Genomic DNA, 72,089 nt, shown 5'->3' with positions numbered 1-72,089 from the left:
TTGAAGATTTCGTATTTTTGATATATAAAAATTTGTCTCATATAAAGAATAGATAATTTTTTCTTATTATTTTATCTTTTATCTTTCTCTCCCCCTTTGTCAACATCAAAAACAAATCATGAATAGAGAGGAGAAAAATGTTACCACTTGTTGTAATGTAAGAGAATCAAGTGATACCAAAAGGCATTAAACCAATCATTCAATATTGATCAAGCAAAAACAAGTATAGTAACACATCAATCAAAAACACAATCAATCAAATATACAATCAAAAGCAATCAACAAAACACAATAAAAAACAATTATCAAAGACAATCAAAAACAATCAACAACCACAATTAATCAATTATAAAATATCAATCAATCAAACTAACAAACATTGAATATCAAACAAGCAAAAACAAACACATTAATAAAAAAAACACAATCAATCAATCATCAAACACAACCAATCAAATTCAATCACAATCATCAAGGACAATCTAAACTCAAGTAGCAAACAAGCATCAAAAGTAATTAATCAAAGACAAGTGACCTGTTGGTATCATTTGATATCACTTGTTGGGCTTGTTGATAAAGTGGCCTTTGTTCATTGTCTCCATAGATCACATATTTACTTTTCTTGAGATTCACTTTTCTTGGGGAGAAATGTGACCTTCGTTTGTTGTCTTCATAATCACATATCCACTTTATTTTGGGGAAAATATGAATAAACTTTGATGCATGCCATGTGTTTGGAGAAATTGCTATCAATATATCGAATTTTCCCTTCTCCGTTTTCATAGTCTTTCATCATGATACCCAGACTTATGATTTTCTACTCTGAATCACTTGAATAATTTATGACATCATCTTCCAAAGTCATGTATCCTTTCTTTTCTTTCTTCTCTTTGAAATTCTTCTTGTCGGATTTTTCCATTCTTCTTTTAAACACAGGGCAATTGAATCTCATGTGCCCGAGTTGATCGCACTTAGCATTTTGGGGCTAAAGAGGAATCTTCTTCTTTCTTCTTTCATCATCATCTTCTTTCTTCTCTAGTTTTTTTTTTATATAGTTGTATTTCTCTCTACCATTGTAGGAATAAAGGAATCAAATTCAATGGCTTTCCATATCTTTAGATCTATGGCTTCTATAAAGATCTGCATTCGGGTTTTCCAATAATGATAACCCTCACCATTGAACATAAGAGCCTATTGATAGAATTTCCCTCAGGAAATGGAAATTTGGATGAGGCCATATCTATTCTTGAAGTTTTTAAACTTTATACAAGAATCCTGCTCTGATACCACTTGTTGGACCTTGTGGCCTCAATAATATTAAGAGGGATAGGCTTAGAATGCAGAAGAAGCAACAACAATCAATTTAACAATGTTCTTTAAACATGCAAGACACAATTGATTGCAACAAAATAAATAAGATAAGGGAAGAGAGAATGCAAACGTGATTTTATACTGGTTCGGCAAATTCCGTGCCTACGTCCAGTACTCAAGCAACCCACTTGAGATTTCCACTATCTTTGTAAAATCCTTTACAAAGTCTGAACCACACAGGGACAACCCATCCCTTGTGTTCAGATGCTTTACAACAAGAGACTCACAGTCTCTTAGCCAATCTCATTGAATAAGAAGGATGGAAGAAGAATTCTCTCTTCAAGAGAAGAATATTACAATGAAGATCATGTAAAAATCCTTATAGATTTTGCAAGTGTTTGGCCAAGGATTTCTTTTGAGATAGCATTTGACAATGAAGATCTTTTGGAATCTCTCTCATTGTATTTTGAAAGGATAAAACATTTTTGCCAAGCAAAAGTCTCTGTTAAAATTCGTGCCCAAATCACCTATTTATAGGCCTTTGATGGTCATTCATAAATCCAATGAAAAGATGTGACTGTTGGCAGATTTTCTGAAAATTCTCCACTGGTAATCGATTACAATGTTTGTGTAATCGATTACAAAATTATAATTTGAAGGGTTATGACTTTTGAATTTGAATTTCCAAAGTTTCGTTGCTAGTAATCGATTACAGACATATGGTAATCGATTACATGTTGAAAATTCAAATTCAAAACATTTTTCAATAGCTATTTCTCAACCCTGTCTTCTGGTAATCGATTACACTTCCTGGTAATCGATTACCAGAGCCTTGCATGTCTTGAAAGCACTTTGTTTTAAGGCAAGTCTTGGTCTTTAGTGAATCTTGAAACAAGGCTTTGTTTGTTGAAGCAATCTTGAATTATTCTTGAAGCAAATGCTTATCATTTGAAGCAGCCTTGTTAGATTCTTCTTTGACATCATCAAAATCATGTATACGTACATTCACATAGACTAGCTGGGGCAGACAGACCAATGGTCCACGTCAATCCTACGATCGGGAAGGCCGACAGTCCCCCACAAGAAGAAATTAAGAACATATTTGGGGATTGTCACTCGTGATAAGGTCGACGTGACGTACGAGAATTGGAAGCAAGTCCCTGCTGCTCAGAAGGATTTGAAATGGGAGGATATTTAGGTATTTTAGTTTTCATCTTGCATTTTGTTTATTACCCAAAATTTTTAATTTACTAACAATAAAACCTAATTTGTTGTTTGTCAAGCTAAATTTGATATCCCTGAAGCATCTGACGTTAGGACAAAGAAGAAAATACTTCAAACTGTGGGGGAGCGATGGAGACAGTTTAAGTCTGATTTAACATCAAAATGGGCACTTGCAGCCGACAAGGAAAGTGTCGATGACACTGTATGCAAAAAATAAGGCATTAGCAAGGAGAAATGGGCCCAATTTTGTCAGAACCGCAGAAACCCCTCATGGGAGGTATGTACTTTGTCATATTCATTGTTTTCAAGTTTAAATTCACTTATTATAATACATTGTAATCATAAGTTTCATTAATGTTCAATTTTTGCAGGATGTGCGAAAAAAGGCATAGGCCATCCAGAAGCAAAACACTGTCCCCCACATGTTGTCTCGTGGGGGTTATGAATGTTTAGAAAAGAAGCTGATGGTTGAGAAGACAAAGAAAAAACTGGAGCAAGCTGCTCAATCCGGAAGCACTGAGGTCGTGATTGATCCTCCATCTCCCATCAGACGACACATGAAGTGGAAGATGGCCCGCACCAAGAAAACTGGCCAGATGACATCTGAGGCAGCAAAAGAAATTGCTGAGAAGATTGTAACTCACTTTCAATTAATAATTGTAATTATTTATATTTATTGTGTGATTGACTAAACAAATAAATGTGTTCTATATAGGATTCATTGGAGGAGTAGGTGTCACAGGGTTCCTTTGTCCCCCATGGACGTCAAGATGTTGTGACTACTGCCATTGGGCGACCAGAATACCCTGGTCATGTGCGTGATGCTGAAGCCGGTGTGACGATCAAGCAATACTATGGACCGACTCCACGGACCTCCCGCACTTCTTCCTCTATGGCTCCCGAAGAACTAGAGCAGTTGACTCAACAGATTAGGGACCAGTTGGAGGAGTCGATCACAAAAAAAAATGACTCGACAGCTGATGTTATCCTTCAGCCAGATGCAATCACAGGAACTTGCACTGCCTCCGAAGCCTGAGGTTGGTCCTTCAACTGCTCGTGTTAGCACAAAGAAGAGTTGTGTTGATCCCTCAAGGAACGATCCAGACACGGGTGACTCAGACAAATACGGGTTGTACATCGAAGAAAATCCTCCCCGCCTGGTTGCCCTAGGAAAAGTTTATGAGGAATCGACAACCGTTCACAACATCCCTTTATTGCATGATCAAGTGAAGGTCGGTGTTGAGGAGGTTAGAGATGTAGATGCTCCCATTCCTGTACCCACTGAAGAGGTTAAGTTAGTAAGGCAGACACTTAACACCTTCTTTGCTTGGCTGACACATCTCGTCAAGCATTTATCAGAACAGGTATTTTAGTGTCATTAAATGATTATTTTTTCAATTGAATTGTTCACTGTAATTAAATTATGTTAATTAAATATGTTTGATAAATAGGGAGTTGTGGGACCAGGAAAACCTACAGATAGGCCGAATCATGAGGTCGATGATCCCCTATATCTGATGACATTGACCATCCCACGACTTTTTTTGAAGCCATTGTAGGTTATGTAGGATGCTACCATATTTGGGTACTTAATGAAGACTTCCCCTTGTACATAAAGCATGAAGATCTGTCTGAAATAGCATACGATGGTCAATGTCTCAGCATCTCTGTTATACAGTTATGGATTCTATAAGTCAATTTAGATTATTGTTAATTACCTAAGTTATTATTTTAAATTCATACATAATTTACTTTGTGTTAACAACAATAGGCATCTGACTGAGACAAGTATGTGAGCAGGGAATTCGGATGTGTATGGATTCCTCGAGCCATAGTCCATCCAGAGATTTGACCAATCGCAATTTGAATCAGAAAGTTACATGAAGAACTGGATGCAGAATTCAAAACGGGATGTCTACCTAGGAGCCTACCTGAATAGGTAAGTTAAACTGAACAAATGAATTTAAATAATGTATAATACTATAATAACCGATATTGGTCTCCACTGCAGCGCATACTGGCAAATGGTCGTCATTTTGCCTAAGGAAAATCTTGTTGTCTAGTTTTGTTCCTTGCATAATAGGGCAGACAACTACGTAAAAGGAATAATTTACAGGTCAGTGTTTTTTTTCAATACATTTGCATTAGCATTAGTCAGCAACATCAATATTTTAATTTTCCTTGTATTCAATAGTGCTTTGAAAGGACTTGACGATACTCCACAACCTAAATCCAAGGCTGCTGCTAGGTTGATTGTTGTTAAAGTAAGTGATTTAAACAATGCTTCTACTTATATATATTTTATGTCTGTGTACACTAATTTGTAGTTAACGTTGAATATCTAAATTTCATTATGTATTTAGTGTAATAGACAAAAAGGAAGCACTGAGTGTGGCTATTACGTGATGCACTGGATGTCAACCACAACCTTAGGAAGTTTTAAGAATAATTGGGAAACGGTAATTGTTTATTTCAAACAAATTTGATTTTGTTATGATTGATATTATATTATTAACTTATGTTTTATTTTATCATGCGGTATTTTAATGATGTTAGACCATTGGAAGCAGAGAGATTGAAGGCGTTTCACATCCAGTGGGCAAAGTATTATCTCAAAGTTAGAAATCAAACTTAGGATGTTAGGGAACTTTGTAATTTTAGTTTACTTAATTAGTTTACTAGCTTGCTTTACATTTTTTACAATTGGTGTTTCCTTTTAACGTTGAATATTCTTTATTGATAGTTATTAATAAATTCTTTATTGATAGTTATCAATTGATTTTTTACAATTGATAGTTTACTAGCTAGTTTTCTGCTAAAAACTGTTTCAAAACAGAATGCAAATGATATATCCTGTGTTGTGTGGTCTGATTTCGAATTTACAGGTTAATTTTTGGGTTTATTGAAAAAACAGTCAGTGTATTAAAAAAATTCCTAATAACAACATCGGTTTTTTAAAAAAAACGATGTTAATTTACACAAACAACATCAATTTTTCCAAAAACCGATATTAACTGACAACATTAACATCGATTTTTGTAGAAAATCGACGTTAACTTCCAAAACGTTACCATCGGTTTTACTCAAAAACCGATGTTAACGTTTGGAAGTTAACATTGGTTTTCAACAAAAACTGATGTTAACGTACCAGTTAATATCGGTTTTACTAACGTTGGCACTTAACATCGGTTTTTGTATAAAACTTATGTTAACTGTTAACGCTATTATGAACATTGATACCTTTTTTTGTGTAATTCTTATTATATAACATCGGCTATTTAAATAAACGATGTTTTCATTTTTACATTAACATCGGCTATTTAAAAAACCGATGTTAATGATAATACTTTTAACATCAGTACTTTCAACATCGGTTAATAACCGATGTTGAAAGTCATAAATAACCGATGTAAAAAGCATATTTTCTAGTAGTGGTAAAACCCGTAGTAATTTTCATTCCACATAATTATAGGATTGTCACCAAAACACATTCTAAGATGGTTTTTAATAATCATCTTCGAATGTGTGTCGTAAAAAGCATTTTTCATTCCCCTAATTACAAAATTGTCACCGCATCATTTTCTAAGATGGTTCCACAGAGAACCGTCTTAGAATCAATGTCGTAAAAAAACATATTTCTAGTAGTGGTACACTAATTTTTGGTTAACTTTGAATGTCTAAATATCCTATTCAATTTAGTGTGATAAGAAAAAAGGAAGCACTGAGTGCAGGTACTACGTAATGCATTGGATGTCAACGATAGTCCTAGGAGGTTTGACGGATAATTGAGAAATGGTAATTGTTTACATCAAAACTAACTCAATTTGTTATAATTGTTATTATTGATACTTATTAACTTATGTTTTATTATATCATGCAGTATTTTACTGATCCAAGACCATTGGAACTAGAGAGAATGAAGACAATTCGCATTCAATGGGCAAAATATTATCTAAAAGATAAAAATGAAACACTAGGTGTTTAAGTAATTTTACAATTGCAGAGTTATGTTAATTTAGATTAGGTTACAAATGATTTTATGCATTGACATTATTTTTTTCATTACTTTAAATATTTCTTTTAATTGATAGTAATTATTCAATTATTATGGACAAAATTTGAACTGCCTGAAAACTGTCTGGACTAGTTTTGTTTTTCAATTTGCAGGTTTGGGGCCGTTAAAAAAACTAATATATTAAAAAATTGCAAAAAACAAGATCAGCTTTTCATAAAACCGATGTTGTTAAGTAGAAATCAACATCGATTTTTCGTAAAATCGATGTTGTCAGTGAACCACAACATCGGTTTTTTCTTAAAATCAATGTTGCTTTTTACATATTTTACATTTTTTGTTCATTTCTAATTATACGATATCAATTTTTTAGGAAAATCAATATTGTGTAGTTTAGTTTAACATTGGTTTTCATAGCTAGTGTTAATGTTGATACTTTTAACGTCGGTAGTTTCAACATCGGTTCATAACTGATGTTGAAAGTCCTTAATAACCAATGTTATATCTCTATTTTCTAGTAGTCTATACATAATTTTTCTTGAAGGAAAAAAATATATCCACCACTTGATAGGTTCAAAATTCTAATATTATCTTTACCTATGTGTGTTTCAATTTATCTTGGAGAGTGAAACAAGATGCTCAAGTACTTTCTGATGACTTCAAAAGGGGAAGTGTTATAATTAATTCTACTCTGATAACTAGACCTGTATTTTTTTAATGGAAACATTTTCAATAAAGTGCAAGTTCATGAAAAAAAGTTTATATATCCCCACTAATCTATGTAAACATTTTGTTTATGGTGAAAAAAATGTAATTTTGTTGTATCATTAGCATCCAATTGTAATAAAAGATTTTTATTGCTATATGATATAGATGATGCTGGAAAATATTTTCCCTTTATCAATTTGGCCATTATGAATATATATCATTGGTGCTTCAGCTAATAAATAATTTTACCAGGTAAAATTAATGAGGTAAATGCAGCTAGAGCTCATGACTTGGTGGCTCTTAAAATTTGGTGATCTAGTGCAAAAATAAAATTTTCAGTATGATACGCTATTGATAGATTTACATCTCATATTTGATGAAGTTATCACTTCTTGTGTTTGGCAACATGCAATGCTAAAAAATGACTTGTGTGGTTTGGTCAACCATTAAGCTTTTTCATTTGTTGTTTACAAGACTACTTTCTCTATTGTTGTTTTTTTCTTCGGACATTGTAATATTTTCATGTTTGACTACCTTTATTGATGTTTATGGTTGGTTTTGCAGACTAAGACACTCCTTGGATATTTGAGAGAATCAAGACATGAAGTGTCTTCTTCAAGTTACTTTTATCAGCCAAAAAAATATTATTAAAATAGGTACCGGCAGTACCATAGAGACAACAAAGCAGTGTCACATAGTTACAGAAAGAGAAAACCCCAAAAGTAGAAGATATCTCTTGCGTAACTAAGAACAACGGAAAAAAGAACACCAAATAAACCCTCATTTCTAAAGATGTAAAGAATTGATCTCCTCCTAATAACTTCCCCACACCTCAACATGCACCTTTCAAACACAATAAAGGAGATGTAATGCAATCATACCATGAGTAGGTGAACCTCGAAATATTAGCTGATAACCACAACCATGATCTTGTCTTTATAAGTTTTCATACCTTCTCTAAGTCAATTTCCTCATTGTTGTAAGAATTATTTATTGTTGTGTGTTATCATCTCAAATGACACAAAATACTCTTATTTGTAATGAATGAGGTTTACAAAATAAGGAAACAAGATAATGAGTAATAAGGGCAATAATCTCATACTAAATTGCTATAATTAAAGCATATCAAATCATATATTTCACACTGCCCCTTAAGTTGGAGTATATGTCATATGAACCAAGCTTGTTACAAACGTGGTAAATCCAACAGAAATGAAAATAAAGACGGTTCTAATTGTGTGGTTGCCGAAAAACCTCTGTGACAACCAACAAGGCTCGTAGTTGCAACGGGTGCTCACTTATGAATAAAGCACGCCTTGAGGCGAAAGGAGATGGTTCCAGTGTGACGTTCACTGAAGATGTGTCATGCATAGTGTGCATGAACTTCTCCCGCCCAAAAAGGGCCCTAGGTGGAATCATTGTGGTGGTGTGTTGAGTTAGCTACGCATGTGAACAATGTGGCATTCTTGAAATGTCACTGATGCAAACCGACAAGAGGGTGGTGCATTGGCATCCTAACAGGCCCACAGTGGGCATAGGTACTGTTCACCCATGAAGAAAGCTTCTCACAGATGTGTCTATACAAGGTATGTTGTTGAACGTCGTTGCGAAAGTGGATTTTGAAGAAGGGTTGGTAGAGTCCATGAAGCACAACAAAACAAGGCCAAATAGAACCAAGCGTGCCAAACAAAAAACCAAATGAGCCAAACGATATGAAAATCAAAGGGTTGGTGAGGTCTGCCTGACACAAAGAAGGTTCAGGGAAAGGTCGTTGGTGAATGGGCAGGTTGAAAATGGCTTCACATGTGGATCTAACGTAGGCGCATAAGTTCACATGCACAGAGTGTGACGAAGTATGGAGGGGGGATTTGGACAAAACAAGTCGTCAAAGGGTGGCGATGCCAAATGTAGACTCACACTGGGAAACAAAGGTGCAATGGAAAGGAAAAATGGGGTTATAGATGTCACATTACTGTTCACACAAGGCCAATGTTACACAAGCAACCAAAATGGTTTGGCGCATGACGATAGGGGCGGAAATCACTAGAAAAGTCATGGGAAAAGGAGAAAAGGTGGTCAAAAGAAGGGCAGCGAGCAGAAAGGTCCACCAGAATGTTGAAATAGGTCACAAGAAATAGGACGACAAGCAAAGAGAAGTCTATTGGGGACCTACAGTTTCCAGAGGAGCACGATTTTGTTATTCTCTCAACCTTGCTCTGATATCATGTAAGAATTATTTACTATTTTGTGCTGTCATCTTAGACCACAAAAAATACTCTTATTTATAATGAATTTAATTTACAAAATAAGAAAACAAGATAATGAGTAATAAGGAAAATAATCTCATACTAAATTGTTATAATTTAAACATATCAAATCATATATTTCATAATTGTATTCCAGTGTAGCTAGAATCCTCGATAGAGTAATTTATATATAGGAAGGTAATAGTAAAATGAAATTGTTTGTTGTACGTATAGTGTTTTTGTTATTTGTAACTTTGTATAGCACAAATCTTTAAATTAGAATCTAGTCAGCTCAGCAGTAGTCAGACCTTAGATGATTTAAGCTAGGTTTAATCATTTTGTTTTCCCTTGTTCAATTTGTTATGTTTCCAGGAGTTGTGTTGTTGTCTTAGTTTCTGTTGATTAATTTTTCCCTTAAATCTATTTCTTCTGTTTGAAAAATTCTAGTTTTTGTAGAAAATGCTAGCTAACATTTTGTGTTTTTACCTCTCTTGTAGTGGAAGTAAAGGTTGTATTGCACTAACACTTGGAATATGTTAGTTCATAATTTTTCCTTTGGTGAACTTGGAATTTTAATTTGGTTAGTTAAACGTATTGCATTGGCCATAGGCCATTAAATCACCGTCATTTGTTTTCACTGAGTCCTATACATACACATTTGTTAAATAGTCAGAAATAAAAAAAGAGGAACTTCAAACACAGCTTCATTCCAAAATTCCAACAACATTTGGCAATTAATATCACCATCTGGTGATTCGAAACCTGGCCCACTAAGCGTAGCGTTTCTGGTACCATATGGCCCGATAATGCGTGGAAGCTGATTTAGGCTTGTGGGTGCTCAATAATTTTCGATGAATCTTGTGGCCTGTCCATCGAACCAAAACTCCCTTGGGAAGCATCGTCCTCATTTGTGATCAACAGGAAGAACTTGGAGGAGCATTTATGGCCCCTGCTGAATTTCTCCTCACAGCTAAAGAGAGCTCTTTTTCGCAATGTTCCACCATCTCTTCCAGCGACAAACATTTGAAGGGTACTGGCGAATGTTTGGGTGGAGTGGGTAAGAGAGAAAGGGACACTGAAGTGAGACCCACCACAGAACATTCGACGGGAGTCAAATACCTCTCGTTAAACCAATATATATATATATATATATATATATATAGGGATTTTCTAACATACATACTTCTATTTTTTTTAGTATGAGTGCATTAGCAAACTACATCATTGATGCATTTTAAAACAATCACTAGTGGGTCAATAACGGCAGCTGGTTTGGTCGCCGATAAGAAATAGCAACAAAGAGCACAGTAGGAGTCCTCGCGAAACAGAAGAAGAAGGAACGAGAAGCACTAATAGGCAATCAAAAGAAGTCATGCGATGGGTTTTGATGAATTAATCTAAGTCGTTGATTTAAAATAAAAAGAAGGGTTCAGATTGGGAGTAACGTTAACTTATTAAAGTTACTCTAGGAGTAAATGGATAAGGGTGTATGAGCCAAATTCAGGATCCAACCCAATCAAATTTGATCATTTGGTACAGTTCGGTTTTCACAATTTGTTTTTGAAACCCAACCCAACACATACATCAATTGTTTGGTTTGGTTTGGGCCAATGGGTAACCCATTTAAATTTAATCTTTATTTTCCTTAGAACTACTATTTTATATCATGATTCATCCACATATCCAATACAATTAACACAATATTATCAAATGTTTGAAAGTAATAAAATTGATTTATTTAATACCATCATCATAATATTATAAAACAAACTAATATAAATTAAAACAAAAAATTCTTCTACGAGATTTACTATAATAGTCTGAATAACAACTAATTTCTTACAATAAGCTTTGTTGCAACCAGATTTGCTACAAACAAATTTGTTGCAACCAGATTTGCTGAAACAAATGAACAAAATATAATCCATTAATATTATAAATAAGATAGAAAAAATAAATATGAAAAAAAAAGGTGAAACAAATAACAATGTACTTGAAAGTAATATCTTAAGAAGTTCCAACACTAGTAGTCCCAACTATAACACCCCATTTTTTTGTAAAATAAATTAAAAAGGGTTTTATTTAAAAATAAATAGAGTTTTAGAAAAATAATGAGGTTTCTGTAATTAAATAAATATGGAGAAATAGTTTTATCAACTAAAACAGTGGTTTTAAGGTAAATAAAATAAATGTGTTTTCAGAAAATAAAAAGGATGTTTATTTATTTATTTAATAGGGAGTAAAATATAGCTTTTTTTATGAAATAATAAAATAAAGACAAAAATAATAAATAGTAGAATCGAAAATTTAGCTATAAATAGAGACATATTAGGTCTTTTTTAAATTACGATACATTTTTATATTCTTTCTTCCTCCAAAATTCATTCTCTCTTCTTCCTCTTTCAAAACTCTCTCTTTTTCTTGAATACACCCAAACTTTTCCCAATAAAACTACAATCTCAATCTTGTTAACTATTGGATCATCCTGAAATTTTGACAATACCTTTGGAACTCAGTTTCGCACATTTCCACCATTGGGATTTATAAGATAATGTTTGTAGAGAGAGAAATGTCTCTCGTACGAAAACAATGAAATTGAAGCTCAAATCCCTTCTTTTTCTCTCTAACACTTGGAAACCCTAGCAAAACAACCAGAAGAAAAGCTTGATGAATCTTATTGAACCGCTAGAGACGTTGTTATCATTGTCAGACTACACATTGATTCCGCTTAGAGGTAAGGGATGAGTTTATCGCAATTAAGGTCAGAATAACATGTGCAGGGATCCTTAGAGGAACAAATTGGAGTTTATTTTGGGATGTTTATTGTATTGTAATTCTATCTTTATGATTATAATCACGAGATTGTTATGTTTGACAGACCAATTGATGTCCTAATGCGAATTGGTTGACAAAATGGATTTCTCTTGGTATTTTTATGTTTTTGAACCTATGATTTTGATATCATTATGTGAAATTGTTTAAGGGGTTTTACTCCCCATGTTGTTAGAAGCATTTATGAGAAATTTGTTTGTGTTTTGGACAAGATTTACTAGATTAGCGTGAGAATTAGATTGTTGGAAACGTTCTTTGTCATGTTTTGGTTTCATAAGCTTATTACGCGTTGGTGATTATAACACATGTATATTTATATGAATTGTTAAAATAAATTAGGAATTAATAGTTCAAATAATAAAATTAAATTGGAGGAAATTAATATACTAAAATTCAACGATACATACTTTCAATGCATTCTTAGTTTAATTATTTATTAACTCTTTTTAATTGAAAATAATATAGTTCGATTTAATATATACATGTTTTGTGTCATGTAAATATTAACACTCTGTGATCTTTATATGATTCATGAGGTGTGATAACATGTTACGCTGGGATTATAACATTGTGATTAAGATTGGGTGTATGTGATAAATTGAGTATGTGTTGAATTCTAAGATACATGTGTATTGAGATTTTGTTTGCATTGAGTTATGAGCTATGAATTGTACAATTACACAACTGTAAGACCCTTGAAGGGCGACAAGTTAATGCGGGACGATTATTGTCATGGGATCCATTATGGGAACCCGGCAAGTTGAATCACTTTGAGGCACGACGAGTTAAAATGATTTTGAAAACAATTGAGTAGTTGTGTGCATTGCATAGTTCAAACTCCAATGGCACATATATGATTTTAAATGTTAGTTTTAATGAGATGATTAATCATATGAACATAACATATTAATATTATTAATGTGTGATATGTATATGATGCATGAGGCATGGTAACATGATGTCTTGGGATTATGAAACTGTGATGAACTGTGTGTAAGTGACAAGTTGAGTATGTGTTAAATTATGAGATCACACGTGTATTGAGATGATGTGTGTATTAAGTTGTGAGTTATGAACCGTACAATCACACAATTGTAAGATCCTTTAAAGGCGACGTGTTAATGCGTGATGAGTATTGTGATGGGATCCATTGTGGGAACCTGACGAGTTGAATCACTTTCAGGCACGACGAGTTAAAATTATTTTGAGAACAATTGAGGAGTCGTTTGTTTTGCATAGTTCATAGATAGAGTATGCGTGTTAAGATGTTTTATGGGTTGGACTTGAATCAGGAGGGAGAGACTTTATCAAACTCTTTGAAGTCAAGGTCTTAGGGGTAAATACACCTAATTTGAGTGCTCCTTTAAGTCCATTTCAATCTCACATGGTTGGAGCATCCTCGCAAAATAGTGTGACCCTTATTAGTCTTGTCATGTACTCCTAGGCACGCAATGAGGTTTTTCATTGATATGGTATCACATTGCATATAGGATTGAGTCTTAGTGTATCTGTTACATAACGCATGTGTAATGATCATTGTGACTTGTTACGTGATGGTGGATAATAAATTGTGTGAGTGAGATGTTGTGTTGTACTTAGGATGTGTTGTTCTGAACACGTGATTAATGTGAAGATGTGAAATGTGATTTTGTGATTAAATCCTTGGAACAAGTGATGTTACGCAATAAGTGGTAAAATGATGTTAATTGTGTTAGGTTAAGCTTGTTATACTTATATTATATACAGGTGCTTTCGTTTATCCTTACTTGTTTAGAAATATGATAACTCACTCCCTGTGTGATGTTTTTATTTGGATCCTGTGATAATCTCGAACCTTATGTGCGTGGGAGCAAATGGTTAGGTGGATGGCTATGAAGAACTGTTCGACCAGAATACTTGTTTACTCCCTCTTCCAAATTGGTATTACTTGTTTTTATATGGAAGTGGTCTTACCGGCAAGCGCACCGGGTCGCCAAGTAAAATAATTAAAACGGAATGAACCGAGTATCGAACACAAGGAACTTGTTCATTTAGCAAAGTTTTGTTAAGTAAGCAGGCATTTGCAAGCAGAAATTAATGATTGTGTGAATTAAAGCAAAAGTATGTTCTATCCTACGTAAAAGCAATAAACGAGAACAAGTAAGTGTGAAAGTAGATATCTAAAGGCGTTGGATCCTCCTACTGAGTAAGTTGATGCAATTAAAGATGTTTTTCTAATTAAAGATGTTCTCTTGGCTCCCCTTTCAATTTTGTGCAAATCAGGCTTTAAAAGGGCTTCCTGATCTCGACATCACGCTTAGCACCACTCTCGCGCTTAATGCGAGTAAGTGAATTTGAGCTTTGCGCCAATCTCGCGCTAAGCCTGGAAAGTGACAAACGACTCACTTAGGGAGCTTATAACGCGCTAAGTGCGTGCTTGCATAGCAGATGTCTTTCCAGATTCCCCTTTACTCGATAAGCATGCTAGTGTTGGGCTTAGCCATTGATACGCGCTGAGCGCATTGAGCTCGCTTAGCACGATCACTCCTTTGGCACTTCTTCAAAATAGCTCCTTTTTGCCTGAAATTAAAGATAATTTAACATTAATTCCATGTAAAAAGGCTTCCACTAAGTAGAGATCAAAACAAAGCAATTTTATTTACAATCCTACCAAAAAGAACCATAAATTAGGAGATTTATATACATTTTGGAAAACTTTTCTATACAAAAGTTAGTCGTAAACGACGACTAACAAACTCCCCCAAATTTGTAGTTTTGCTTGTCCTCAAGCAAAAAAAGAACAGTTCACTTGTCCTCAAGTGACAAAAATTCACAGTGGTTCTTCACAAATGTGTTTATTCCAAAGAATTCAATCACATGACATGAATGGCATTCAATGTTTCCATCAACAACTTCTCACAAGACATGCACTTTTTCAAAGACATGAACATGATTATTAAGAAACACAACTGAGATAAGTTAGTAGGAATGACGGATATCAAGGAAGGATCATCAACCAAAGCCTCACGGTCACTGTTTCACTCAAGCACAAGTGTTTAGGCTATCCATCAGTCAAAAACCAACATAAGTCTCAATCTTTGCACTTCATTTCATACCATATAGTCAAGAACACACAAACTTGAATCCGAAGGACTTTTACTAGGCTTGTAATGAGGCTGGGCTGCAAACAAATCATGTTTTTTCTAGGATGCAAAATTTAAGTTCTAGGAGAGCATTCATCCATAGATTAACCTCTTTCTTTTTATTCCAGCTCTATTACTTGCCTTTCCGCACTTAGCTTTTCTTTTTCTTGAATAACTGCATATATTTTTATTTTTATTTACTACTTACAGTTTTTTTTTTTTTGAACACATTGTTGTGCTTATTAACTTTTGTTTGTGCTATTATTTCTTATCGTTGGAAGCTTTCACCCAATAAACTCCCCCAAATTTGGGGCAAATTGCTTTGAACCAAATTTTTCCTTTCATAAATGATGCTCTCTTACAACCTAAGACAAGGTAGAAGGAGATAAATTGTACAGGCTCAAGGTTCAATCAAACAATCATACTTTCAGCTCAAACTGGGTGCAAGGGATAAATCATTCATATACAAGGTAAGCTTTTTGGCTAAATGGCTACTTTCAATTAAAACATGGCTTTCATCATCTTCAAACTCATGCATTCATTCCATATTCAGAGATTCATGCAAAAACCATTACTTACTGCTAGTCGTTCTCTCACAATTAAAGATCACACTCTCACTGGGTTGTGGTTAATGTGTTCCTTCACAATCAACCTAACAAACCAACTAACATTTTCAGTCATGATCCTAATTCCATGTTCTTTCTCTTCTAATGACTGCAAGCTCATTCAAAGCATATGATTTACGTATTTCAGTTCACTCACATCATACAATTGATCACTGAATTTCAAAACAAAGCATCAAACCACTGGATAATATCAATGCACTGTTCAATCATATGCTTATACAAGCTACCAAACAACCAAAAACCATAAACTGAAATTTAAAACTGAACTAAAATTTAAAAGCTGAAACATAAATCTAAATTATAAAATGTACTAAAGACAAGATAATAATAAAACTATTCAAAAAGCAAGGAAATAAAAATCTTGATCCTGTCAATGATCTTGATCCATGGCATGCTCATTCAGGTCCAGTGCTGGTGCAGATGATGAATCCTGATGAAAGGGCAGATCCAACACTAGTGCAGATGGCTCAGGCTAAGGAGATATAGCTGGATCAGCCTAAAAAATAAAGGGCTCTGATGTTGTAACATCCTCCTAAACCTGTACAACAACTGGATCAGACTTTAAAGTGAATGGCTCAGGAGGTGTAGGCTCTACAGCCTCTGGAATGTCCTCCTGCTGATCCTGCTGAGGCTCCTAGGCTACGGAGGCCTCACCCCCTCCCAAAGGAGAAGGCTGGACTCTTGGCCAGGGCACCTGCTGAAGAAATTCTTCAACGCTCATAACCGGCCATTGGTGGACCACATCCTGCAAACTCTGCATGATCAGGAGCTGGCCCTGATGCAGGCTCTGCAGCATAGACAAGGAAGGCTCGGAGCTCTGAGAAGAAGGATCCGAAAGAACTGGAGCTGCTGGTGCTGGAGGGAGAGGAGAGGTAGAAAGAGTTGATGTAGAAGGAGCTGAGGTAGGGGGAGTTGAAGTAGATGGTGCCACAAATCCTCTGGCCTTAGATTTGCGGGTTCCCCAAAAAGTGACGAAGGGTCATCTAGGTTCTTGCAATTCTTTTTAACATAAGCCAAATTAATGGTTGGGCTCAGGGATTCAAAAGTCAGAGAATCAGATGTGACTCCTCAGGCCTTGCACAAGGTAGTAATCAAGGCTGGAAAACCTAGCCTCGAGGAGTCGTGTTGTGCTATAAGAGAGATCTGACCTGAGAAGAGGGACCCCAAGTTCATATCCATCTTCATGACGAGCTCGTATATCAACTTAGCCCTATCCAAAATAATTTCAGAAGTGTGGGATGTCGGGGCTAAGTTTGAAATGGATAGAACACTCCAGGTCTGGGCTAAAGTAATCAGATTCTTCCTCAAGATCTTTAGAGGCAGGCCGTCTGCATTCAACTCAAATCCTCTCCCAGGGAGACATAGACGGGCTGCAAGCTCTTGAGGAACAGGCCTCAGATTAGCAAACCCGGAGTAGGAAGGCAAGCTCTCCCCTTCCTCTATGACCACTGGTGTCTTCAAGAAGGTGTTGAGGGCGTCAGCATCAAATTTAATTAGGTGCCCTCGCACCCTCACCTGCTTAAGCAATTTGTCTTCAGGGTCATAGAGGTTAGCATAAAATTCTTTAACAATAGCAACATCAATGCTTCCCTCTAAGAAGTTAGTGAGCTCCTTATGCCAATTCCTCCTCTCAACTTCCTTCTAAATTCATCAAATTCGGCATAGAACAACTTCATATTCTTTTCCAAAAGGATTTTCCTGCCAGAAATATTGTCTGCATATCTGTCCCAAGCATCTTGTGATGTGAATTTTCTCTGCATATCCTTTTACACTGAAGAAGAGGAATCATGAGAAATTTCTTGCTTACAAAGGAGTGGGGATGTCTCCTCCACCTCTTGGAATCTCACAATCACTCAAAAACTCACTAATCTCCCTAAAAGATGAAAACTTAGCCCCTTGCTCTGCTCTACGCTCTCTGAAATTCACACTTTTCAGGCCTCTAAGTAGTGAACAGTTCTCTTGGCTCCCCTTTCAATTCTGTGCAAATCAAGCTTAAAAAGGGCTTCCTGATCTTGATGTCGTGCTTAGCGCCACTCTCGCGCTTAGCCCAAGTGAATTTGAGCTTGGCGCCAATCTCACGCTAAGCCTGGAAAGCGACAGACGACTCACGTAGCGAGCTGATAACGCACTAAGCGCGTGCTTGCGTAGTAGATGTCTTTCCAAATTCCCCTTTACTCGCTAAGCGCGCTGGCGCTGGGCTTAGCCGTTGATGCACGCTAAGCGCATTGAGCTCGCTTAGCGTGACCACTCCTTTGGCACTTCTTCAAAATAGCTAATTCCATGTAAAGAGGCTTTTACTGAGCAGAGATCAAAACAAAGCAATTTTATTTACAATGCTACCAAAAAGAACCATAAATTAAGAGATTTATATACATTTTGGAAAAATTTTCTATACAAAAGTTATTCGTAAACAACAACTAACAAGAACCTTATGCTAGAGGATGTTGGGATACTGTGCTTGGATAGGATGTGACATTGGGGATTAGGGTTTTATGTTGTTTTTATCATATGCTATTTTGAGATATGTAGTTGAACATGATTTACTTCTATGTTTCTCATTGGAATTTCAGTTGTAATACCGGTAAGCTCTTTGTTTGGAGCTGAAACTCGTTTTTATATTCTTACTAATAAGTTTTAACTTGGTTAAATTATGAATGTGAACATTTTACTCTGTTGAGAAGTTTTATTTTAAGTTGCGAAATAAATCTTTTTAAATTATTCCCACTATTCTATGTTTCCTTTCACTATATGTATGTCGGGTAGAGGGTGTCACACCAACACTTGCAGTTCCAACACTTTGAGTCCAAATATTAGCAGTATTTAAAGCCAAACCAAAAAACTCTAAGAATTTAAACACAACCCTGTTAGCACAAAAATTAATTGATATTTTATACAAATATAAAGAATGAAATAAGAGATTACATACATGATTCAATCTTCCGCTTCATTTATTTTAACTTGCAAGTCATTAACATTTTGGTTAGCATATCTAAGTCAATTTTGGCCACAAATAAGAGCTTCAACAATAGTGAGACTCAAGGAACTACAAAATGAATCTAGAATTTTACTCCCCCCCCCCCCCCTTTATTAAATATAGACTCAGATAATACAGTAAATACAGGAACGACCAATATATCTCTAGCCATACAGGAAAGAATATAATATTTGGATGCTTTCAATTTCCACCAATTCAAAATTTCAAACTCAGGGTGGTCATCTTCAACATCATCCTTCAAATACCTATCTAACTCATTTTTTTGCACCTCACCCTATTTTTTCTTCATTTTCATTCTAAATTCATCATCCCTATATATATATATATATATATATAATAAAATTTATATTTTAATTATGGGTTCACTGGTAGAATCGAGTCAACGGACCTATAAATCTAAACTCGTGACTCAACCCGTACAAAAACGATTTTGATCGGTTCAGTTCAATTTTGACCCAAATACATAAATGACCCAACCCAAACTATTTAGATCGGTTTGGATCAATTCGGGTTCGTGGGTGATCCGTACCCGTGAACATCCCTATGAATGGATCCCCTCCCATGTATATATAATTCCCAAGAGACACGCAAAACACAAACCTTCAACATTTATACCATTGAGTAACTGTTAAAAGTTTTTATTTCATTTAACGTTATTTTCTTAATTCAAGTTTGCAACCAAAATGTTCAAATCAAGTGTTGTAATATGCTTTTAGTCAAATGGTAGTTGTTTCTTCCTGTGGTGGTGTGATCCGCAATACCAAAGATGATTTTATCCAAGCTTAATCTAGAAGGTTAGGTAACTGTCATGTCTTGGAATCTGAATTATGGACTATTTGATATGGTATGGCTTTGGATAATGGGATTCAGCACCTGAGAGCGGAATGAGATTCTGTTGATGTAGTAAATGCTACAAATGAATCTTTGTCTCATCATGGCCAATTTCACAAGTTTTGCCAAGAGATTTGCAAATTCAGAGATGAGTTTTAGCACTGTTGTTTTATGCTATTTATTGTCCTACGTCAAATAGGCTTTCTAGCTTGATCAGTGTGTATTAAAGTGCTAAAGTACTAATTACCTGAACTTCTGTGACAAATTTAATCAAGTGGATGAAGCAAGACACGTGATTTCTATGGGAACAAAGAATTCATTTGTTGGGGATGGACCTGTTCTTCAAATACCATCCGAGGAAGGATCAGATGAACCTATTAATTGCAGATGCAATGAAGTCTATAACTTCAATCAATAGTAGTTTGCTTGCAACCTCAAATATAGATGTTGATTGTTGAGGATGAAATTAATTTATTCGATCCCAATTCTTTCACAAACAGAAGAAAGGGCGGACATTCCACCACTTGATGTTGCCCTTGATCAATTTGATGTAAATAATGCAAATAAAGAAGACACAATAAATGAAAAACATAAGAGGCATGAAAAGAAGAAAGCAAGGGAAGGAAGTCAATATAATGCCTATAGTTACTTGCCATTTGTTTTTTTATAAAATGTTACATCTATCTTCTTTTTTTCCCTCTTTTACTTTTTAATTTCTAATATGTGGCAAGTATACTGTACAAGGAGAAGCAAATAAGGGCTTCTGAGGAAAGATTACTAGAGGAGGATATACCTAGAACTACTAATGAGTTTGAAAAGTTTATTAGAAGTTCTCCTAATAGTAGTTTCATCTGGATAAAATGCACGTATTTCAAGATTTCTATGACTGATGTTGAGAAAGCCCGCTCAATTGCTAAAAGATACATTTAAAGAACTATGATTGTGTTTGGATTTTTAAATCATTATGTAATTCAAACTTGACTTTGTTTTGTTGATTTGATTTTTTATAAACCTAAGCTTTTTCAGGATCCATAAACATAATCCTATTCTAAAGCAAATCTTAGGCAAAAAAGGATCTTAAGAGTTTTCTTTTTGTTTATTTTGGGTCAATTATTGGGTTATTAGACATTCAACCTTCATCTATCGGAGGAAGAGTGTTTTCATATAAGCAAGTAATCTTATATGCTAACCTATTTTCACTAATAATTACTAGTGCCACATCGTTTTCACTTTATATTCTGGTTTTAATATTTATATGGAATTGATATGAAACCCCATAATGTGAGTGCTTCCTTTTTGGTTTCCTTGTTTGTGTTTGAAATTCCAGCTCTTCCCCTTTTCCCTTTAATGCCCAAAGTTAGGGAATTGATGTTTAGGATGAGTTTAAGCTTGAGTGGGGAGTGTTTAAGCGTGTTTGGAACTAGGTTACAGGTAGATGTGTTATAGGTTTGATCCCGCATGTTTGGAAGAGGTTAGGAGGCCATGGATGGCCATAGGAGTAGAATTGCGAAGGTTCGCAATTCTACAAAATCGTAGTTGCATTTAAGAGCAAGATTATTCATGCTTAAGCAAGATTTTTTAGGTTGAGTTTAGGTCCTCCATCACTTAAGTAGGAGATTTATCATGCTTAAGCACGAGGCCACACTTAAGCGAGGTTAAGGTCACACTTAAGTGAAAAATCCAGAGAGCTCAGGAGGGAGTTTGGGGCATCAAGCTTAAGCAAGGAAAGGGTATCTCTTAAGCGAGGGTGTCTTAAGGGAGCAATTATGTTAGTTTGGCTTATGCAAGGAAAATCCTAGCTTAAGCGAGGAGGAGTCCAAAAAGTAGTTTTGATACCCTTTGAGGGGACTTTTGGGAGAGTGTAAGGGCTATAAATGCTTAATTAATCCTTATGCTTTTACACTTGTATATGGATATTTTTTGGGGTTATGTGATGTTGATTGTTGATGATAATGGTTGCCTTGTTTGTGGATGTATTCATGTGGCTATGGCTTTGGCTTAGGATTGTTAGTATTTAACGATAAACCCTTTGAATAGAAGACACCTAAAATACTTAAGACTATACTTATGTCTCTTAGCGGAAAGGTGGGGAGTTTCCCCTAAGGTTTTAGTAAAGGTTTTAAGGAAAGTGTATGGTATCAAGAAAATGTTTTAGTTTTACAAAAGGATTTTAGAATTGTGTATTGCCCCTAGTACCAATAATAATTGAGAGCCACATGCTCGACATACAATAATGTGAAAAAAGATTAAGGATCCTCTATGTTACCAAGGAGCGATGAGTTTTTGAAAGGTTTATGAAAAGGATCATTTTGTATAAAGGTTTTAAAAGATGAAAAAGAATAAGGTTACAAGGAAAATGGAATGAGTTCCAAGGGAAAATAAGAAGTCCAAGGAACAAGGGAATGAGACTTAGAAGAAAGAGCTGAGAGGCCCCTTGTATGTTAGGCCTTATGACACTTGTCATCCTGTGGATACAAGAGAACACAACTTACTGGAAGTGGGTAGGAGCAATCGTTCAGTATGAAGGGAGTCTCACTTTCGAAAAGGAAGGGAACACCTTCGATAAAAGAAGGGCAATTCAATCACTTGGATTTGTGGTATTTAAGAGGTTGTTTGAGAGGGACGCCTCTCAATGGTTAGAGCTCAACCAAATGAAATGATGTTAGTTAAGTGACAACTCATAAAAAGATAACACAAACCACACAATTGTAGGAAGCAACTAGGAATTATAAATGTGCTTGATGTATGTGTTTTCCCTATGTTGTTGCATTAGAAGAGCGGTGAGATTAGTTACTAGATAAGGTATGTGACTTAGACTTACATATTAGATGAGGATTTGTGTATGATGTGAGCTACCCAAAGGGGTAGACAAGATGTTATACCTCATAGAGAGAGGTGATGCAGGCCCTAACCGAGCAAGTTAGAAAAAAAAAGGAAAGGTTGAGCACGTTCTCATTTGATATGCTATGAAAGTGAGATCCTAGTGAGAGGTCAAGAATTAGAGAGAAATTAGGTGCTTTAGGGCACTAGTAGGCTTAGTGTTGATCAAGGAAGTCAACTTTAGGTGCCTAAGAAAGGATTAAAGTATGGTCCAAAGTCTATAGGTCTATAGTAAATTAGCAATGACAATAGTATGGAGAAATAATTATGAATGTAAGTACTAATAGGAAGATGTTCTAGCTTTGAATATTCCCAATGTATGAGAATTTTAGTTTGTTTATTTAAATTTCTTATGTTTTGTAAGGCTCATAAGTGTCAAGAGTTTGGTTTATGTTTTAATTATGTAATATATGTTTTAAACTTTAGTTTCCACGTAATAAACTCTGATATTTTTATATACTAAGTTTTATAAATTGGTAATATAAGAAGGCAAAATATAATATCCCTTAGGATGTTAAAGGAGGAATCGAGTGACCCGAGGCATTGTGAGATCAAGAGGGGTGTGGACCTGTGAAGGGGTAAAGGAATAAGTGGAGGTAGTGCAAAGCATGAATGGGGGTTAGGTCTTTGACCAAGCATATGAAGGTTTTTGAGCATTTTTAAATTTTAAAAAAAAAGTAAAACAAGTAAATTTTTATTTTAATTAAAATAAATAATAGCGGATTTTGAGCCACCAGAAATTGTATTTTAAAATTTTTAACTGATAAATTACCACTTAACCGACGACAGGAACCCAAACCAAAAAATTTAATATATCAAGCATTCAACGCAAAAAAATAATATCAGGGACTCAACAAAATACGATAATTTATCAAAGACCTAAAACATATTTTCATCTTGTCAATTGGAAGAGGATAATATCAAATATTCAGAAGATAACCGACTAAACATAAGTAAACAGCAACTTTAACTACTCATTTTGCCTTTAAAAACAAGAAAGAAAAGCAACTTTAACTACATCTTGGATCAAAAGACTATATCCATGATCATCAGGAGGCTCAGTTTGTATAATTGTGTCAGAAGAAAGATTAGTTCTGCTACAATGTCTGCATTTTAAATTTTTAATGAACTTCCTTCTCCCAATTCAAAATGGGGGACTGTTGCACTGTGCAAGCATAATAATTATTACATTGTTTACGGATGCTGAAATAAGGGGTTAATTCAACACTTTTGGTAAATAGAAAGCATACCCTTCCTAATTCCTACATCTAGGATGATATCATTTATCAGGCACTGTGTTGTCTGAAGCAGAGTTGAGGTAGGATATCACAAGATCAGCTGCTTTGCAGCCTGAGGCTATTGCTTTGCCAACTGAGAGTCCACCTTTGTAGTTACCTACCAAGTTCATCATTAGTAGCATGAGAATTTAGGGTATATTTGGATGAGCTTATTTACAAACTTTTGGCTTACTGTTATAACACAAGCACTTGTGTAAGTGCTTGAGAGAGTTTATGAAAATAGCTTATGATATGTCTATAAGTTGTTTTCAAATTATTTCAATAAGCTCTCCAGAATAGCTTATAACTTACATAACCTTATTTCTTTTTCGATTATAGACACAACTTCTACATAAGTGTTTATGAGATAAACAATTGTTTGATAAGAACTCAATTAAGCTGTTAACTCAAAGAGGCCTCAGAAGTTAATGCTATGTGCATGTTCTTATCTTAATCTGCATAATCTTATCCCTACCAGAATTACATAAAAGAGGTCTGCACTTAACTGTAGCATTTGCAACTTTACACAAATGCACAAGTGGCTTCATCTGACTTCAAGTGCAATTTAAAAAAAGAAAAAAAAATCCAATAAGTTACCTGCAAAGAAAAATCCGGGAAGATCTTTTTCTATCTTATCAATTGCTTGAAGAACTGACCCATAGTTACGTCCATACAAAGGAAAGCCTTTACTCCAATAGAAATGGCTGCCATTGAGCATAAGTTAGAACTTAGAAGGATATAGAAGTAAAGTATTGACAATAAATTGACAACATACTTAACAAATGTTGGTTCCCCCTCTGCTCCCAACAACTTTCTCAGGTCAGAAGTAACAATTTTCCTAAGCTCGTCACTGCAGTAAACAAAGAAACTAATAAGGAAAATGATATAAAGAAAAGAAAAGAAAAAGATGTGTCAGCAGGAGATTATATATGGTTTTTGACAGTATATCATTATTCCAAAGAAAAAGACGAGTCAGCAGGAGATTATATATAATTTATTGAGTAGGAATTATAAATAAATTTTAGTTGAATAGAAACGAAAAAAGATATTAGTGTGTCAACATGTTCTCATTTGGTTCTGGTTCTGCAAAATATATAATTAGAACTACAGTAAAAGTACGTTGAAGCTTGAGCAAGTTCCCTGTTTTGAGTTCCGCCAATGAAGGTGGTATAGAGATATAAATCACTAGGTGCACGATCTGGGAACATCATAGAGGAAAAAAGTGTACCTGTTGAGCAAGATATTTCAGCAGTTACATCAGAAAATCGTTTAACCCATTTTAGCTATTGAGCCATTGGCATATGGAAACATTACCAAGGGTTTTTAAACCATTTTTTTGCTCTTTAGAAGGAACAAGAACTCCAAATCCCTCCAAAGGTCTCTTTACATTCTCCTTTTTGAAGGTAGTAATCATGACTGAGATTGGCACGTAGCTTACCTGCAACATGGGTTGAGAGATGCAGTCTTAAAGCAATAATTAATAGAAGGTACAATTAATTAGTTCGGTTTATTGGACATGTCCTCTAAAGGATAGATGCTGCTAAATCTCAAATTTAAGCATCGTAAAAAACTGATTTTACATGGCTATAGCTTTGTTTTTGAGCGCTTTTACATTGTGATTAATGGTGCAAGAAGTGTGTAGCATGCCACCTTATATTTGTAAACAAATAAATTTTGAAGTAAATAATTGAACTCCAAATCAGGTTGAAATGCGGAATACCTCGGGAAGAAAATTAAGTGGAAAGGGAGTTCCCCTTTTTGTGATCTTGATGTCCTTGACATTATATAGAGGAGCCTGTATTATTAATTACATTAATAAAAAAAACTCATCAGAAATTGAAGTCATCTGCAGTAGCAACTATCAATGTAATAGAACATGTTGAACGTGTCAACCACAGAGAGAAACTTAGGCTTGTCAACCACTGATACAAGGAGGAGTGTTGAACGTGCATCAGCAGTTATTTGTTAGTTTGTTATTTTCTATTAATTGTTTGACCAAGGTTTTAGGATTAGTTGTTTTATTTTTTCTTACTTAGTAGTTGTTGTGTTAGTGGTTTGTTATTGTTATCTTAGTGGTTTGTCATTATTTAGGAAGTCATATATTATTACTTCTTTCTGTTACAATAAATCTGTATTTAAACAGATGATCATTCAATAAAAATGTGTGCATTCATCTCTCTTAATTTTGTGAGTTACGCTTATTTTACAACATATTGGTATCTAGAGCCTTCTTCTTAGGAAGGACCTGTGAGTGAACTGAGTGAAACCCATCACAAAAGAGCCTAAACACCTTGCCTCAATTCATCTGATAAATGAATTCTGAAACACCATACACAGCACCAGCACCACCTGTGTTTGATGGTGACAATTATCAAATCAGGACAACGAGAATGGAGGCACATCTGGAGGCAAATGATCTCTGGGAAGCTGTTGAGGAAGACTACGAAGTTCTTCCCTTACCAACTAATCCAACAATGACTCAGATAAAAAATCAAAATGAAAGGAAAGCAAGAAAGTCAAAGGCAAGAGCTACATTGTTTGCAGTTGTCTCAAAAGAAATTTTCACTAGAATCATGACCATCAAATAAGCATATGAAATCTGGAGTTTCCTCCAGAATGAATGCAAAGGAGATGAAAGGATTAAAGGAATGCAAGCCCTAAATCTGGTTAGAGAATTTGAGATGTAAAAAATGAAGGAGCTCAAAACAATTAAAGAGTATGATAACAAGCTTCTTAGCATTGCTAACAAAGTAAGATTGCTTGGTTCTAATTTTTCCGACTCAAGAATAGTTGAGAAAATATTGGTGACTATCCTTGAAAGATTTGAGGCTATTATTACATCCTTGGAGAATAATAAAGATTTGTCAAAACTTACCTTGGCAGAACTTGTAAACATTTTACAAGTCCAGGAGCAAAGAAGAAAAATAAAGGTTGAGGGTTCTGTGGAAGGAGCATTGCAAGCTAAATTACAAACTAATCAAGGAGAGAAAAGCAAGTGAAAGAAATACAAGGAGAATAATTTCAACACCCAAGAAGCAGCAACTAACACTAGCAACAATAATGGAGACAAAGAATTTCCTCCTTGCAAGCACTCTAGCAGAATAGGTCATCCTCCTTTCAAATGCTGGAGAAGACCTGATGTTAAGTGTGAAAAATGCAACAAGTTGAGGCATCATGTGAGAATTTGCAAAAGTAATTTTCAACAAAAGAATGTGGCTCAAGTTGCATATCAACAAGAAGAAGAGCAATTATTTGTAGCAACATGTTTTACAAGCAACAGCTCATGTGAATGTTGGCTAGTGGATAATGGTTGTACCAACCACATGACTCACGATTAAGAGCTTTTCAGAGAATTGGACAAATAACATGTATCAAAAGTTAGAATTGGCAATGGTGATTTTATCACTGTTGAATGAAAGGGAACTGTAGCCATTGAAAGTTGTGCAAGTACAAAATTAGTTTATGATGTTTTGTATGTACCCGAGATTCATCAAAACTTGCAAGTGTGGGACAATTGATTGAGAAGGGGTTTAAAGTCATCTTTGAAAATAAGCACTGTTTGATTAAAGATGTCAATGACAAGGAAATTTTCAATATCAAAATGAGAGGCAAAAGTTTCTCATTTGATCCATTGAAGGAGAAGCAAACAGCCTATCCAGTTACTGTAAACAATCCAAAAGTTTGGCACAAAAGATTAGGACATTTTCATCATGCAGTTGTTGAGGAACAATGCGCAATCTCACTTGACCATTATGCAACGAATGCTTTAAATAATGCAGATTCTGGCATGAAGAGAACATCGTCAGTGTATTCAAAAGAAATGGACCAATGGCTTTCATCCTCTTAAGCCTTGGAGGTTAAAAAATGGAGTTGGAGATTGAATCACAATTTATGAATGAAGCTCATTTAGAATTGAATAATACCATTGAGCGTTCAATCCAGAATGAAAAAAAAGAAAAAGAGATTCTTTGTAAAAGAAAGGATGTGTTAATGGGTGAATTGGAACAACTTCTTGCTTTAGTTAAACAAAAAGAAACGGAGATAGCAGACAATGACTCTAATTTAAAAGTTGTAGATAATAAGATAAATAAAGTTGTCTCTGGATTTAAAGAGATTCATTCAAGCATCCAGCAAGGTATAACATCCTTCAAGCAGAGGATTATTTTCACAGATAAAAGAGTCTCAAAACTAGAAGCAGAAAAGAAAGTTGTTACTGAAGCAAAGTCACTATGTGTTGAAAAAGAGAGCATTCAGATAGACATGGATACAAGGAGGAGTGTTGAACGTGTCAACCTCTGAGAGAGAAACTTGGACTTGTCAACCACTGATACAAGAAGGAGTGTTGAACGTGTATCAGCAATTGCATGTTAGTTTGTTATTTACTATTAATTGTTTGACCAAGTTCTTAGATTAGTTGTTTTATTTTCCGATACTTAGTAGTTGTTATGTTAGTGGTTTGCTATTGTTATGTTAGTGGTTTGTTATTATTTAGGAAGTCAGTTATTATTGTTTTTTTTTGTTACAATAAATTTGTATTTAAACAGATGATCATTCAATAAAAATGTGTGCATTCATCTCCCTTAATTTTGTAAGTTACGCTTATTTTACAACAAAACGTTTCATTGAAAAGAAGTGTAAGCTTCAAAATAAAAATTCAGATACTAACTCAACAAAAGGTTCATAACACATTTTTAGACAAGGAAAATAAATGTTATCGTATTTAATTGACCAACGTGAAATACCATGTCACATTAACATTGGTCTGCAGGAATTAGAATGCCACTGACAAAGATGCATTCAGATATATAGTAGTATCACTTAATACAAGAACTTGAAGGTTCCTTTTGAACAAAATTATCAATCTTTTAAGTGGCTTGGAGCAACCTATCCTCAGAAAAATACAATAAAAATGATAATACATTTTTTTATTACTTTATTTGGTTCAGCCTTTTTATGGCAAGAGCAATTTTTTAAATTCTCAACAGAAGAATAGCAATTGCAATGATAATGCCTTTTCTTTTTTTGCAGAAATCCTTCTTTTTATTTTGCTTATCCTACTTTTTCTTCTAATTTATTTTGATCTGAAATTCAAAGTTTCCGTCACATCGGCATCATCACACATATTAGCCAAGTCTTTCCCTGATTCTTGGTTTACTTTTTAGTCATATTAACATATTCATGCAAAATTTGCAGTAGATACATCTAAAGATTTAGGGAAAGAATAAAAAGGGATAAAGAAGGAAAACCACACTAACCGTCATGATTACTGCATCAACATCTTGTGTACTTTGGTTAGAAGCACTAGTAATAGACCAGTTTTGTGAAGAGGAACTTCCATCATGACCATAAGCTAATGTCAAAACCTTTTCATTTAATTTAAGGTCGTCTTTGCCAAGCTCTTTGCACAATGTATCTGTCAGTGTCTGTGCTGGATAAAATCATATAATCGAGATGAAAGATATGTATTAAGGAGATCGATACAATATTCATAAGGTCAATGTCATTAATCAAGCATAGCAAAATATTTTCTTGGAGGAGACATGTTTTCACAACAATTCTGTACCTGCATCCCACCCTGGAAAGAAAACGAACCACGCTTGTGTTTGTTTTTTCTTAGTGCAGTCCTATTTTCTCCAGTTTTTTCCCTTTTGGCGAATAACTTAGATTGCAATGCCCCGGCTATAATGGAGCCAAACCTGAAAATATAGAATATCCACCATATGTTAAACAAACAACTATAAAAATAAATGATATCTTACATTTCAAAGGAGACTACCCCAAAACTCCCACACTCGAATTTTACTCAAAAAGCTAAGTTAAGCATAATGCTCAATTGTTTAAAGGGTCAGTCTTTCTGCCTAAACTTGCAATGGGATAGGACTGTTTTGACAACTTTTGAATCCAGCGCTTACATCTAGGCTAAAAGTTGAACTTGTACAGTTGTACCTAATAGTCAAGACAAAATGATTCCTACTCAAGTGCATAATCCCAAGTGTCACGGTTTAATTTTATAATACATGAAAAGAATAATATCTACTTGAAATAAATACATGGGAACAGAGTCAATTTTGACATAGAGGAGCCATGCTCACCACTATATCCTGTGGGAAATATTTACACAAATTTTTCATGTCTAACAAATTATTATAACTACAAGCTGTACTTTTTAAGAGATAAGACACCAATTAATTTGCTAATAGTGGACAGTAAATGGACCTCCATAGTTCATATCATACAGATATCAAGTAAAATATCAATAGGAAAGAAATTATGATTTAAAAAGAATACAAACCATAAGCTAAAATACTTTAAGAGCACTAAAAAAAAGTTACAGGCAATACCTTTTCTCCAAATTCCATAGCTCTGGGAAAGAATGGCGCATCTGTTTGAAATAGATTAAATAAGGTAATTAAAGACAAAGTTAGGACAACTAAAAGTATTTATTGGCCCCAACTGGTTGAAGTCAAAATTTTCAGGGGGAATTTACCTCACTAGGTGGGTAGGGGGAAAGCAAGGGAAGGAATAGAGGAAACAGGGTAAAATATAAGGCGAGACAGGGAATGTGAAAGAAGAATTAGGCATAGGATTGAAGATGGTTGGCCTTGGAGAGCTAGCCTGGTTACTATTTTTTTAAGTCTGTAGTATTTTGGTTACATTCCCTGTTTAGCCTGCTAACGTACTCTAACTAAAATCAAGTGTGTGAACATTAGCAAATGCTTGCGGGATATATATATATATATATATATATATATATATATATATATATATATATATATATATATTAGGTAGTAGATATAGTGTATTAATTTAGATCATAATTAACATCTTATATACAATCTAAATAAAACCAAAATTCAAATTAAAGGCATGAAATATGAAATATTGTAGAAATAAATTATTTTTCGAGAATTAACTCACAGAGAGAGATTCAGGATCTGCTGCACTAGTGCCCCCAACAAAAGGATCAATCAGATAGTCCACAACCTTCAAATAGTTTTGTTAGAACAAGGCATAAAACACTCCAACCCTAATAATAAATATTAGGCTAAATTATTCATTTGGTCCCTCTTTTTTTAATTTGTTCAACTTAATCCCTTTATTATTAAAATGTTCAATGTGATCCTCTAAATTGCAAAATATGTTCAATGTGAGTTACGACATTAGCATAGTCTTATGTGGCAGTGACATGTCCACAATGAGAAAACAGATGGAATGGGCTACATAGCATATATTTTGGCAATTAGAGAACCACAATAAACATTTTAATAAAAGGGACCAAGTTGAAAAAATTAAAAAAAGGACCAAAAGAGTAATTTAGCCTAAATATTGTGCTTGAAGATGTATATACTGTACACTGCAAGCATATAACATGAGTAGAGAAACACCCAATGAATGACGCTATTGTAGTGTGGCATATACCTCTTTTCCAAAATGACGTTCAAAGAACCTGCCTACACTGCAAGAAAGAAAGCAGAACATAGGCTAAGGATATTACTTTTATGATATAGTATAATATAAGATAGAGCAAGGTTCCGTAGAACTGGATGCCATCAATTAAGGTTTATTGAACCTTTCCACAGAATTTTCATCACACACATTAGAGGGGTCACTTCTTTTCCACATAAATGGTTCAAAAATGAGATGGATCTGCAAATTTAGAAAGTTAAGTGCACAAGTTATCCTCTTAAAGCTGGATGAATGAATAGGTTTAATTAGCTGTATTTAGAAGAGGTAATAAATACCACTAACAGAACATGAGAAAAAGGAAAAAAGAGAAGGAACAAATAGCATGAGAAAACAAGCTCTAATTTCCCTTCCATATAAATCATACATTAATCCAAATTATAGCCAGAACGGTGTTTTTTTTTCTGGTTTCGAAGTTTGCCATCAACTTCCTTGAGTGCATCTAATACCAGATTCCCCTGTTTGACATTCTTAGTAGAAGATCTATTTCCTGCACAAATAATTTTTACTAGTACAAACCTTGACATGAATAAAAAAGACATACAAATTTGTGCAAATCAGAGTGATCAACCTCTTAATAAATTTAATACGACATGCAAAACAATAAGGTCAGAAGTTCCTCAAAGGGTTAATTGTTCATAATTTTAGCAATAACTTATATAAGTTAACTTGCACAATAAAGAGTAGGCCATGGCCCTGTAAACTGGTTTTTCCCCACAGCAAATAGGTGAGAATAGAAAATAATTCACAAGATGGGATGAGAACTCTCATAATATCCCATGCTGATTAAGAAGAGCTTCGAGCTATATACAAAAATGAACCAAAGTAAAACTAGAACACAACCAATAAACTTTTGCAGAGCCAAAACAAGTCATATTTCTCAGCTAATTGTTATATCAAAAGCAATAGGATTGGACCATTGACATTGTATGCTAATATGTTAGAAAATGGTCAGACTCCATATGTCATTTCATACATCATGGTATTACTTTGAAAATATATACTTCATTTTAGCAAATGCATGAATCTAAGATTGTGTTTAGACGTCAAATTTATATCATGATAACCTACATTTTGCATAGAAGGGAATGTATTTCTGACAATTGCCAAAAAAATTGCAAAGAAAAAGGTATTTACACATGCTACGGGAGGAGTATGTCCAGCATCTGATACATTCAGAAAAAAATTTAGAGAGGCACAAAATGTTATGCAAATGCAATGCATTGCAAAGCAGTATTTGAGAAGTGTGTGATGGTAAGCATTTATAAGTAACATTAATCAAATAGAAAACCTTGAATGATAATGAAAAAAAATTGAAAGCTCAAGAAGCTGGAAGATCCTTAGACATGTAAGAAAGAAACCTTTGATTGTGCAGAAAGCAGTTTACTCTTCAGTAGTGCAGCAGGATTTGTGGGTACCTGATTTAAAAATTACCACATTTTATACTTATTAAGAGAAAAAGATAGCAGCAAAACATGAAACCCATTTAAAAAGTTCAAATAATTCAAATATAAAAGCAACAATCAATAATTTAGAAAAAGACTAAAGTTATAAGTAAGATATACCAGAAGTGGTGCCCCATTTTTCACAATATAGCGCTTATGCTGTGATATTGGCTGTAACAGTAAACAAAATCTCAATCTTAATCACAACTAAAACAAATATTTAAACCCAGAATAGATCAATCACCAAGACTCTTAAACTTCAAATTATAACAATAAAATCCAAATTACAATTCAAAGAACTAAGGCTCTGGAAGCTCAAAAATATTAGAAAGCGGTCAACAGTGGAAGATAAATGAAAGAAAATTGCTTTATATAATTGGAAAACATAGTCTCTGACATTCTGTTTTCTAAGCAAAAAATCCTTACAAACTGCTGCTTTTCTTGAAGTCCAAGAGCATCAATCAAACCTTTAACCTCAATTTCACTTTCAGTCTGCACAGGTGAACAAAACTCACTATCAATAGTAAGAACTTCTGTTATAAGCATATATTGAATAAAGGGTAAGATAAAAATAACCCCCATCATATTTAAGTCATTTTCAATTTGTATATATGAAGTTTATTTTGTAACACAACACCCCCAAAATTTGTGTTATATTGAAAAAAACAAAATTTTGTTAGTCTTTACTTCTCATTGGTCATATGAGAAGCATGTCCTTAAAAAATATAAGGATGAGTAACTTGCAAGCTGGGTTGACTCACTTCTAACCCAAACCTCAGGTGGGTTATGTGTAAGTGTAACAAAATGAACTTCATATAATAAAGTTGAAAATAACTGAAACACCAGAAGGGTTATTAGAAAATTTCTCAAGACTAAATTACTAATCCTCCTCCTCTAAATGAAGTGAACATGAATAATTTATTGATGAAAAAATCAATGATTTAGACTTTGGAATTTGATTGAATATTGATTTGTGATAAACTTACCATTGTATTAGCTCCCTCATCCCAAATTAGACCATCCTGAGAAACACTTCTCAACCTCCCTCCAGCTCTTCCCTCAGCTTCAAATACAGTGACATCCAGACCATGTGATTTCAATTTGTAAGCCGCAGCAAGCCCACTTGACACCACCATACAAAGTTAGCAAGAGTTTATAGTAATGAATATTTAAAATTTCAGATACACCACAGGTTGAGAAGTTTATCATGGAGGATGAAGGCACCCAATGACCTTCATAAAATACAATAGACCATACCACTCATCATATTTCAGCCAAATAGAATAATGAAACAACCTGAAATGACATTATTTCATTATTCCTTTTAAATTCATTTCTTTGCACATGCTTCAATTCAACATAAAACCAATTTCAATGGTATTCAAAAATTTCCCAGCACATGAAGGGCAAAGTTTCATGCTACCAAGCCAACATCAACAATCCAAACTTTCAATCTGACTAAAAAAGATATCATAATGCCAAAAGGCTCCTTGATATGTGAAGGTATGGAGGAGGGTCATTGTACGCAGTCTTACCCTTGCATATGCAAAGATGTTGTTTCCAGATTTGAACCTATCACCAACTGGTCACCAAGGCACAACTTTACCGTTGCACCAAATTAAAACCAAATAGATTCTAGCACAAGTAACAAGACAATACATAGAGAAAAAGGGAAGACAAAGACAAACGATAGCAACACATTTTCAGACACACTCTTTTAAAAAAAAAATTCACTTTCAGACATGCTCTTTTCTACACACTCTTTATGTCTAAAGATGAATTTTACATAACAACAAGCTGCATGTCAGAAAGAACGTGTTGCTAGCATTTATATAGAAAGAACTGAATTTATAATATGAAGCATTGACCTCACCTTACCCCAGCACCAACAACAGCTACTCTTTTTACAGATCCTGCAGACCCAAAAGCACCAAATTAAGGTTTCCAAAAATTTAAGGAATTTTAGACACACATCTTAGTAAGCAAGAACTCTTTGTGCTGAAATTCACATCCTCTAAGTTGTGCCTGGTTTGAGAATTGACATACTACTTCTCAACTGAATATGAAACTAAAGACAATTATTTTAACATAAATTTCAAGCGATGATTATTATAATTGTAGTTAATTAAGAATAAGGGGGATAAATTAGAGAAATGTGAGTGCTTTAGAGAAGCTTACTTGGGTTATCGTCTGTTGCAGAGGAAGCCATACGCGGGGGTTGGGGGGTGCGGGATAGCGAGAACTGAGAAAAATGTCTTCAAATTATGTCATCTCTTCTTCTTTTTTATTTTTATTTTTATTTTTTATTATTAAAATTATTAATTAATTATTAATGGCCGATGCTTAAGTTGACTTGTTCAAACTTGATTAGAGTATTTTTTTTCTTATACATTGTATCTGTTTTTTAATCTTTTTAAAAAAAATCAGATCATAAATGTAAAGTTATTTCATATGGTTAAAAGTCACTTAGAATATGTTGCATTGATGTCACCAAAAAGAGTTTGTTTGGATGCTGGAAAGGAATTACTATTTATGAGTAAATTTTGAATAAATAGTGTAGGTTTTATATCTCTTTTTATTTTAATTCAAATTTTTATTGTTATTTTTTTTTTTCTTTCACACAATCAAACCCACCCTGGGGCTGAGTCAGACATGGGGGAAGGGATTTGGTGGGTACCATTTTGATAAGAAATTAATTAGTTAGCGTGAATTTACGCACGTTCCATTTGCTTTATGTATTTTTTGAAATAATAAATTATTATTTTCTTAAAAATAAATAATAAAATATATGAAATAAAATCAAATATTTTGATCATAATCAAAATAATAGGAAAAATATATTTATATTTTAAAATTCAAAAAAAATTAACATGAATTTAAATTTTTAAGATAGTACATATATATTTAAGCAATTACTTTTTTATTGAATGTTACCAGGCAAAAAATGTATTTACAAATTAGCTTCTTTTTTATCAAAGAAATTTAACTCGGTTAATTGAAACAGAATTCATGAGTTGTTATATCCTCGTGATACATCTTTTTTTATTCCTATATCTAAAAAAAAGTAATTACTTTTTTTTTAATCTCACAATGGATCATTTTATAAACTTATTATAAAATATATAGATAATTATTATTTTATTTTAATCTCACATCTAACCAGTTGTTCATACATTTACATGGATTGTATTAATCTTTATTCATAATTTAAAATGACTTTTTATATAATAATTTGTTCTATTTTAAAATAAAATATAAATTAATAAAAGAAGTCTTATATGATAATAAGTCTTTTTTTTAATCTATTTATTTTAAAGTAAAATATATACTAATGAAATTATCCGCGTTATTTTGTCTTTTATTTTTAAAATCAAAAAATATATGAAAAATTTAAATAAAATTAAAAAGAATAAATATATTTAGGTCTTTTAAAACAATTTTATTATATAACATTATAGTAGTTGAACTTTAACTTTTTCATCAAAATATTTTTAGACTTGATTTGTTTTCCACTCATAAAATTATAACACATAACTAACTCACCTTAAGCTAGGATAGGATAAGAAAGGAAAAGATATGAAAATAAAATAAGGATAGGATAGGATAAAAGTTGGATATAAGCTTTAATCATATCCAATATTTAAAATTATGGTGTAAATATTAATCAACAAAAATTTTATTTATGATTTTGTTATTCATAGAGTGAAAATAGTCTTTTGTAATAAATATATTAAATAATTAGATTTAAATTAAATTTTAATATAAAACTTTTCAACTTCATCATATAAATATTATTTAGCAAAATGTTTATTTATGAAATTATTTAAAGATATTGCATACAATTTCTAAGTAAATATAATTTATGAGATTTTAAAGTAAAATTAAATAGGTTAAATTATAATTTTGGTCCCTAGTTTTCAAAATCCACAATTTTCATCACCTGATCTCTAATTGTCAAATTTGATCCCCTAGTTTCCAATATTTTTTATTTTGGTTTTTCCATCCAATTTTACCTACTTACATTGACTCATGCTAACTTGTAATTCTTGTGTTGGTTAATTTTGTGGTGCCTCTTTAATTACTAATTAACATTAATGGACCAAAATTTTAACAAAATAAAAATTACCAACGGAGACTTAAATGTGATATTTGTTTACTGAAGCAAAGACTTTTGAAATTTCATAGACTTAAATAGAAATCATACAACCACTCGTTCTTGTGTTCACCAAGTGAGACTCACAAAGCATTAAAGTTCCTTCGGTGATTGACGATGCTATTTGAAAGGTGACTACTATCGTCAACATTGAACTTCAAAATCAATGGCCGACGACAAGTTTTGTGGTGGACGTGAATCTCATGTTGCGAAGACAAGAAGGAAGAACCATGAGTCAGTTTATACTGTGCGAGGTAAGATTCTTGATATTGTAAAGGGAATTTTTAGGTTGTTGTGGACATTTTAATGCATGTGGTCCAGTTTTAGGGATTTTTATTGAATGTGGTCTAGGGTTTGGATGTTTTAATAATGAAACTCGTGGGTGGGGTGCGAATCTTCATGAAGCCTTTTTGTTGTAGGGAGTATGTGTAGGGTTTGGTGTTCATTTTTGGCGGCTTGTGTTTATCTAATATTTCAAATGGGCCATGAAAGATTAATTCATTACAAGACAAGTCCCTCTTTTGACATGTTTAGTAGGAAAAAGTGAATTTTTTTTTATTCTCATGTATTGTCATTTTGTGGTTGATTAAATCTGATGTGGAAGCCACTACACTATTTTTGTATTAATTAACTATTGTCATGTGTTGTGTGGTTGGTGTCTGCATTTATTTTTAGGCTTATTGAAGTGCAAGAAGTAAGGTTGTGGATACACCAATTTGGGATCATGATTTATTAGTCAAGTACCATGTATGTGAAGCTGGGATGTGGATGAGATATCATACATTGACATCACGAAGCTGGTTGGCAGTATAAGATACTAGCATTTCAAATGTTTATAGTATCGACATCCAAGACATGAACTGAATCGCTGGCTCAAGCCTAATTTTGATTGTGATGTGTTGCAACTAGTTGTTGATTGTAGAGGGTTTGATTTGGTAGAATCTATGTGGAGCACCTTATTGGTATTCCTATACTTGATGAAGAGTTGCCCAAAGGTAGAAGAAATTTTTTTGTACAAATGAAAGATGTTGAAGTTGTTGTCATTGATGATGTTGCGGGTGATAAGGATGATGCGCAGGTAGTTGGTAAGGATAGCAAAGAAGAGGTTGTTGAGTTAGAAGGTGCTGGTGAGGTGCATGGTGAGGCTAAAACACAAGGTGTTGGTGATGGTGAGGCTAAAACATAAGGTGTTAGTGATGGAAGCAAAGAAGGGTTGTTGAGACAGAAGGTGTTGGTGAGGTCCATGATGAGGCTAAAACACAGGGTGTTGGTCATGGTTTCAGAAACTGAAGGGTTGTTTAGGGGAATTTTTTGTATGTATATTCACGTATTAGGTAGACATTAATTGCTAATGTATTTGTATGCTTACAGGATATGAAAATGAAGAATGTAGCAAAACCACCTACACAACCAAAGGTTTAGTAATCCTAAAATTACTATTGCATATCTTAAATACGAAATTAATTATGAAATTGTATGTATATTGCAGAAATCCAAGAAGGATGCAACATTTAAGTCTAGACCTGAGGAATCATCTACATCAGCACAGAGAGTTCCAATTGCTCACGTAGTTGTTGTTGTTCCAACTCCAAGTGTAGAGTCAGTAGCTCAAGTTCCACCTCAAAGTAATCAATCAGCTACTTCGGTTCCCTCAAGAATCAATAGGTCCCGTGTGTGAACATCATCATCATTTAGCCAATCTGGAGCACCACCAATGAGGTCCAGTGTGTGAACATCATCATCTAGCAGCCAATCTAGAGCACCACCAATGAGCCAAGCATCTTCTGTTGCTCAACCTTTAAGCTAGGTCTCAACAGCAAGTGCACTAACTAGTTACATATTTCAGGATATGCACCAAAGACTCGGCAGTCACAAGTACACTAGACCTGCTTGGATGTGGAGTGAACCTTGTATGAAGACTTTTTTGGAATGTGGATTTGGTTATGTATTTTAGAGTGCAAATACTGGAAAGGCAAATATCATAAGAATGGGGGGTTGAATTGTGATTTTAATAAATTTTTAAACATTTTTGTAATCCAACAAAGTTTTTCATTTGAAAAGAAACTTTGTAAAATAGATAACTGACTTCGTGAGAAACATAATCAGACAATGACAAAAAATAAAGCACAACAAGTTTTCACGAGCCTAACAACCAATTCAAACCTTGGGTTAGTTAAAAGTAGAGAGAGAACAAGTGAGATTACGTCTAGTTCTTGACAAACAACTAAGTTCCACTAACTTCTCACAAGTTACAAGTATTATGTCACAATTACTAACTCTACAAATCAAGCTCTACCCCAAGCTTGATTAACACCCAATATTTGTTGTCCTACGAAGCTAGTGTTGGCTCTAAACACATCAAAATATATTTGTGGTTGAAGATTGCTCAGAGACTAAAACTAAAATCGTCTTACAAACAAATATACAAATCAATGCTTAGTCTTTTTATCTCAATGTGTTCAAGGTGTTTTGAGGGCTTTTTCTAACTTTACATGAATATACAGAAAGCTTTTTGTAGATAGAATCATGACTATTTTTTCAAAACTTTTGGTTTATATAGGTCTCAACTTTAAGTATCTATTGTCTCACAACGGGTGGATATCTTCAAATCTTCATCTAATGAAATGGTCATTGGGAGCATTTAATGCAAGCATTAAATGCACGCCTTTTCTTCATGCTAGAGCAGGTCCTGCATAGAAGAGCTCTCCTTTTGATGGCGATTGAGGAATTTCAAATCTTAACTTCATTTATTCTTCATATGATTCAACAGATCCAAGAAGAATGTTTCTGCAAAGAAAATCTCAAACACAAAGTATTAAATGAGGTCTAAATTCTATCACACATGTTGCATCAAATTATGATTCCATTTGCCTATTGTTTGAAACATTAGATGTAGATTTTATCAAATATGAAATATCAAATGCATAACTTGTGACTTTTAACCTTTGTGTTTGTTTACATCTAATCAAAATAATTTAGGGCAATGTGAAGGTTAGGGTAGATGAAATACGACACTGAAAGGAGGGAAGGGGACCACTATCGGTGGAACTGAGAGGATGGCCTAAGAACATGATGGATAAAAAGGTTATTGATTTAGACGTCTAATTGAGATGAGTGAGGCTTCTCAAATTTGTTATAAAAGCAATTTAATTAATTTAAGATTAAGAAAATCAACCGACTAATCCATATTATTCACTAATTAATAACCAACAAAACATGGTGCCACTTAATAATTACATTGGTCAACGTTAAGTAGGTAACAATCGACGTGGACAATTGGATGGAAAAACTAAAATCAAGAGTATTGGAAATCAAAGGGGGCAAATTTGGCAATTAAAAACTAGGGGGATAAAAATCATGGATTGTGAAAACCTGGGAGACACAATACAAATATATTTATTAAATTAGTTTTAATATATTTATTATTTATTTATGAAAAATAATTTACCTTATCATATAAATATTAATCAACATTAAAATTTAGTGGATGAAGTTAAATGCATACATTAAATCAACAAAAATAAAGTGGGAGAGATTATAAGATAATAACATTAAAATACAGAAAATAATAAGAAATAAATAATTATACAAATTCATTATTCAATTAAAATAATAATAACATTTTTTATCCCTTCTCTTTTATTTATATAATATTGAGCAAGTATATATATATATATATATATATATATATATATATATATATATATATAATATTTTAAAAAATAAAATAATTTGATGGTAAAAATATAATAATTTTTTTTATTATTTGACTCAAACAAATGTTTCATGTGAATAAATTTACATTGTTATACTGTCATCCAATCATAAATCATTGTTTGAATTACTTTAAGATAATTATTTTAAAAATCAATAAAACTATTATATATGATGGGTTGTCAATGTGTAAGACTTTTTCCAAATTGTCAATGTATAATCTTTTTTCTTATAAAATTTAAAGCCTATACCATACAAAAATCTAAAACTAATTTAATTTATAAGCTTAATTGCACTTTTTAGCCCCAACTTTTTAATTTTTAACAAATTTTACCTCCGACAAATTAATTTGGCATATTTTACCCCAAATCTTTAAGAAACTTGCAAATTTTACTCTCCTCATTCTACTCCTAACATAATTGCCCTTTTTATCCCCAATATTTTTTTGGGGGAAATTTTATACCAATTTTTTTTTGATGAATTTTACCCTTAACTTTTTTCTAGCAAATTATACAACAACTTTTGTACTTATTAATGGATAAATAAGAGGGGTATAATTGGTAAGATTCTTAAAAGTTGGAATAAAATATGTGAAATTAATCAATTGAGATAAAATTCACCAAAAATTAAAAAATTGGAAATAAAAAAACACAATCAAGCCTAATTGATAATATTATTAATTAATAAATTTGGAAGTAAAAAAAACACAATTAAGCCTAATTGATAATATTATTAATTAATCAATTTAAAACTGTGAAATAACAAATTCTGAACCTATGTCCAAACCAAAAGGTTTCAATTTTGTGAAGATGAAAAAAATACTCAAAATTTTACAGACATAAATTTTAAATATTTTCATATTTATTAAAACATAAAACATATTTTAGCCTAAATTAAAATCAACTTAAATTAAAATCAATTTATATGGCTCAATATTTTCAAAAACTACCCAATGTAACTTCTCTATAAATACCAATAAACTTAATAGAGTTTAACATTTTTAACTTAAAAAAAGTCTAAGAAAATTTTTACAATCGAAAATGTCTCATAATTTAGAAACTATCCAAATTGGCCAAAAATGTAGACATTTATTAGATGGAGTTCGCCAAGCTTTCCATATAATTTCAAAAGGAAACAACCTAAGCCAAGACCTGAACTTCTATTGCAAACATCAGAAATAACTCAAAATTACTCGCAACAACCAAGATAGTTAGAAGAGCATGGAGTTTATTTCTGTTAAGAAACCTGGAAAGACATACATTTCAATTGAAAGAAATATCTATTACTCTCAGATAATTGATTTTTCGTTCTGGATAAATAACTATGTAACCATTTATTCATTAAGAAGAAACAGTCACCCCACCAAAATCTAAAAAGTAGTACAAAGGCATGTTCCATGCATGCAAAAATTAACACTACCAAATACCAATCATTATGGCTGATAAACCTCAGGAAACTGAAGACCAACGCTTGAAGCAGATTTTCCATGAGTCCTTTTTACTTCATTTGACCTATCCACGGCAATATTGTATGAGAAAAGTAATTCCTGCAAAATTGTCAACAATGATGCATGATAAAAAATCCAGACACATAAAATGCAGTTTTTCTTGAAAATATAATAATTTACAAACAAAATGATATCAAATATCAATGATAAGACACAGTCCGCAAAGGATTTCTCCAATGTCAGACATGCCTTGGTGATGCTGATCACTAGTCAAAAACTGCATCTTCTTCTGCTTCTTATTTTAATTTAACAATATGCACACCTTAACTATAGCTGTTGAGTGTTGCCATTTTGTTTTTAACTAAAAGAGTTTGTGTAAATCTCATTTAACCAATAATTACAGTTCAATCAAACTTCTTACCCACAGGTATAAAAAAATGACTATTTTAACTTCAAAGGAAAAATGCAACAGAGAGTAATACCTTGTGATGGTGTACACTGTTAAGAAGGAAAGTATAATCACGAGCAAGCTTTATTTTCTGTTCGATAGCCACACTGTCAGACAAATTTCGGTTGTTATGAAACTCTGAGGTTACAAATTCTATAAATGTCTCTTGTTCTCTTCCTTCCCAATATGTTTCTTGACCGCCTTGAGAACAAGGCGATAAATCTTAGCTGTTTGGAAGGTGTTAAATTTCATTTGTTTCTATCAATATATCCAAAGTCTACTTTCCTACATAGAATGGCATATTTTAAATATAAATAATTTTAGGAATCTTGTTAGCAGAAAAAATAAAAATTAGAAACCTAGAAAATGAGGGGAGGGGGAAGGTAAAAAAGAAAGAAATACGAATGGAGAGAACAAAGAAAGATTATAACTGAAAGAGGAGTGTAAAATTTCATCCTAATTCCTAAGAAGGTGCAGAGAAACAAAGAAAAGACAAAGAAAGTTGTATGGAACGAGGATCGTCAATGCTTTTCATATTTGATTCCAAGACTAACAAAATATAAGTTCAAACTACAAACTAGGATCAATGGGGTTTGGTAGAGTTCCTAATTCAAATAACAGTTAGTATCAATAGGATGCTAAAGGTTAATTCAAGTTTATGCTACAACAATTTTCTTCATTAGAAAATCCCAAAAGACATGCAGAAAAGAAGTCTATCCAATGTTTTTTGTGTAACAATTCCATTACAACATGCACTTAATAACAAATTGTTTCAACTAAGAATATTTTACAAATGATGTCACTAGTTCAAAACAACTAGTCTTATTGTGGTAAAGGAAAGCCGTGATAATTCAAATTTGAAGTCAATTCCATCAACAACTGAACAGTGGAAATTACTTATAATAATGCCATGATCATTCTCGGGAAATTATTGACTCTTGGCTTGAATATGCAGCTAGCATGTTTTCTAGATTCCGCGCTCTGTGAACACTGTCACAGTGCATATGCAAGATGTTGCAACAAGAGGCAACTAAATTCATTAAACAAAAGTCTAGGTGTGTATTTGAATGATACATTTGAAAATCCTAGGTAGGGGTGTGCATTGGGTCGGGTCGGTCGGGTTCGGGCCCAAGAACCCAATTCGACATAACATTTGAATGTTGCTTTTTTTTTTTTGCCTTAATATACATCACAGATCAATTTAATATATAAAATACAAAGATCATATCATGGATTGAATAAAATTGATGTTCTTATTCATTGGACGCTCATCCATGATGAGTATGGTTTCACCTACTTACGAAAGTAATGAATTTACAAGACAATAATACAATACGTGCTTTATTGGCATTTTGCAGGGGAGAAAAACAACTCCAAATGAATCAGTAGCAACATCTATAAAGAAATTATGTTTACAAGAAATGGCAACGATCCAAGCAGGGACTCACAATCTTGCTTCCTTAGCAATTTAATACTTGCAAAACAAAATCCAAAATGGAGCTCAAGGATTAATAAAATCATAAAACCACCGAATTAATTAAACGCATACCAGACACTCAAGACAACACAACTAGGATGCAGAGAATGTTGCGGACTGGAGCAGAAGGAGAGGTGCGTGCGCTGGTTCTACGGCCGTGCCACGACCGCAAATGGCTGTTGGTTCGACGGCCCTAGAGGACGGAGATGGTTCGAGTCCGACGGCGGCGAATGATGCTCAGATGTGTGTTGTGTTCGTTTCGTGCCCTTTGCCCCGTTCATTCTCGTTAAGGTTTAAGTTGCAACCAACAACCTGGCCGCGTCACACCGGATTTCGGCAAGCCGATGACTTGATGGATCCAATTACTGAATGGAACTGGTTGGTTCACTCGATCACGATCGAACCGATCCAATCGATCGGATCCATCTGAATTTTAAAACCATGATGGCATCAGTAGCTAAATCCCAGAAGTAACCAACGAAGAATATATGATACATAAATCAACTGATTAAGAAATGCTATGTAAATAATGTAATTGAAGAAGGGTATAAATATATAATCATTATCAACAGTCAAGCAACATTAGGTTTTGTTCCTGTTCACTCAAGCAAAAAACAACAAACTTGAAGAGCAAGAGGTTATTGAGAATTTTACCCCAATAATACAAAAAAAAAAAAATTATCCAATTAATACAATCCAAAAATATTTACACAAATGGTACATTTTACTTTATCAAGTATGAAATCGGTTTCCCCTACATTTTTTAGTTAAGAAATTGATTATCTAGGAAGGATTTCTTAACTTGTTTTTATTTAAACCACCTTAAAAACACGTTCTCCAAGAATCAATTTCGTAAGGTGACATTATTTTTATTTTGTAAATGATGATATGAAATCAGTTTCTCTAGAACTAATTTTTTAAAATGCTTATTTTTTTTTAAAAATGATTTATTATTATTTTTAATTGTTTTTGTTTTGTCATTAGTTTTTTAATAAGATAATTTTTTTGTTTTGCAATTCTTTTTAAAAAAAATTATTCTTTTCTATTTTTTTATGTCTTTGTATATTTTTTTGTTTATTCATTCAATTTTTTTATAAAATTATCTCAATTTTTCTATAAAAAATGAGTTAATTTATTAATAAAATTTGTATTTAACCCACAACTTTAGTTGAACTACAAAAAGAGATTATGTTAACATAAAATAGAATAGAATTATAAACAATACTTCATAATATTTAACAGTACCAATTTTATCATTCTATAATAAGAAGATTACATGAAATTCGTAAAACAATCACAATTAGGATCAAACAAAACAAACATAAATGGAAAAACTAGCTATTGCTCGAATATATTGTTGAAACATTGTTTATCACACTTGATGACATTGATGATACATTTCATGCACAAAATACATATTTCTTAACATGAGGTCAATTCTTGTTCAGAAACATCTGTGTCATATATTAACAAACATTTGTGTCACATATTAACAAGACATGAACATACAATGCAAACTTGTGAATACTATATTAATTTGTAACCTAAAATGCAAAAACATTACCTTGAAAACATTGCGCAATGTAATATTCAAATAACATTTGGAGTGAGGAGGAAAGGGAGAAAACACAATTGTCTGTAGAGTATATAATTCAGTGCAATAAAAAATTAACTATATGTGACACAAAAAGTAAGAAACTAACAAGAAAAGTAAAACATTTACATTTCACAAAACTAAGACAGAACCAACAACTATATAATGACCAAAATCTTCATGTTATATGATTGTTTGTTGCAAAGTGACATCAATAGTGTCTGTAGGATCTTGAAATTAAAACTCTAATCAATGAATATCCCAAAATCATGAAAGATTGAATTAAGTTTGACTACCTTGAGAGTAACTTTTATGTCACCAAAACCATCGGGGTACAAGTTTTGATAATTACGATTGTTAAAGATACACGATAAAAAGTATAACCAATGGACTCTAACGGTGTCCTGTGAGGTGTGCCATCAACATCTACCAATCTTATAATGATACAAATTCAACAATCAATTGAGGGTTTAGGTGTATGAAATACAATAAATGTTTTATGGTAGCTAGCATTGTGATTGAATGAATTCTAAAGCACAAAACCATAGATTCTTGTTAAATTCACGTTGGCTTTCTTGGTAGGCACGCATTATGAATTCTTGAGTTGGGAGTGGCTCCCTAGATTGGCGATTCACCATGACATCCTATACGACCCCTATGGGATTAGGAATAAGTGGGCTTGAACTAAAGGATGACTAATTTTGGGTTAGAAGGGTGAACAAAGGATGAGAGGTTTGAGTCATCAATGTCGAGAAGTTCTCACGATGTATTATCTATGATGAATAAGATTTTGTGAGAAAAATAAATGGTTTGAAAATGATGAGATATTGAAGTTAACATCCATACATTACTCATATTTATACAAATATGTCGTCGAGTATTTTCATTCATTGTCATCTTGGTTGCTCCTTTTTTGGCACCAAACTTGAAGCTTTGCAGAATTCTTGACGAGTGAAAAGTAACCTTGTTTACATCAATGCAATTTGGGCCATTGATTGTTGTGGGTGCTATCTCGACCACAAAAGGTGAAGCTCTATAGGATTCCTAATGAGTGAATAGTTACCTCGTGTATGTCAATGCATTATGGCATGTTGATTGTTGTGGGTGCTATCTCGGTCACTGCTTTTCTACCACAAAAGACAAAGCTCTACAGGATTCCTGACGAGTGAATAATTACCTTGTTTGCATCAATGCATTATGGGCTGTTGATTGTCGTCGGTGTTATCTCGACCATTGCTTTTCCTGCCACAAAAGACGGAGCTTTATAGGATTTTCTAACGGATGAACAATAACCTTGTTTACGCCAAATTATGAAGTAAATATGATTTTTCTTGTTTTGGGGACTTTTTTATGCATCTTTAGGCCGATTGGAGTCATGAAAGTTATATCATCAACCTCATCGACATGAAAAATATGGGAATGAATCATTATTTCAACTAAAATAACTAATACACATAACCACACAGGTGACAAAAGTTTGATAATAAATTGTTAATGACGACAAATTAACATATCAACATAAGTAAATTACATAAACACAAAATACTTAATACACAACTTGATAAAAACAAAAGCAAAATATACCATTAATCACTAAAGTCAGTGCCACAAAGTCTTGGCTTCCTGTTTAATGTCGTCTATTTCCATCAGTTCCACATCTAGGAGCTTGTTTGTTTCTTGTCGGATTTTGACAAACTCATTCATGCTCATGTGGTTGAAGTTATACATAAGTAGCAACATGTTGCTATTCCTGGACGAACTCATTATAATTTGGGTTAAAATTTGTTTGATTTGTTGATTGAGAATTGAGATAGTTTACCATGGATGTTGAAGAACTTCCGTCTATAGCTAGGTGAAAGGATGCAAACGAAGGAATGAGCATACTTTGCATGCAAGCATAAGCATATTCTGGGGTTTGAAGATCTGTACCTGAGATTTCTCATAAAGTCTTCTATGCTAGCATCAAATAACTATGGATTATACCCATAATGTTGTTGAGGTTATTGTGGAGTGAATTCAAATGATTGAGGAGGCGATTCTAATCCTTCATCTTGCACTTTGGCAACAACTGATGGGCTTTGTGAGGAAAGTGTATTACGATGGAAAGGAGTCGATCGAGATGTGTCGGAAACGTGTGGATTACTTGCAAATTGTGTTAGGTAAACTTGTGAATTTGCTCGATACCATTCATGTATTCACTCATTTTTTTGAAGATGTCCTTGAATAGGTTGGCTAATTTACACATATTTGTGTCTTTCTTTTCAAATGGCAATCCACTCCTCTGCCCAATTTGTGTCACTATGTCCTCTCATGTCTGTTTGATGGAGTTTGTCAAGATTATGCGATGGATTTGGTATGTCTTGCCAAAGTCCAAATTGGAGTTTGATCCTGTCAGTTTGATGTCATACTATCATTGGGGAACAAATTAAAGAAACACAAATACTCCATATTTTAGAATCTTTGAATGCATGTTTTGGCAAAATTGACTCATACCCTCTGTAAGACATCCAATAGAGCTGAAAAAATAATGAGTTATTAATTTATAAAACATTGTAATTGATGTATTAATAGATAACATAAAAATATAAGTTTGAACCTCCTCGTTACACATGCTATCCAATCTTGACCTATAGCCTATAACATAACCACGTGAGATTCCAGAAAATAGTAGTCCTTTACCACTCCATCTATAAAATACGTAATACATTAGTGTAATACTTTACCACCAATGGGTTATTTCAAGCGAGTAAACTTTATTTAACTATTTGCAAGTGGTAATAATGGTCGACGCTTGACCTTTAATTGAATGAATGTTATGCAATACCATGCCTAAGATTGCAACAACAATGTACATCCGTCCATTTTTTTGGATTGTGAAAATATTGTTGTACATATTTCTCTGTACAAATGTGCTAAACATGCTAACCCCAATTGTATCATCCAACCTATTCCAGATCTGCTAACAAAGGTAGATACATAAGGTGAACTCTATTTCTTGACTTATTCAACATCAAGACCCCCCCCGTCAACCCTAAAATGAATGCCCTACAATGGGTTGCTAAATGTTGTTTTTGTGGATTCTTTTGGGAGAGGAAATATATTTTCTTTTAAACACTTAAGTTTCAACGTTGATCCCACTAGTGCAACCTTTGGGGGAATGACACCTAGATATTTTGCGCACATTTTTTCCCATTCAAAATAAGTTTGGTCAATAACTGCTTTTCTATCGACTTGTAAACCCAGTTGAAGAACAACATCTTCCAAAGTTATTGTGCATTCACCAATTGCAAGATGAAACTTGTTGTGTGACTCAGGCCTCCACCTTTCTACCAAAGTAGTTACCAAAACATTGCTGATTTTAAAATGTCCAAGCTTTGCAACATCAGAAAATCCAACTTGAACCAACAAAGATTGAATTATAGGATCTGAAACATGCATACTTTGAGCATATGACTGGATAACAACATTTGTTGGCTATAGAAATGAAAATAACAACAACATATACACTGACATTATGGTATGAATATTTTAAAGTGGTAACATAATTAACATTCAATAATGCTTAATGTATTACATACTTGTCTAGATGTATGAAGGTGTAGTTTCCAAAGAAAATGAGCATCTGCATGTTCCATGGTTTAGGGTTTGTTACTAACATAAAAAGGATGTTAAAGATGGATATATGACAACAAATTTAACTGAGTATGTGCATGTATGTGGGGTCGTTACATGTGTTGTATTTATAAGGAAAAATGAGATGATGAATAGTAACACAATTTATGTATCAAAATGATCGTAACCGTTTAATTTTGTTAATTTGATCTCAATCGTTCTTTATTAGTGTGCTCCAATCAGTGTTATCATAGGCATTCATTTTGTCATAAGATCTTAACCATAGCTTTGTAAAGTACATGTGACAAGTCATTACTCATTATAAATATAGTATGCACTGAGAGAATTTAAAACAACACCTCACTAAAAAATATTTGATCTCAACCTTACTATTACCTTAACCATGACTTCATCACCAACCATTGTGATTGTGTACTACAATGGTGCCATCACAACAACTCAACATAGGTCAATGTATGTAAGCAGTGAACCAAAAATAGTTCAACTCCGGGGGAACATGTCACTTGATCCTTGAAGCAAGCTATTCAAAATAAGATTAGGTTACCATATGGTAAAGTGGTCAAGCACATCCATTATCGATACCCAATATCATTTGCTAGTGATTGTTTTTACAATAGGGCATGCAAGTTGCAAGATGATGAGGATATAACCACTATGTTTTCTTTATTCGTAAAACTTTCACAACCTCACATGTGTCGAGTTATATCTTGCCACTAAGGATACACCCACAAACATATGCACATTTTTTTTGTGTTAGAAGTAAACAAGTTAGTATTTTGGAGATGTACATTTTTTTGTCTATGGCTGCGAAGCCAAGTCGGGCTGTGAGGTTGCATGCTGCAAGTGAAAGAATCCAAATGCTATGGTATGTGTTTTACAGATTCAAGGGCTAAGATGTAAAGAAAATGGATGAGATACACATCCCCAACAGTTGAGATTAAGTCAAGTTGGAGGGTTGCGATTTAATTTTAAAAATCATGAAAATGGTTTTTGAAGGGGCAACACAGGGACAAAGGGACACCAGAGAAGTCAAATCCATGGCTATGTTAGTTTGTAATGAGAAAGAAACAAGTTTCACGTATTTTAAGGATTTTACATTGTAATCTAATTTCAATTTGCTGAATTATCTTTGGAAGTGAAAAATTGTTCTTCTAATATTGGATTCGTTTCACCAAGTTTGAGCATTTAAAGAAATTGCAAGAGTTGGAAATTGTTGTAAGTCCCAAATTTGCTACAAACAAGGAAAATTTGTATGTCTGAAACACGACTTGCTCCTCAAAGGATAATTTTTAAAAAATCTACCCTCATTTGATCATTTTGAAATAAAATTACACTTTTTTTTTTGTAAAGATAAGCATTGGATGACAAGTTAATAAATGACATTAAACCTATGTTTTTGGCCAGTCAATTGCAGTTCCTCCCCCATGGATTACACAGGTGGTAACACTGTTTTGCTGGTAGAGTTCACTCTAAACGACACTAACAGACTAAATTTCTTTGATGTCAACCTTATCGACAATTATAACCTCTCCATGATCGTGGAACCACATAGCAAAAATGGTGTTGGAAATTACACCACTAAGTTAGAGGAGCTTTAATTGTTAGTGACACAAGTTTAATGTCGTTTCAGTTAAAATTAACGGACAAACGAGCTATTAAAATATTTTTAGAGAACCATTTTAAAACTTTTAAAACATATAAAACCAATTTAAAACCAAAAATAAATCAGGGGACCAAACATATATTATCAAATACAAACTAGAAGTTCCTATGTATACTTGAGAACACTAACAACATTGTACTCAATATTTTTTTCCCTCACACTTAGACTTGGACATGAACTAACTTGAATCTCAAGAGTCCTTACGATAATTATTGTCAGAGAGTGTGAGGCTTACATTGAAGCACCACAATACTGGGCAAGAAAACATGAGACAATGTGGGCTCATAAGGAACACATTCCAAGCATTTTTTTAAGAAGGCAAAATTGACAAAGAAAGAAAAATTATCCTTTATATAAAAATATAGGCTAAAACAAAAATTTAATCCCTTATATATATTTTAAGTTTTAATTTGATCTCTTACATTTTAAAAGTTTTACTTTAATTCTCTTTAAAGTTTTTTTCTTACTCCAAAATTGATTCTTCCTTTAATTTATCACATTAATTTAATTAATTTGGTGACATGAGAGATGTAACATTAATCAAAATTGACACAATTGGTGCTAAAAGTTAATGGAATGATCAATTTAGTTTAATAAAGACATTAATCAAAGTGACAATTTTTAAATTTATATAACACACAAATTCTTTTTTTTAGAAAAAATTATAATATAATTATTATTAAAAAGGTTTTTTTGTCACAATTAATTTAACTGATAAAAATATATATGAAATCAACAATTGTTTCAATATAGTATTATTATAAAAAAAACTATAATGTGCTCAAATTGCAAAGCAAATTAAAACAATCAATAGTAAATGACAAGTCATAATTAAAAGACTTGTTTTAAAAGCTATAAGACACTTTCTTTGAGTTTCAATGTTCAAACAAATATGTTTTACTCTGCACCTGCTTCCTTTTTGTTCTGCTCAAGGCCCCTATATATCCATAGTTACAAACATTATATTGCCTATACCTAAAAAGAAAATTATGAATAAAAAATATCTAAAAATAAAATGACTTCCATGTAAAATAATATTTTAAATATTTTTATAAACATTAAATTTTATGTATTGCAATATCAAAATTTCAAAAATAAGATTAAATAATTGAATACAACTATGGATGTAATAATTGTAAAACGCGCATAACTCAATATAAATACCAAAAGAAAATCGTTCAAGTGCCTTTTTTTTCAGGTTTAAGCTTTTTTTTTATTATTATTACCCATTAAAGGAGAAACATAAAAGAAATGTAGTTAAGTATGTACTTTCTATCGATAGATATGAAATATTAATCTTTATATATGTATTTAAAGAAAGTCGAAATCATATAAAACGTGTAGCATATTTTAATATCTTTTAAATTACTCAAATAGTCAAATGTCTTGCTATTGACCTATTCTTAAGGGCTCTTTCACATCAAAATAAAATCCATTAATTCTATATATGTGTGTAAGCTATTAAAATTAATTAGTGATGAAGGATTTAGAGAATTTGTTTTAAAATAGTTTTAAATTTAAATGGTCATAAGGATATTTTAGTTAATTACCTTTGAGCTCTGAACCATCTTGAGAGTTGATACAGTTGCACTGTCTCATTGGAGGCATGGCATACAAGAAGATGTGGGTTAGGCGGACGTACCATCCAAGCAAACCCCTCACGCACAGTGCCGAATAAACACACATCACTGCACTATATACGATTTTATTAATTTACAAAATTAAATTAACTAAGAGCCTTAATTATATAAAATGGAAATAAAAACAATGGATTCAATTGCAAATTTTGGCTTCTCAAACAAGTTAATAGCAATTAACCTCCGGTCATATTGACAGATATCGTTTCCGGTGGTTTCTTAGTGTCCATTGCTGCCTAATAATAATTCAAATTAGTATAAAACTAAATGTGATTAATCGAATTTTCCGGCGGAGATTATTAGTTAATTAGTGGATACTTTATATTAATGTCAGGATAACCCACAAAAGATGTGCTATAATTTGGCGACCAAATAAAATTAAGATCAATTATTATAATTTCATATTTATTTATTAATATTTAGCTAGAGCTTAATTTAGTTTACTCTTGATGGAGAGTAATAATAAAACTAAGGTCATATATTGTTTTGAATATGTAGAATAGAGGAAACACAATTTGCATCTGCAATAACAAATTATTAATTTGATAATGTAATATAGTGCTAAGTAACAATCTACCGCAAAAGGAAGGCTCCAGTTGAAGGCAGGATCCCAAAAATGAGTTGTTTTGAGGTCAGTGGGACTGTTCCAAAAAGAGCGCAAGATGTTCATCTTGATGAGAACTATTTTCAGTATTTTGCGGCCTGCAGAGTTAAGACTTAAGACATATCTAATGTATGTTATACAGCACAACGATTTGCATGTAAGTTTAAATTTATTTGCTTTAATTAAAGTTTGAAGTTGTGAAGTGGGCTCTCTGCAATTTTTTTGGAATCCAATATAATTCAACGTAGATAAGGATGAATTTAATTATTTTATCTCCACCTTTTCTATAAACTCGACCCTGATCCTGCCCTGGGGTAAAATTTGTTTCACAGATAACAATTCTCTTGTTATAAGATTCGTTGTACAAATAACATTAGTATAGATTACATCAGATATGATTTGATAATCCTCCCTCCTTTCAAAACACAAGAATCCATCCCTAAATGAAACATTTTGTTTTGATGCATTACATATATAAAATGAAAAGGAAACTATATATCATTTCCAAATATTCAATCCATACATCTTGATCTTAGTTACTCTATTTTCTGTATGTTATCGTTTGTTTATAATTACACAATTAGATCTTCTCATAGCTACATATTGAAGAACAGAGAGCCGAGATCGATCGTACTAGATAAGCAGTTTTAATCTGTTGTCATTAATTTACAATAAGAAAAGGGTATAAAGAATTAACAAGAAAGCAGTACCTGCAAATTAGGATTTGGGAGATCAATCAATTTGGTTCACTTCAATTTCAACAGCATCACATGTTCTTTATCTTAGAGAAACAGCTATGACACTGGCCACCGGGTAAAGCACAAGAAAGAAGCCAATGAAGTGAAGCAGAAAATCCTCTGACTCGATGTATTTGAGTCCAAAATAGATACGTACCTTCGAGTGGAAGTTACAAAATTATCCCTTAGTGGCAATTGCTATTATCTCTTTTTCCTCTTGCTGACTTGGCATTACGTGTCCTATGCCTTTACAGAAGAAAAAAAACATTAATACCATTTTGGCAATTGCTATGTATTTTTAAGGGTTAGTTACGGAAATAAAAACAAAAATTTTGAACAGGGAAAATATTAATCATATAAAAAATAATATTTACTTTTGGATGTTATACCGGCAAGATTCAGATCCAGTTTCTAATGAGATGGTCTCACGACAATTATCACACGAATCAAGAATGTCAGTAAATATAATATTTACTTAATATTTTTTAAGTAATAAAAAGTGTTTAATAAGATTATTTAATATTCTTAAATTAGTATTTCATCTTTTAAAATTATTTAATAATCTCTCTATATAATAATAAATAGAAAAGGAAACTATTTAATGTTTTCTTCATTGAATACTTGCGGGTATTTTTGTAACTTAGTATTGCCACAATTAATAAAGCAAGAGAATCATTTTAATTATGAGAGAGAGGATTTGAATTTTTTTTGTTACAACAAATGTAGGGGAGGGAGATTCTCTCTCCAAAGCCGGAAAAGAGGATACTATTTTTTATTCAAAGGAAAAGAGGATTTAAATATTTGTATAGAATAAAAATGAACAAAAATAATATATTTAATTGTTTTATAATATTTTTTCAGCGTAAAAAATATAAGAAAAACAGTGCACAAATTTAACAGACAAACACATTGAATGAAAATATTTTATAATTTAAATGCTAATCATAATTAACAATTTATATCTTTCTCTTGTCTATTTGTAGAAATATTCAATATATTTTATTATACATTCAATGTCAGCGAAATAAATTAAATTTATTAACTGATCAATAAATATATGTAGCTGAAATATCTTATATTTTCATATTTTATAATTTTTAATGTATTTTTTTTTTAATTTACAGAATATATGTTAGAAAATATTGTATTAATAAATGTTAGAAATTAGTATATAAATATTTACAAAAGGCACATACATTTTTTTTGTATTTATAGTTGTTGCTTTTATGGTTAGAATATTTTTTTGGTTCCTATACTTTTAGTTAAACTTAGTTTTGGTTCCTATAGTCTCAAATCGATTAATTTAGTTCTTATATTTTAAAAAATTGACAAATTCAATCTTTGTACATGTTAATGATTGAGGGATCAAATAAAAACTAAATTAAAGGATTTAAGTGGACATGCTTTAGTTTGGATTGGATTCAAAACATATTTTGATCTAAATTGATAATTTTTAATCCATTTGGATTGGTTCAAATTTTTCTTTGATTAAGTCTCCAACTTGAACTATATCAACTTGATAATATTTGGGCTAGTTCAAATTGGGTCATTGGTTTATTATGAAATAATAAAGGATGAAAAAAAAAATAATGTTGAATTGTGGTAGTTGTTGGTATTTTTCTACCTCAATCATGCTACATTTATAAACTATTGATATTTTTCTTCCTTGAAGCCTTAATGAAGCATGCTAAATTACTATTATTAAATCAATCACGAGTCATGATAGCCAAAAGCCAAAAACGTAACTAGAATTGCGAACACGCTATCATTTATTAATATGAACACTTAACAAAGACACTATTATCAATTTTGTGTGTAATGAACTAAATGAATGATGAAATTAAAGATCAATTTATTTAAATTTATCTCTTAAAATAAGTGTTTATTTTAATAAAATAAATAATTTTATGTTTTTTTAGTGTGTTTGTTTAAACTGTTTGTGCTAAAAAAATAATTTTCTTCTTATTTTAAAAAGAAAATCCTATCGTTTCTTTAAAAAAATACTTATATAAAAATACTCATTTTAAAGTTTTTTAACTAATGGTCTGAACCAATTCATAGGACACACGGCACGGGACCACAATTCTTGGGTAGGTAAGGAACACATTATTACTATGCCAATTGCTCCTTGCACCCCCATAATTTTGAATGCGTCCAAATTGTTCTTCACACTACTCTTCCTTTTCCTAGCTACTTCTCATACACCACTAGATCTATCAGAGGTGTCGACAACTTTGGTGTTGTGAAACACAAAAAAGAAGGCATGTATGGAATTGTCTTTGGCATTGTGACCCTCTACCAGGTGCTCTGGGACCTTCAGCATTTTTGTGCTGCACGGACATAAGATTTACAATTTTTTATCCTACAGATAAGCATTTCCAAAATTATGATAACATATTTATGGATTGTCTGGAATGCATGCTGTTTTTTAGAAAATGTAATATGGAATTATGTTAGCATAATTCTGAAAATGAAAATTTGAAATTAATTTTTATAATCATGGATTAAGCAATATGTAAATGTTTTTCCAAATAATTCTGGATTTGCATTTTTGAAAGCACCACAAAATTTTATGTTCTAAAATCCTTAATCTGAAAGAGTATTTGGAGAACTATATAATAAAACTGATGGTGAACCCAAGAGTAAAACAACTAAAAAGTTCAAGCTTTAGGCCCACTAACATAATATTATTTGCTATTAATTTTTATAAAACAAAAAAGGTGACACATGTTGACAAAAAAAAGTCACATGTATTTGGAAAAAAGTCTAACTTATAGCTATTTCATTTAGAGTAAAAAAAAAGGTGCACCTAGCAACATCCAAAATAAAAGTCTCTTAAAATTTGTTTTAGGCCTCATTTACTATTGGACCGGGCTTGATAAAACCATCAACAATCGAGAACTATATAATAAAACTCATGGTCAACCCAAGGATAAAGCAACTAAAAAGTTCAAGCTTTAGGCTCACTAACATAATATTATTTGCTATTAGTTTTTATAAAGCAAAAAAGGTCACACATGTTGACAAAAAAAGTCACATGTATTTGGAAAAAAGCCTAACATATAGCTATTTCATTTAGAGAAAAAAAATTCTCTTAAAATTTATTTTAGACCCCATTCACTATTGGACCGGCCCTGATAAAACCATCAACAATCAAGAACTTCCCCTGGCTTCCCTAATCCTCCAATAGAAGGAACCTTTATAAGATGGAATCTCACATAATTTTTAGCAAACAAGAGATTATCTCTAGGAGTATCTTGGTTCGTGGTAAGATTAGTGGCTTTCCAAAAACCTCGATTCATGAGCACTCATAGTGCTAAACTAGAGCTACATATATATGAACTTTTCGCCTCACTTTACTCCTTTCAACCAATGCATCCATTGTAAGATAAATAATTTACTAAGAACGAATATATATGAATTTAGAACATTGATTAACACTTGTTGAAGACATGGTCAAGAATATGAAATTTCTTTGTGCATCGCACGAAGAAACTCAAAAGCCAAACCTTCATATGCTTGATCGCACGCTCCAAATTCTAGAGTTCTCAATGGAACAAATCCTAGGGAGCAATTGATTGTCGTGACAACAAAAGAGACCTATCCTCACTATTTATTAACCCTAGACATCTCTCATTATGGACCTAGTGGTTAGACCCACACTATTTTCCACACATATTAGAATTAAGTGTCCAAAGTCCATAAACAATTAATCACATTATTAGTGGGCTTAAGTATCATCAAATGGATCATAACATTTTCGCAAAGCAAAACATTACAATTAATTGTAGCCCACATAAACTCCTAGGAAAATTCTAACATTCTCCCACTTGGGCAAAATTAATTGAGTGTCTTTGATTTTAAATTTTTTTTCGAAAATGAATTTCGAGCTAATAACATATTGTGGCCACAAAACATATTATCCCAAGATAAAACACCTAATTAAGACTCCATCCAAAAAAATCCATATAACACTGACTCATGGCAGTAATTACATCCCTCATTGATGCAACACTTTCCATGATTACAAATATTACCGACTCCATTGACTAGTCATCAATGTGGAGTGTAGCAAGAAAATGACATGCCAATGTAATTATAAAGTCATATTGCCATTTTCTTTGTCAATCCATAATTTCTCTTGTGTGCTTGAAAGCCAGAGAAATTACATGCTTTACTAGGAAACCATCTTGCCTCAACTCCAAAATGGCATCGACTACAGGCACAATAGTCCTTACAACACTGAGCTTCTATATTATTATGTTTCAACTCCAATTTTGGTGTCCATCACAGGTGCCACAATAGTCATAACAACACAAAGCTTTAATATTATTATGCTTAAGCTTTGATCCTAGTGTCGACCACCGACATAGTGGTCCTAAAGATACTAAGCTTTAACATTATTATATCTAAGCTTCAATCTTGGTGTTGACCACCAACATAATGGCCCCAAAGATACCAAGCTTTAATATTATTACGCCTCAACTCTAATGCTAGTGTCAACCATTGATAATATTTTAAACAACTATGAGTAGTCTTTCACAATATCTCTCATAAACAAGCATTTCAATTCCATGAATTTAGAATCCTTATAAGTCTTATGGTTCTTTGTATATAACACTACAACACTTGCATTATCATATAAAATCCTCAATGGCTTAGGAATAGAGTCCAGAATGTGAGGTCCCATTACTAAACTCCTCAACTAAACAACATGAGTAGCAAAAACAAAGAAATTAATGAACTTTGCTTGCATAGTAGAGGACGCAACAAGAGTTTGTTTCTTGCTCTTACAAGATATCATCTATCATTATACAAACAAGGCCCTGAATGGCCTACGTATCACGCTGTGGTGCAATGTAATTTCTGCCTAAAAATGTCAAATCATGCTTCAGTGCGTTTTCAATAAATAATATATAATAAATAAAATAAATAATTGCTATTATTATTAATATTTGACACCCACCCCAAGCATTTATGTTTCCAATGTGCCGCATAATTATCGATGCACTAATTTTGTTCCCTAAGGCTTTTTCATTTTCCAACATACGTTTCATTTTGAATTTTGCTTCTGACCCCTCTATGTTTCTCATTGCTTCTCAACTCTCCGTTTCCCATCTTCATTCCTCTCCATTCCTCTCCATTCTTCTGAATCCTCTGTTCCTGTCCATTCTTCTGGGTTATTTTCTCTCCTATCCTGCTGCGTTTTCTTTTTTCATTTGGTTGGTAAAACCGTTGTTTTCTCTCCCGTGAGGAAAACCCAAAGGCTGAAGCTTTTTTGCTTGGTTTGATAGTTTTTTGCTTGGTTTGGCCGAAAAATGATTTCTGAGTTCTTTTCTATCTTATCCTTCTGCGTGATGTATTTGATTTCTCCTTTGGTTTGTGGTTCTGACGGTCCAAAAAATTATATTTTTTTGTGTTCCTCGGGCTTATTTGACGTGGCTGACTATTGTTCTTCCTTTGCAACACAAAAGCTTCAATTGTTTTGCGTCTTCTACCTTTGTTTTATGTTATGACTTTTCGTAGGACAAAAGCTTAAATTTTTTTGGGTGTTCTGCCTTTGTCTAATGATTCAATATATTTTTTGGCATGTTGATTTTTTTTATTAATCGCTATTGTATGTAGAGAAGGTGGAAAAACACACTAAAGCTGCGATTTTTATCTCAAAAACTCCATGAGTACAAGTTCGTAAACACAAAAGCTAAAACTTTTTTGGGTGTTCTGCCTTTATTTTGTTTTCTGACTTCTCGCTATGCAAAAGTTTAAATTTTTTTGTGTTCCTGAGCCTTCTCCAACATGCTTATTGTTTCCTATACCCATCTTTTTGTGTTTTCGTCCTTTTTTGGTGGTCTAATGGTTCAATATATTTTTTGGCATGTTGATTTTTTTTATGAATGCAGAGAAGGCGGAAGAACACACTAAAGCTACGATTTTTATCTCAAAAACTCCATGAGTACAGGTTCGTAAACACAAAAGCTTAATTTTTTTTGGGTGTTCTGCCTTTATTTTATTTTTTGACTTCTCGCAATACAAAAGTTTAAACTTTTTTGTGTTCCTAAGCCTTCTCCAACGTGCTCATTGTTTCCTATACCCAGCTTTTTGTGTTTTCATCCTTTTTTGGTGGTCTAATGGTTCAATATATTTTTTGGCATGTTGATTTTTTTTATGAATGCAGAGAAGGTGGAAGAACACACTAAAGCTGCGATTTTTATCTCAAAAATTCTATGAGTACAGGTTCGTAAACACAAAAGCTTTAATTTTTTTGGGTGTTCTGCCTTTATTTTGTTTTCTGACTTCTCGCAATACAAAAGTTTAAACTTTTTTGTGATCCTGAGCCTTCTCCAACGTGCTCATTGTTTCCTATACCCATCTTTTTGTGTTTTTGTCCTTTTTTGGTGGTCTAATGGTTCAAAATATTTTTTGGCATGTTGATTTTTTTTATGAATGCAGAGAAGGTGGAAGAACACACTAAAGCTGCGATTTTTATCTCAAAAACTCCATGAGTACAGGTTCGTAAACACAAAAGCTTTAATTTTTTTGGGTGTTCTGCCTTTATTTTGTTTCTGACTTCTCACAATATAAAAGTTTAAACTTTTTTGTGTTCCTGAGCCTTCTCCAACGTGCTCATTGTTTCCTATACCCAATTTTTTGTGTTTTCGTCCTTTTTCGGTTCCTGGGAATTTTGCCGGTCAGATCCTCATGTTTTCCTTATTTTTGTTGCATGTTTTTCTTTTGTTTGATTTACCATCTTTAACTTTTCTATATACTGACTGCATTTTGGGTTTATATCTGGATCATTGGGTAACTTTTTTTTTTGTTTTTTTTTTATTTTTCGCAACCCAAAAGCTTTTTTTCCTTTAATGCTGGCTGAAGTTATTTCAATGGGTTATATTTTTATATTTGTTCAATCCCTTTGAGTTAGACACTTCCAACTTTGATTTTCAAATATATGACATGCTTTATTATCACATATATGTCATCCTTTATTTATATGGTCAGATGATTGAATATAGTAGTTTTCAACTTCTTGTTTATGGTTTTTTTTTGTCACAGGGATTTCAATTTACATTTTGATGCAGAGGCTCTCAACATTCACATCTTGAATTATATTTATTCTTTATTAGTAATATAAATAATTTTTATTGCTCATTGTTAGGTTTTAGTTAATTTAATATTATTTTATTAGTAATATAGATTAGTTTAGTTAATTTTTGTTTGCGTCCCATTTTTGTGTTTAGTTGTAGCGATGACAGGAATTCTTGACAAAAAATCAGCTGACTCCGGTGATAGGGTAGCTGATAATCAAGAAGCAGCAAAATTGGAGTGATGATGACCCCATTTGATTGATGAAAATTTTTTTATGTTACTTTGTTTTAACAGTTTAAAGTTGTAATTTCATAATTATGATTTCCAGACAATGTATTTTATTAATATTGTATACAAACATTGTCAAAATAGACAATTTTACGAAAGTTTCTTAGGGAGTCGGGTTTGATTATGATTAATATATGAGCCATCTTGAGTGTTTGATCAATTCAATTTTATGTAGTTTTTTTAATGGTTGAATTTCATATATATACAATTTTATTATATATTTCAAAAAAAATAGTGTTCACGTTACTTTAGCTGAAACCTGTATAACAAAAAATTATTGAATTAATAAATAAATTTTAGAGAAATAAAAAAATGTTAGGATGATGAGTTAACGTTTTAATTTTCATTTTCAATCATAAATAAAATAATGATCAATTGGGGAGTTTGGGTGATTAATATTAAACTAATGTTAGTGCAACAACCTCTTTATTTTTTTTAATAAATTCCTAAGACCATTTACATTACATAATTATTTATTAATGAGTTACTTATTATAATTTTGTGGGTCTTATAATTTCATATAAATTTAAATATTTTAAATTAAAATTTACTCTTATGCTAAGATTACGTTATACTTTTGTTTAAATTTTTTGTCAATTTTTTATTATATTTATATCGTTCCATATATCAATTTGTCATTTTTTTTTGTTTTTCTCGTTTATTGTTAATGGAAATATGCGTGATTGCTCTATTACAGAAAATTAATTAGCTTCATACGTAGGAAATAATTCCATTTCTATTTTACTCAACTTTACAGTGTGGTGTTGTTTATATCGGAGTCACATGATTTTGGACCAGTCATGGTAATTAATTTATGGATAATAAAATCAATTCGTTTGGTTGAATAGTCAATTTAAAATATTGTGTGGATATGAAAGTCACAATTTTAAATTTCTATCTTCAAATTTCAAATCAATTTGTTTGATTTAACAGTCAATTTAAAATTCGTTTGTGTCTATCTTCACTTCTCTGTTTGAAAGTGACAATTTTGTTAACAATTAGTTATATTGACGTTTAATTAATAAACATATTTTATTCATATTTTTGTTAATTTTTATTTCAAATTAATAGGTACTTAAGAATCAATTTTAAATATTATGAAAGGATATAGAAATAATCATAATTTTCAAATTAATAACCATAATCTGTCAGGATATGAAAATGATCATAATTTAGACGATGATTTATTCCTAATTAGTAGGTACTTAACAATCAATTTTAAATATTAAAGTATCAATTTTAATATATTATTAAAATAGCTTCAATTTTGTATTTATTTTTTCCGTAATCATTGTCAATTTATTGACATTTAATTAATAAGCATATTTTATTCATATTTTTATTAATTTTCATTTCAAATTAATAGGTACTTAAGAATCAACTTTAAATATTATGTTAGGATATAGAAATAATCATAATTTTAAAATTAATAAGCATTTTTTTTAGGATATGAAAATAATCATAACTTAGACGATGAGTTATTCTTACTTAGTAGGTACTTAACAATCAATTTTAAATATTACAGTATCAATTTTAACATATTATTAAAACCAGCATCAATTTTGTATTTATTTTTGTCGTAATCATTGTAAATTTATTAATGTTTAATTAATAAGCATATTTTATTCGTATTTTTGTTAAATTTTATTTCAAATTAGTAGGTACTTAACAATCAATTTTAAATATTACATTATCAATTTTAACATATTATTAAAATAACTTCAATTTTGTATTTGTTTTTGTCATAATCATTGTCAATTTATTGACATTTAATTAATAAGCATATTTTATTCATATTTTTGTTAATTTTCATTTCAAATTAATAGGTACTTAACAATCAATTTTAAATATTCTGGTAGGATATAGAAATAATCATAATTTTCAAATTAATAAGCATTTCTTTTAGGATATGAAAATAATCATAACTTAGACGATGAGTTATTCCTAATTAGTATGTACTTAACAATCAATTATAAGTATTACAATATCAATTTTAACATATTATTAAAACCAACATCAATTTTGTATTTGTTTTTGTCGTAATCAATGTCAATTTATTCACATTCAATTTATGAATGACCCACGGGACAAACATATTACTTTCCATGTTACGTCATGAGACCTCTCATATGTTTTTTTTATATAATTGTTTGTTCGTGAATATATGAAAAAGATTAGCATTATACTGATAAGCAATAAATATGGATGAGGAACGAAAACCGTAAAAGGTTAGCACTTAATATACTAAGTAGATTATTATAGTATATATATGCATTAATAGACTAAATGTTTGCTGAGGTGCAAAAGATTATCATGGGAAGTGAAAAAGATAATCATTATATGATCAACAATAAATATGAATGACCCACGGGACAAACATATTACTTTCCATGTTGACGTCATGGGACCTCTCATACGTTTTTTTATAATTGTTTGTTCGTGAATATATGGAAAAAATTATCATTATACTGATAAGCAATATATATGGAAGAGAAACGGAAACCGTAAAAGGTTAGCACTTAATATACTAAGTAGATTATTAGAGTATATATATGAATTAATGGACTAAATATTTGCTGAGGTACAAAAGATTATCATGAGAAGTGAAAAAGATTATCATTATATGATCAGAAATAAATATGGATGACCCCCGGGACAAACATATTACTTTATATGTTAACGTCATGAGACCTCTCATACGTTTTTTTTAATTGTTTGTTCGTGAATATATAGTTATTTGTTATTTGCTTAAACATATCATACGTTATTTTTGGGTCTGTCATAGTACTTTGAATTGTAATTCCATTAATCAGTCTTATTAGACAATGTTCCATCTTTGTAATCTGAACCATATTACTAGACTATATGGTTATTTGTTATTTGCTTAAATATACAAGTTAATTTTTTTATATATTCTTAAATATTAGTAATATTTAACATTTTAAGAAATCTCAAATATTACTATAAACAAATCTCAAGGACATTCCTTGACACATGTTGGATTGTATTTACCAAACCCAATAGTTTGTCATGGCCAACTATATGTTTCACTTTCACGAGTGCAAAGTAAAAAAAGGACTACGTATTCTTATTCATGATAAACAAGGCATTGCAAAAAATACTACCATTAATGAAGTATACAAAGAAGTATTTGCAAACTTATAAACAGGTATGCTTACCAAATTGTTATACTTACCATTTCTACATTCTCAATCTAATACATTTTCCTTAGATATCATTTCCTACAAGTCAATTTTTAATTTACAAAATTTCAATATATATTACATTTATTTCTTTATGTTGCATCATCACATGACCAAGGCAACTATTGGATGTTTGTTATTATATCACCTCCACTAAAGTAAATTGATTTAAAATGTCTACTTATCAGGTGAATATTGTTGTATATAATACTATCGTCATACTTCTGATTATTAAATGATCAATAATTGTATCCAAAAATCTATTGAACTCATTTATCTTTCTTTATTGTGCAGCCTCTCTTTCATTGCTACATCAACACCATCCAACAATCTACAATAGCATCAGGTTTGTTTGTATTCTTACTTTATGTTGCTTTTTTCTAAACATAACTCACCATTATTATCATACAAATAAACATTGTTATTGAACTTTGCACATGTGTTGGTAATATTCAAATAGGAGTATGAGCCCAGGCGTCGCACGGGCAAAAGACTAGTCACATTAGAAGTTGATTTCCTCTCATCGAGGCACCTACCAAGATATGAATCTGTGTACCCTACGATCTCCATGTTATCAACTCTTATATACAAGCATATCCTCTTTGGTCCTCTACAAGCACCTTGTCACCTTCTTAGCAACTATCTAGCAATCATTCCAAGAGTTTCACTAGTATTTACCGAAAATACCAACTATGAAGGAGACATTAGACCCGATGCATACCTAAGTATACAGAAGGCTGCTCATAACACTTTCAAAAGGTTTATCATTTATTTTTGCTTACTTAATCACACTTTTAGGACATTGATCTTTCTTGAATCTATCACCTTTAATGATTGGACATCTTTGGGTTGAAAAATCTGCATACTGAATCTTTCTAAGACTTTATTAATGTAAGCCTTACGAGACAACCCTAATGTATAACATAACCTACCATTATGAATCTCAATCCCTAATACAAATGTATTTCTCATTAAGGATCAAGTCAACATCTGTTTTGTCTCGAGCAACATGCTAAGATCATTAAAAGTCAACAATATATCACATATAACATGAAGATAAATTTGCTCCCACTGACCTTAAGGTATATACACTTATAAACTTTATTCTCTCTAAACCCTATGGTAGTTATTTGATCATTAAATTTTAGGTACCATTATCTAGAACCTTGTTTCAAACCATAAATTGATTTCTTTAGTTCACAATCAAACTCTTCATTATCATCAATATAGAAACCCTCATGTTGTTGTTGCATGTATACATGAGACCTTTTTGTGACTTGCTTAACCTTAAATCTCTCAATGATACTTATTCAAACAACTCTTTCTCAATCAACTCTCATATCTCATTAATTAAGATATACTACACCTTTTGATTCATTCTACACTTTCACGCATCAAATTGAAGGCAAGAAGTGACTTCTTAATAACTCTTTGTATCAATTTTATCTTTAACCGCATACACATCCTCAATGAGATAGACCATAAGGTCATCACCAATAGCAAACCACCTCTATCAATAGACCTTATTGTAGGAATATAGTTAACTAAAGAGGTTGTGAAACTTGAACCATAGCAAAATAGTCAACCACATCATTAACTCAAGGATTACTAACATCAACAGGAAATGCAAACTTAATTTGGGATAGTAGGTGTGACATTACTATTAGGGCTATGTAGCAATAAATAAACAATAATATTGGTTAAAGCAACATTAACTTATTTGATAGGATGACAAGGTGTACTACATTTAGCTTCATGATATATTTTAGTCTTAGTGCTCCTCATCATATCCTTGAGTGTGCGATCATGCCTTTCAACCATACAATGTCGTTCAGGACTCCTAAATATGGTATATAGAGAAACTACTCTACTATCCTATATGTATGTAATAAATGATCCCATTGTTTCCTTATGACACCATATTTACCATAATACTCCATTCTTTAAAGGAATGTAAATAAAATATATCCTTCAAAACAAGATAAGATCCGAATTCTAAGACCAATTATTTCCACAACAACTTCGAGTCTTGGGTTTCAAAACCACTATCAACCTACCAAGATTTAATAGGGGCATATATACTATGGCAAGATAAAGTATAAGACGTAAGGAGCTATCAATAATGAGGCCAATATAATAACACATTTACCTTTGGGCTAAATGCACTCACCAAGGCTATGATCCTAACCAAAATCTAATATTGGTTAATGCATGAGTACATAGTGGATCTAGGAAACCATCCACTTTGGTAGGAAAATTCCCTAGCCCTATGTGTTCTCCAATAACTCCATCTCAGAAATTGATTATTAAGACAAAACACAAATGCACCAAACATATAATATGACAAGATATAACTTAGGACATAATAAGTTATCAAAGTGAGGTCAATATAATAACACATTCCCCTTTTGAGAAGAATGCACAAACCAAGGTCATGGCCTAGGTCAATACCTCAAACGAGTTAATCCATAAGCACACACTAAGTTAAAAAAAATTATCCCCTTTAGGCAGACATATGCCTTAACCCAATGAATTCTCCAATAACTTCATCCATTCTTAACTTTTAACCCAAACACAAGACAACCTCCTTTGGGTAGACTATCACATGAAAGGATGAAAAGCATTTCTCAAACTACAAAAAAATTCCATGAACCAATATAAGTGGTCCCACTTTAGTGGTAATGGCTTATAACAACCCATGAAAATTCTTGCATAGGAATCAATTTTCTTTTGTCCAAAATAATGACTCAGTCAACGGACAAATTTATCATTAAGGAGCACCCTTTACATCAATTATTAATTGCATTCCAAACATATTTTGTACTTAAACACTCTCAAAGGTTATATATTCAAGCATATTCAATTAAATAAAGAACAATAATAAATTCTCAATAGTGGAAAAAAGAAAATGACAACTTTAAAAGTCAGTATAAAAGACATATTCCAATCTTTAACATATATTTATATTTAATATATTTAAGGCATTAATGTAGCAATAGGAGAAATTGGTTTATGGTGTAGCTTTACTATGTCATCCTCCACACTTGTTTGAATCTTGGTTACAAAATTTTAGCTTCCTTTTTTAAATGGTCATTTTCCAATTATTGAACCATTTTCCCAAGAGTAGCCAATCACTTCATTGAAATCAATTGAAATATATGAATATGCACACATATAACAAGCTACTTGTAACAATTTACTTGAAACCAATTCATGCATTACCCATTCAATAAAAAATGGCATATTCAACCAATTAACATATTTCATTTAAATATAAATTAGCACATTGCAAGCAATTAGTGAAAATCATACAATTCATGTAAAGGTAGCATATAAAATTTCTATCGCTGAGATCAGGTAGCATGACAAGTAATTCCAATTGTAAAATCATTAAAAAAAATTCCTAATCTTTATTAAACTAATGAAATAATGACATTAGTAAATAGAAATTTCATAACAAGGCAGCAAAGATATCCTTCCAATTGAAAAATATCCCGCAACGCAATTGAAATCCAGATAAAATAAATTAGTACACACGGATTCCTTACAAATTCAATCATGCTTTCTTTTAACTATGCATGAGTTTTTTTTTATAATTTTGTAATTGATAATATAACTAATTGCTTTTTTATACTTAGGAGGGCAAAGCCTAGAACTAAACATGAACAGAATGGGCCAAAGGCAACCCCATCAAATCCTTTAGAAGGAAAAATCCACACCCCTTGGGTGGAATATGCTTTACACGAACACCAATATGCTTACCTCAAGCAATAGCTAGGCAATTCGCAATAGAATAGCTTCCCACCAGACATGAGTGACCTGCGGATCCCAATCGTGCAACCACCATCTTCAAATAAACTTCACAATAGACCAGTAGGTATGTAGTTGGTTAACTCTAGTTGTGACGAACTGTTGAACTGTAATCCTTTTAAGTCAAAAGACATTTGTGTCTTAAGACAAATTAAGACCCTTATTTATTTTGATTAGATGCAAATAAATACAAAGGTTAAAAGTTGTGTCTTATGCGATATTGGACCATGCCTCATATATCTGTGTCTGTTTCATCAGACGATAAGAGAGACATGCCAAGATCTGATACAACATTAAAGCGATGACATTCAAGACTTCATTTATTGTTGTGTTTGGAATTTCATTTCTCTTCTATTTTAAACTAACCTGGGGTTTGAATTTGATTTTCTTTTGAAAACTCTGTCTTTTTTGCAAAATCTGTTTCCATCGTCTGAAACATGCATTTATGAAAATATGTTATTTGTCTTACAAAGTTTCTCTTTAGATATTATTTTTTTCACAAAAAAGGCTTTTTAAATTGCTAAAATTACAATTCAATCCTACTTCTTATGATATTTGCCTTAACAATCTTGGAGTCACTCTCAACAATAAACTTTTTGATACCAACATCCCAAGCAACCTGGAACTCCGTGACAAAGCCCCACCACTTAGACATGAGAACATTTGTAGACCCCAGATTCCTCGTGAACACAAAAGCCCAATTCTCATGAGCATCCTATATCACACTAGCACAAGAGGCACTACGTCCACCATCCCTCACAGATCCATCACTATTGGTCTTCACCTAACCCATAGGAGGAGGATTCCAGCTAATCATGAAATCCATACCAAAGAACATTCAAAGCAATAAAAAAAGGTTGTGCACCATTGAACCCACTCCTGAACATGAGTATGGTTACCAAGGCTATCATCTATCCATTTCCCCAAATTGGACAAGAAAGAGTTTGGGATATCATGATCGATGCCATACCAAACCTACTTTACTATTGGACATTCACGTAGAATATGTAACTGCGTCTCAGTATGTTGATTACACAAAGGTCAAAGATGATCATCAACCATATCTTTGTCAAATCGAAACACATTCGTCAATAGGCCTTCATGCAAGAATTTCTAAAGAAACCATTGTTTCCAAGGGTGGGCAACACACCTCTAAACCTTTCTCCAAATCTCATGATTCACCCCTTTATGGCTTGTCGTGCTCATATCATAAGCCAACCATGTAGAAAACTCACCATCAGAGGAAAATCTCTAGATCACCCTGTCTTCTCCTAGAACATCTTGAGGAGTTGGGATTCCCATAACTACTACAAACTACCAATCAGGTAAGTAATGAACCAGCAAATTAGAGTTTTAGTTGTCATCCAACCTAACCAATTGAAAATAAAAACACTGAATAAGAGAGTTCGGAACTGGAATAGAAACATAGTCATTAATAATAGTTCCTAGCAGTAACCAACAATCCATCCAAAACTTAACTCTCTTGCCATCCCCTAGGATTCATCTGCACCCCTCAACAACCTCCTTTCATGTACTCATGATCCCTCTCCATGTATCGAACTGAGTAGTGAACTCTCTCATTCCAAGAACAACATCGTTTGCACATTTATATTTATTGTGTAATACTTGCACCAATAATGCCTTTGGACACTTAATTATTCCCCAACCCAACTTCATAATCAAAGCACGGTTAAACTGGTAAAGATCATGAAAGCCCATACCTCTTCTCGCCTTTGGAAGACATAACTTACCCCATGAGACAAAATGACATTTCCTTTGATCCTCCAAACTGCCCAAAAAAATTTACGATTCATAAATTCAAGCTTAGCACATACTTGTTTAGGGAGAATGACTGTTTGCATGGTGTATGTAGGAAGAGAAACTACAACAAATTTGGACAAAGTGAACCTTCCAGCAAAAGACAACACATTCACTCTCCAATTATTAAGATGTTGATGGGTGTCATACCCTAATTTCGCCCGGGGACCTTTGCTTGATGACATGCGACCTTTGTTTGGTCCTTGTAAGGTGCTTGGCACCCATCATTAGGCAATTTGTGAAATTCCGGGACATGCCGGAAAACAAAAGAAAATATTGATGCACAATCCGTAAAGTTCCGTGGCACACCGGAAATCAAATGGAGGCATCGTTGCACAATTAGTGAGGTTCCGTAACATTCCGTAAGTCAAAAAGGGGATGATTATGTAATCCACAAGGTTCCATAACATTACGGAAAGAAAACAAGTATCGTTATGAAATTCGTAAGTTTCCGTAACATTACGAAAAAAGAATCACCAAAAAAGGCAGAAGGGGTGTACTTAGTAAAAATGGGGGTGCAAATAGAAACCAGGCCAACTTGGGCCCTCTAGAATATTCCTCCAGAAGGCTGTTGCTTCTGGAGGAAGCAACCCTGCTCGCCTGGGCGAGCTGGGCGGCAAGCATCTCCCCTATTTTGCTATAAATAGGGGAGGAAGTGAGAAGGAAAAGGGTCAGCCCCTTAGGCACTTCTCTCTCTTTCGAATTTGCTTGGAAAAATTGTTTCCGTGAAGAAAATCTAAGCCGAGGCGCTTCCGAAACGTTTCCGTAACGTTTCCGTGAGGAATTTCGTGAAGGTTTCGACCGTTCTTCGACGTTCTTCATTCGTTCTTCATCGTTCTTCGATCTTCAACGGGTAAGTACCTCGAACCAAGCTTTTCGATTCATTCTATGTACCCGTGGTGGTCCACATTGTGTTTCGTGTATTTTTATTCTCGTTTCATTTACTTTTTATACCCCCTTTTGACGTGCTTAAGCCATTTTATTTAAGTCATTTCTCGCTTAACCTAAAAATAAAATAAATTTCTACCGATCGTTCGAATTGTATTATCCGTTAACTTCGGTTAAAATGAATTCCGACCGTTCAGTCGTGCCGTAACCACGTTGGAAATCAAAAAGAGGTAAAAAATAATATAATAATAAAAAAACATCTTTTTAGTAAAATAAAGCGGAAAATCAATCGGACGTTTTCTCTTTGGGATTTCTCATTCTTAACCGAATTGACTAACAACTAAAGTGAAACTAAGGCTAAAATCAACTCGCCTAGTCAAGCTCGTCCATAAAAATAGGTTTTTGAAGTTTATCATTTCAATTTCTTGCTAAGTAAAATGGATCATTTTTCAAGGTCCAACGCCTTAAAATGATCACCTTTTAAGTAAAAAAGAATCACTTGATAAGAAAGAACTACGTAGGTCTGATTTCCTCATCGCAATTGAGGAATACGTAGGAGCAAAGGGAAACACCCGTGTCGACCACAAAAAGAGAAAAATATAAAAAGGGTATAAAGGATATAAAGACATAAAAAAGGGAACGTAAAATCAAGGTAATTTTTGCACATTCGATTAAAGGCCGCCGTCTCTTGTGACGGACGTGTGGGGTGCTAATACCTTCCCCGTGCGTAAATACAACTCCTGAACCTTTCACTTAAAAAGTTCGTAGATCACGTCTTTTCCGGTTTTTCAGACGTTTTCCTCAAATAAACGTTGGTGGCGACTCCGCGCGTATTCCTTTCGTGGAACACGCATCACGCGAGTCACGCATCGCCCTCCCGCCGAAGGGTAGGTTGCGACAGTTGGCGACTCCACTG

At 32.7% G+C, this 72,089-nt stretch overlaps 1 protein-coding gene and 1 pseudogene across 2 annotated transcripts; both read right to left on the bottom strand.

Moving 5' to 3' along the window:
• Positions 1–23,830: 23,830 nt before the first annotated feature.
• On the bottom strand, positions 23,831–35,213 carry HEMG (protoporphyrinogen IX oxidase). 2 transcript variants are annotated; one of them, NM_001249447.1, is made up of 18 exons: positions 35,152–35,213; positions 34,847–34,886; positions 33,960–34,095; positions 33,400–33,465; positions 33,094–33,144; positions 32,890–32,946; positions 31,635–31,711; positions 31,484–31,520; positions 30,983–31,048; positions 30,406–30,446; positions 29,628–29,760; positions 29,320–29,487; positions 25,785–25,859; positions 25,379–25,502; positions 25,184–25,292; positions 24,840–24,914; positions 24,662–24,768; positions 23,883–24,182 (listed from the first exon to the last, which is right to left on the bottom strand). In NM_001249447.1, exons 1-18 carry the CDS (start codon positions 35,180–35,182, stop codon positions 24,067–24,069), a joined length of 1,509 nt encoding a protein of 502 aa, NP_001236376.1. In that variant the 5' UTR covers positions 35,183–35,213; the 3' UTR covers positions 23,883–24,066. The 2 variants fall into 2 exon arrangements, with proteins under 2 accessions (XP_006603752.1, NP_001236376.1); XM_006603689.4 differs by lacking the exons at positions 34,847–34,886; positions 35,152–35,213 and adding an exon at positions 34,509–34,741 and having other exon boundaries at positions 23,831–24,182.
• A 6,881-nt stretch (positions 35,214–42,094) lies between these two features.
• LOC100781870 (uncharacterized) lies at positions 42,095–54,228 on the bottom strand (annotated as a pseudogene).
• Between the last annotated feature and the right edge of the window lie 17,861 nt (positions 54,229–72,089).

Source organism: Glycine max, chromosome 19, assembly GCF_000004515.6.
Source record: "Glycine max cultivar Williams 82 chromosome 19, Glycine_max_v4.0, whole genome shotgun sequence".
In the NCBI taxonomy this organism is placed as follows: domain Eukaryota; kingdom Viridiplantae; phylum Streptophyta; class Magnoliopsida; order Fabales; family Fabaceae; genus Glycine; species Glycine max.
This window is presented reverse-complemented; position numbering and strand designations above follow the sequence as displayed.

What these genes read in the sequence shown, in the direction of transcription:
- HEMG (NM_001249447.1), bottom strand. Translation starts at nt 35,182, where the DNA reads ATGGCTTCCTCTGCAACAGACGATAACCCAA. An exon ending in AAATGGTTTAAAAACCCTTG is followed by an intron (nt 25,293 to 25,378) that starts GTAATGTTTCCA and finishes CTTGCTCAACAG; the next exon opens with GTACACTTTTTTCCTCTATG. An exon ending in GGGGAACCAACATTTGTTAA is followed by an intron (nt 24,769 to 24,839) that starts GTATGTTGTCAA and finishes GCTCAATGGCAG; the next exon opens with CCATTTCTATTGGAGTAAAG.